General features: G+C 40.7%; 1 long non-coding RNA gene across 1 annotated transcript; it reads left to right on the forward strand.

The window, feature by feature from the left end:
* The first annotated feature begins 11,241 nt into the window (after nt 1-11,241).
* On the forward strand, nt 11,242-43,491 carry LOC132542562 (uncharacterized). The gene is made up of 3 exons (XR_009553560.1): nt 11,242-11,322; nt 12,776-12,877; nt 42,529-43,491. It is a non-coding gene; the product is annotated as an uncharacterized LOC132542562 (long non-coding RNA).
* Nucleotides 43,492-72,089: the final 28,598 nt, after the last annotated feature.

Here is a 72,089-nt window from a genome sequence, read left to right on the forward strand (position 1 = left end):
ATTAGATAGAGATAGAGAGAGATTGGGGGAGACATAGAGAGGGCAAGAGACAGAGAGACACCTGCAACCCTGCTTCACCACTTAATGAAGCTTTCCCCCTACAGGAGGGACCAAGAACTTGAACCTGGGTCCTTGCACACTGTAATGTGCACACTTAACCAGGTATACCACTGCTTGGCCCCTGGAAATTTACATTTCCACCAACAGTGCAGCAAGGTTCCTTTGTCCCCAACCCTTTGTTGCTGGGTTTGGTGACCTCTTTATATATTTTGGTTGTTAGCCTCTTGTTTGATGTGTTTTTTATTTGGTTCTTTTCCCTTTTTTCCCCTTTTGTTTCTTTTGTTGAATTGTACCAGTTCTTTACAGATGTTTGATATCAGTTGTGTGTAGGATGTGTGATGTGCAAATCATTTTTCCCGTTTTCTTGGCTTCCTGGTTCTGCTCACGCAGTTCGCTTTCCTTGTGTAGAAGGTTTTAGTTTCACGTAGTCCCATTTATCTGCTCCTATTTTCATTTCTCATGCCCCTGGGATTGATCTCCAAATGTATCTTTGACTTGAAGATCCTGCAATTTTTCACTGATGTTTTCATCTATATTTTAACTTTATGAAATCTGCTCTCTGTAATTATGGTGACTATATATTATCATATTTTCATTATTGATGCATTATTCTCCAAGTATTAATTTTGGATCTGCCGTATTAATGCAATCAAGTTTTAGTTTTATGATTTTATTTTCCTGTAGTCATTCCTATAGGTACATTTCAAAGTTGATTACAAAAATAATCAACCATTCCTGGTTTTACCTAATTACTATTATGCTATTGTAACACTCTGAATTTAGTTACAAGGATACCATGAATCAGGATACCATGCCCAACAGTTTGCTGAAAGCATTCAGAAACATGTAACTTCCCATACCTGTCTGTCCAGTTACTTAATTATAGCTCATGTGGGTAATGTCTGCTTTGTCATATGCAAGACTCAGGTTTGAGCCTGGTCTGTAAAGTATTAGAGGAAGCTTTGGTACTGTGGTATCATTTCCCCTCTCTCGTCTTATATTTTTAATTAATTCAGGAAAAGTGGTCACAGAGACAGAAAAAAGATATAGTGAATTGAATGTGGCATGCCTTTTTAAGTGAATTCAGCCAGTTTTTTTTTTTCTTCAATCATCTACTGTTTCCGAATTTATTCCTATAAATTGCATTCAGTAATTCTAGAATTATCATCCTGAGAAAAACTTACAAATCAGGGGCTCATGGCTGGTTAAGTGCACCAAGTACAAAATACAAGGATCCAGGTTGGAGCCCCGGCTCAGCTCCCTACCTACAAAGGAGGGAGACTTCACCAGAGGTGAAGTGGTCTGCAGGTGTCTCTTTCTCTCTTCCTCTTTGTCTCCCCCTCCTCTCTCCATTTCTCTCTGTCCTAGCCAATAAAATAGAAAAAAATGGCTGCCAGGCCAGGAGCAGTGGATTTGTAGTGCTGGCACTGAGCCCCAGTGATAACTCTGGAGGCAAGGAAACAAACAAAAGACCTTACCAGTCAGAAGTTTTGTATTGTTATCTTTTCTTATATGTTGTGATTCAAGATGACATTATCTCTTTTTCATTGATTCAACTCTGGCTTTCACTATTTATTATAAGATTTTAGGACTGCAGTTTCATATCTATATGCATATGTATGCATAAACATCTCCCCACACGCATTACTGAAGTTCCAGGACCATGACACCAAAGACACTCTTCTCTTCACCTCTCCACTCCCATTTCTTGATTTCCTCTAATAACTACTGTAGTCTTCCGAATCTAAGGGTCAGTTTGGTTATTACTTTCTTTTTTGTTCAAGTTCATTTTATTTGCTTATTCATTCACTTATTCATTTCTTAATGTATTTATTTATTTATTAAGGTATTTATTACTATTTATTACTACCATAACTGTCCTGTGTTATTTTCATTTGATTTAGGTGTTTTTTCTTACTAATGTTTTGGGGGAGGCTTTCCTCTGTTCCACTATTCTTTCACCTTGGCCTTCTTTTTCTACTAATGATTCCCTCTACGGTATTGCTTTAGTACAGCTATTGTTTCTTTATAGCTCTGATTTCTCATATGACTTTTCATACTATCTCTGACTTTTTTGAAGTTACCTTACATTGAAATGTTTATTTGAGTGAGTGTCCCAAGGATCATGACTTTGAATGTTTCTTTAGGAAGTTTCATAGCTCAGTTGAAGCTGAGGTTTTCTTGAAGTTTCTATATTGGTCCGTAAATGTGGGAAGTTTCTTCTGTCTTCCCATTATATTTAATGTTCCATGAGGACTAGCAATTAACAGTCTTTGTTTAAGCAGATCAGGGTAATGGCCAGGGGACTGTAATCACAGGTGCTTGGCAAAGGTTATAGTACCAATGTTCTGCCAACCTCGTAGCAACCAAGAGTTTGAGCTTGCAAGCGCTCAGCAGTCACTAGATTGTCTTAGGTGGGGGTTCCGTTCTGAGAAGAAGCTGGAGCTTTATTCAGGTAGTGATAGCACACACAGTCCAATATTAGAAGGGATCACAGTCTGGCAGCCTGGGAAACTGGCCAGTGAATAGGACAGAAAGTGGGGCCTCTTTGCTGACTCTGCTTTTGAAAGTCTTTAAGGCGTTTGTTAGCTATAAGGATACAATTTGTTTGTTAGCAGATAGAGCTGGTGTGAAAAAGACTGTTTTTATTTGTCTGTTATTACTGTTGGTTTCTGAGTCCTTAGGTAAATCTGTTGTTGGTTGAGGGTGGGTGAAGTACTCTTCCCAGCATCTGCCCCAGGAGCTGTTATGATAGAGACTGAATTCCAATAAGGCATACTACCAGCTCTACTCTCAACACAGCTGCTGTAATTGCCAAGAAGGTTGTCTTTAAACCCCCATATAGAATCTAGTCTGTCACCGTGTAGGTAGGAAACAGGGAGTCTAGCATAGCCCTTGATCCAAGTTAATACCTTAGAGATCTCTTCCCAATTGTAGCCCTTCATCATTGGGAGGGGGGGAGGTTGTCTCCCCATGCTCGTTCTTCCCAGATGCTGACCAGCTTTCCCTCTCTGTGGAAGTTTGTCTGGGTTTTGGGTCCATTTCCATGTAGCTTTTGCCATGTATTGTAACTTTGTTACTGTTATGATAGGAGAAAAACTTGTCTTTATTTCTTTATTGGGGGGTGGGGTTAATGTTTTACATTCCACAGTAAATGCAATAGTTTGTACATGCATAACATTTTCCAGTTTTTCACATAACAATACAACCCCCACTAGGTCCTCTGCCACCATGTTCCAGGGCTTGAATCCCCCTACCCCCATCCACCCTAGCCTTTTACTTTGGTGCAATACACCAAACCCAGTCCAAGTTCTGCTTAGTGTAGGAGAAAAAAATATTCTTCTTCCGTATTTGACTATCTTGACCCCAGCTGCTATGGCAGCTCTCTTGCTTGGGTTATAGGGTCACTTTGTCACTTTTATTGTCTTCTTTCTTAGCAACTTTATTTCATTCGTGCTTTGAATCACAAAGGAAGATATAAAAAGCAAACAGCACAAAACTGGCAGATCATAATAATTAGCAATGGAAAAAAAAAAAAAAGAATCTTGCAAGACTTTCTCCTGCCAGGTGACTGGTAATTTAAAAGATCATTTATCAAGCTTTCCACTGAAAAAAACTACAGTTGATTAATTTGTCTTTCTCCCACCTCTCTAATTATGTTCTTAACAGAAACAACATGCTATTGGTTCCACTATGGAACAAAATAAGAATGAAAACTGAAAATAAGTACAATCAACTATAGTGTAACCAGCCTATGTCCTGAAAGTGATTTTCTGGTTTTTGGTATTGAGTAACATTTGATATAGAAAATAAGTGGATTTGTGTGTGAGTGTGTGTGTGTGTGTGTGTGTATTTTTTTAAATGAGTGTCTAGTTGATTTGTCCCCTTTGACCTAGCAAGAGTAAGGCCTATCCCCAACATAACACAGAGTATGTAAGAAGAAGCATAAGCAAACCTCCAACATCTGCTTGCCAGATCTGCCCCTACGTCTTCTTCTTAAGCACCAGGAGAAGCATCCCAAATCAGTCCCCAGTTTGACTTTTCAGGAATGCTTCATTCTCTGTAGAAATTTTGCCTTTCACCTTTCCTGGGAGTTTATAGAGGGCTTTGAAGTTCCTCTGAACAAACAGGGTCTCTGTGTTTTGCTTATTGCTTAGCCAACCCTGGGGCTTTGGCTCCATCAACTCCTTATGAAGTGTTTAGTAATTTCAGTTTCCACCTTTTGGTCTTGCCTGCTTTGCAAACATCTGGAGAGAATTAGGCTCCCAGACCTCAGTAACATGCCCACTTTGTGGTTCTAGAGAGAGTTGTATGCTAGGGGATGTTGTTGCCCTTAACGAGCTTTCTTTATGGTGTTTAACTTTAAAAGGTACCCTTGTTAATATTAATAGACAAAGAGAAAGCAAGGCTATTCCACTGCTATTTAGGTCTTGCCTTCTTAGCTAAGTGAGAGCTTCATGCAGAAAAGGAAAGAACAAACATCATGAAAATAGAAATGAAATATAAGATAAAAGAATATACATGTTATGGGCTGGGAAGGTAGCAGAATTGTTATGCAAAAATAATTTCATGCCTGAGGCTCTGAGTTCCCAGATTCAGTCCTCAGCGCCACTATAAGCCAGAGTTGAACAGTGCTCTGGTCTGTATATCTCTCTCTCTTTCTCTTTCTCATTAGAATACATTTTTTTTAATTTAAAAAATGCATACATGATAATAACAGTAATGTCCAGTCATTTGCAAGAAGTAAAAGTCTAAACGGGCACAGTTCAATATATCTGCTAGTTACATGTGACTTTTGAGCGCTTGAAATATGACTAGTACATATTAACATTTACTATATTTGTAAAACCTATACTGCATTTGGAAGATTTCATATAAAATGTGAGATATCTAATTAATAACTTCATAGAGCACTCGTGTTAAAGTAATAGTCATTCGGAGTTATAAGGCTCAAGTCGTTTTCATGTTTGTTTATTTTACCCGGGTTGCCTCTCGTGTCCAGTACCTGTCTCTCACTCTACTGCTGCCAGTGGCCTTTTTTTTTTTCTCCAAAGTTTCTTTTGATAGAAAATGAAAAAGAGAGACACAGAGAGGGGAGGAGAGAGAAAAAGAGACACCTGCTCTACTGCTTATGAAGCTTTCTTCCTGCATGGGGGGGGGACCAGGAGCTTGAACTTGCATCCTCACTTATGGTCACGTGTATGCTCGACCATATGTGCCATCTCCAAGACTGTTGGACTTCTCAGGAGGGGGTTGGGTGATGTTGCACCAAGTAGAGTGCCTACATTGACACTGTCATCAAAAGAAAATTGAAGGAAAAAATATTAAAAGGTTGCTGGGAACAGTGGAGTGGTAGGGCAGGTATTTTTCCTACCAGATAAACCAGGTAGGAAAAAAAAAAAAAAAAAGAAAGAGAGAAACATGAATAAAAGAGATTATTAGTTCTTAGCAGGACAATTTGTCATAGCCAAAACGTGGAAGCAACCCAGGTGTCCAACAACAGATGAGTGGCTGAGCAAATTGTGGTATATATACACAATGGAATACTACTCAGCTATAAAAAATGGTGACTTCACCGTTTTCAGCCGATCTTGGATGGGCCTTGAAAAAAAATCATGTTAAGTGAAATAAGTCAGAAACAGAAGGATGAATATGGGATGATCTCTCTCTCTCTCTCTCAGGCAGAAGTTGAAAAACAAGATCAGAAGAGAAAACACAAGTAGAACCTGAACTGGAATGGGCGTTTTGCACCAAAGTAAAAGACTCTGGGGTGTGTGTGTGGGGGAGAATACAGGTCCAAGAAGGATGACAGAGTGGGGGTTGTATTGTTATATGGAAAACTGGGAAACGTTATGCATGTGCACACTATTGTATTTACTGTCGAATGTAAAACATTAATTCCCCAGTAAAGAAATTAAAAAAAGAGAGATTATTATTTTCAAATACTGGATGGTCTTACTCACATGTGAAAGATGAATAACTAACCTAAATGATGGTATACCCAGTTGAGTATTTATTTACTTATTCATTCACTTATTCATTTATTAATGTATTTATTACCACCAGGACAATCACTGGGGCTCAGGGCCTCCACTGGACTCTCTATCATTCTTGGTGGCATTTTTTTGTGTGTGAGAACACAGGTTCAAGACCCTGGTCCCTACCCACCAGGGTGAAGCTTCATAAGTGGTACGATGGTGGAACAGTGCTGCATGTGTCTCTCTTTCTCTCTCCGTTCATCTCTATTTTCCTCTGTTTCTATCATGAAGAAAGAATGAGGGGGTCAGGCAGTGGCACACCAGGTTAGGTGCACATATTATAGTGTGCAAGGGCCTGGTCCCCACCTGTGTGGGGGGGGGCTTTACCAGAGATGAAGCAGGCCTACAGGCGTCTTTGCCTCTTTCCCTCTCTCTCTCCCCCTCCTCTCCCAATTTCTGTCTCTATCCAATAATAAAAACATTAAAAAAATAACATCAAACAATTTAAAGGAGCAATGGAAAAAAAAAATTCCACCAAAAATGGTAGAGTCCTGTGCAGACACCGAGCCCTGGTGATTGTCCATAAGGGTGTCAGAAGGAGAAGAGAAAAAAAAAGTATACTTGTTGGAAGAAACGATAGCTCAGACTTTCTACATATTGAAGAAGATAGAAAAATCAGAAGCAAGAACCTCTATGAATTTCAGACAAAATAAACCCAAAGTAGTGGTCCAGGAGGTGGCGCAATGGATGAGGCATTGGACTGTCAAGCATGAGGGCCTGAGTTCAATCCCCGGCAGCACATGTACCAGAGTGATGTCTGGTTCTTTCTCTCTCTCCTCCTTTCTCATTAATAAAATAAAATATTAAAAGAAACCCCAAAGTGAAGCACACCAAGACACATAATAATTAAAATGGCTTAAAGAGAGATTTTTAAAAACAGCAAGACAAAAGCAATGTGTCACTTATCAGAGAACTTCCATAAAAATATCAGTTAATTTCTCAACAAACTCTAAAATTCTGAAATGATCAGCATGGTATATTCATAGCTTTGAATGGGAATAAAAAAACCTTCATCCAGGAATACTATATCCAGCTAATTCATCAAATTTGAAGGAGTGAAGGAGCTTTTCAGACAAACACCAATTAAAGGAATTTACTCCCACTAAATTGCCCCTTCAAGAAACAGTAAGGGAACTTAGGTTCTAGAAATCAAAACTCTTAAATAGCATTTTTCCTGATTAGCCAGCTGACTTAGACAAATCTGTCTAAATCTCACTGTCTTCTTTTGAAAATAAAGTTAGTAATAAAAGCAATAATAACCTTCAAATTCCATAGGATTATATAGATGTAACCAGTTCCTAGAACATTTAATAATCTTATTTCTTCTGTTATAATTTGGTATGGAGATACTCTTTTTTTCCCCTCCCTAGAAAAATGTGACTTACCCTTTCTTTTTAGACTCTGCCCAAATATTACTGATCACATATATCTTGTCTCCTTTACACAAATATTAGGAATAAGATTTCAAAGCATATTTAGCAGCATGGGAAAATTTTCAATCATATTATTTTAGTGACATTCTTTGCTTTTGGATCCATTTAATTTTTACAATCCCATTTTTGACAATAAAGAATTAAAATGTCAGGGGGGTTGCACAGTAGTGCACCAGCTTAAGCTCACATGTTGCTAAGCCCAAGGACTGGTGTAAGGATCCGGGTTTGTTGGATAGTATGCCAGCTCCCCCTGGCTTCTGCTTAACCATATGCCTATATAGGGATAGATTTAATCCCATTCAAAGCTTTGGTCTATTTACATAAATCACTTTTACATTTACATAAAGCACTCCCTCCAGGGCATTGGTGGTTCAGTGATAGGATTCTTGCCTGCTCTGCCCCCTCCTTGTCACACTCTGATTTTCACCAGTCACTTTTCTCTCCACCCTCTCTATATCACATCCTGTTTCCACCCTACTTGGAGAGTATAAAAACAGCTGCTTTTCTGATTAAAGACACTTGGAAATTGCTTTCTGAGAGAGTTCCAGAGTGTATCTCCTGCGAAGTTAGTACGGCACGAGTTCCTGATCCCTCTCCCATGCAGCAGCCTAGATCGGCTCCAGTTGAGTTCTCTCCAACCCAGAGAGCACTAGCTCGGGAAGAAATATCCTCAGGCTATCCTGGCACGGGTTCAAGCCCCTGGGTCTCCACCTGCAGGGGAGTCACTTCACAGGTAGTGAAGTAAGTCTGCAGGAATCTATCTTTCTCTCTCCCTCTCTGTCTTCCCCTCCTCTCTCCATTTCTCTCTGTCCTATCCAACAACAATGACATCAATAACAACAACAATAATAACTACCATCACAATAATAATAAAATACCAAGGGCAACAAAAGGGAAAAAAAATAGCCTCCAGGAGCAGTGGATTTGTGGTGCAGGCACCGAGCCCCAGCAATAACCCTGGAGGCAAAAAAAAAAAATGTCAGAGGTGATCAATGCAGGATATCTAGATTGTACACAAAGAGAGAGCCCCACAACATTGTTCTGGATTCTCAATACAATGAATAGGGAAACTTTCACAATACCCAGAGCCCTTTATGTCCTGCAAATGAAAGAAGAAGTTGTCTAAAAATTCCTTGCAGCAAGAACCCAATTAGATGGCATCAACCTTTATTTCCTAATGGAACCGTGCATCTGCAGATGAAAATATGAGGACATTAACATAACAAATCTGAACGGGACCTGAGAGGACCTGCTGGGAAACATGTCATTAAAATGCCAGCTGATTTTCTCACAGGAGTGAAGTGAAATCTCCTTGTTTTTATTTGTATTTCTCTGATAATCAATGACTTGAAACATTTTTTTCATGTTTATTGACCTTTTGCGTGTCTTCTTTGGTGAATATTCTGTTCATATCCTCTCCCCATTTTCAGATGGGGCCACTTATTCTTATTATTGGCCATTTATTGTTATTATTATTATTTGGTTTGGTGAGTTTTTTTTATATAATTGCATATTACCCTGTCTGGTGAACAGCATGTAGAGATCTAACATTCTGTAAGGAGTCTCTCTGGGCCATTTTTGCTTCTTTAATTTTTTTTTTTTATTTAAGAAAGGAGACATTAACAAAACCATAGGATAGGAGGGGCACAACTCCACACAATTCCCACCACCCGATCTCCATATCCCATCCCCTCCCCTGATAGCTTTCCCATTATCTATCCCTCAGGGAGTATGGACCCAGGTTTGTAGATTTATCTATGAGTCTTTTTCAAGTTGGCTTTGGTTCACCAACCTTGGACTGTGCTTGTCTGTTCATTTGGGGGTTTCTGTCATTGCTGTCTGTATATATCTCTGTTTCCTCGTTGAGTGTGGATTTTGGTGTTGTGCCATCTGGAGGCACTGTGGCTAAGGTGTTTGATTTTCTTGGTTATAGATCTTGGTGGGAGAAGGGAGATTGTATACTGAGTCACCAGGCTAGTTATGTGATTTGATGTCAATATAGGGTCTCCCTGATGCTGTTCCAGACTCTTTGGGGCAATATCAATAGAGTCTCAAGAAATCACAGTTGTAAATTGGTGAGTTTTAGGTTTTGTTTGTTTGTTTGTTTTAACAACCTTTTCATTGCTAAAACTCGAACCAGGAAGGGGTGTGCCATGGCCACCAATCTAATTTGGTGCCTGCCATCTCTGAGCACCAGTTTTTAGTCCTGGGAATCACTCACACACCCTCTTTCCATCCTCAAGCCGCGTGTGTCTGTACTCACCTGTGGCTTAAGTGATCTCCTCCTCCTCCTCCTCCTCCTCCTCCTTCTCCTTCTTCCTCTTCCTCCTTCTTTTCTTCTCCTTTTCCTTTTCCTTCTCCTTCTCCTTCTCCTTCTCCTTCTCCTTCTCCTTCTCCTTCTCCTTCTCCTTCTCCTTCTCCTCCTTCTCCTTCTCCTCCTTCCCCTTCCCCTTCCCCTTCCCCTTCCCCTTCCCCTTCCCCTTCCCCTTCCCCTTCCCCTTCCCCTTCTCCTCCTCCTTCTCTTTCTTTTTAAAAGCATTGTTTCTTTAACTCGGTCCTGGAAGTGGTGAGCCTCACTGCCAAACTCCCAGTCTGGTACCAGCCATCTCTGAGTATGGCCTTTTAGTCTGGGGAATCTCCTCCTCACCCCCTTTTTGTCCACAAGCCACATGTGTTTGTACTCACCTGTGGCTCAGTGAGTTTTTGAAGAGATCCTGATGGTATTTTGTTGAGTTTTCAGGTGATTTTTGTTGCTTTTCCTAGTTGATCAGGGAGAGCAAAACACATGCTACTCCATAGCCATGCCTCTGAAGTCTCTCTCTATTTCTTAAAGGCAAACATGACCCAGTAATAACATTTCACATGATTCAAGTATGCTTGATACTGACTGTATCATTCACTTATTCCTCATTCATTATAAATATAAACATATATGTATATGTGGTGGTGTGCTCTAGGCAACAAATTTAAAGAAAGCCAATGAGACAGACAATTCTTGCACTTATTAAACTACAGTTCAGTAAGTGAAGGTAAGGGAAAGAATAAAAAGTAATTACATAATTAATGCCTTATTATGGTAAGTACAACGATGGAGAAATTTAGGGTTCTATGAGGTCTTGAGGATAAGTTCTACTTGATGGGTCAGGGGATCTTTTCTTGAGGGAATGAATATATATATTCATATTCAGAGTACTGCTCAGCTCTGGTTTATGGAAATACCAGGGATTGGATGCATGAATCCTGGTGCCTCAGGCATCAAAGTCTATTGTGTAAAACACTATGCTATCTCCTTTGGCTCTCTGGAATGGCATTTAACTAAGCTATTCTTTCTTTGCCCTTGAATAGAACCTACCTATGGGGAGAAGGAGAATTCCAAGAATGTCTCAGACTATCTGTGTGCTATTTTTATCATGACAGAGGATGACTCAGCCACAGACCAGTAAAGGATCCTGGCTAGTTAGGTGTCTGTGAGGAAAAGTATACAGGATTTTAGATTAAGTGAGTATTGGACTTAGTCCGTGGTCCACCAGGCAGCACACAGGGGAACATCTGTGATAGTACTGGAAGTTAATGGGAAGATTCCAGGAATTGAAGGAGGCAGCCAAAATATAGTTGTATCATTTGGGTATGCTTTCAATATGACGTAACTTAATATCCACCCGACATTTAAAAATGAATTTGCTGTCTGTAAGAAGCAGATAGTAAATACGTTTAGGCTTTGTGATCTGTGCTGCAATCACTCAGTTCTACCAGTGTCTCTACAAAGTAGCCACAGACTTATACATAGACAGGTAAGCTGGACTGTGTTCCAAGAAACCTTTATTGGTCCATGAGCTATACTTTGTTGAACCTTGGCATAGAATGTATCGAGAGGGGGCAGGGTGGTGGTGAACCCAGTTGAGTGCCCATATTACCATGTGCAAGGATCTGGATTCAAGCCCTTGTTTCCTTTGTTTGCAGGGGGGAAGCTTTATGAGGCAGGTCTGCAGATGTCTTTCTCCTTTTCTACTCCACCCTGCCCCCATTCTCAATTTCTCTCTGTCTTTACAAATAAAGGGGAAAAGGGGCAGGGGAAGTGACTACAGGGAGTGGTGGATTCATTATGCAGCAATGGAGACCCAACGATAACCCTGGATATCTTTAACTCCCTTTCCCTTTCCCTTTCCCTTTGCCCTTCCCTTTTCCCTTTTCCCTTCCCTTCCCTTCCCTTCCCTTCCCTTCCCTTCCCTTCCCTTCCCTTCCCTTCCCTTCCCTTCCCTTCCCTTCCCTTCCCTTCCCTTCCCTTCCCTTCCCTTCCCTTCCCTTCCCTTCCCTTCCCTTCCCTTCCCTCCCCTCCCCTCCCCTCCCCTCCCCTCCCCTCCCCTCCCCTCCCCTTCCCTTCCCTTCCCTTCCCTTCCCTTCCCTTCCCTTCCCTTCCCTTCCCTTCCCTTCCCTTCCCTTCCCTTCCCTTCCCTTCCCTTCCCTTCCCTTCCCTTCCCTTCCCTTCCCTTCTCTCCCACCAGAGTACTGCTCAGATCTGGCTTATAGTGATGTTATTGGGAAGACCACTGACTGTGCCCCTCAACAACAGTTACTGACTTTTATCCTTGTTAACAGAAAACACAAAGACAATGGGACAGTTGCTGCATAAGAAGTTGTAAACAGGACTATCTAAAACATTTCTATGGGAATGAAGTGGATTTTTAAAGTACAGATCTGTATAATAAATTTCATGCTCTAACTGGGACCTCAACAGTGCTGCCTGATAATGATAATAATAATCTCTTATCTATATCGGAATCTGGATTTTGTTTTCTGTTAGAATATTTAAAGGGGAACACCCTCTCCATGCAATACGTCTTCCTAAGGACACACAGAACCAATCTAAAGAAAAATCTCGAGGACAGGAAACTCCAGTTCATCTATATAATAAATCTATAGCACAACATTCTTGTAGTATAAATAATCAACCACAGCTTATGGGATTTATTCTATTTATACTTAATTTTTATGAGATACTGGCAAATTATACATACACTCACCAACATTAGGGATTTAGCAAGAAAAACTCTTTCCAGGGTATGCTATAATTAAACTCATACTAATTTAGTACAATCCCTAAACACCTACTTCGCTCCAGTCTGCACTGTGGGCTAATAATATAATTACAACCTTAAGGCAGTGCAGGACATGGGAGAAAGAATGGACTCCTCTTTATAAGGTTTTATGTTAATTGTATGTTGCTATTTTCTGATTATTTGTCAGGGGAAAGCAATGAAGAATGATGAGAAAAACATGGGTCTTTTGCCACTGGCAGATTTGGGATCAAATCCCAGCTTTGTCACTTAGTAATAGCAATCCATGTTGGTAAGAGTTTTTTCTTTCTTTATTCCCCCCCCCCTTTCTTTCTGTTACTCCTCAAGGGAAATTTTAGTACAAGAAAGATTAATCAGTGGCTTACTTAGGCTATCAAAATTAATTTGCTTTTGTTAAAGTTAGAAATTGAAAAATTTGAATTCTTTAAGTTTGACCTCAAACCTTTATAAATCCAGCAAAGTTCCACTGCCATTTTCTCCCCCTTGGGAGTGGCTATGACTAATATTTGGTTTCATTTATAAACTAACTAGGCTGATGAAGATCTAAAAATATTTCTAAAGTATATTTATGTGTTTAATGTATGTGAGTCCTTATTTATTTATTTTTTCTGGTGGAGTTGTAACTTCACTTATGTGTGATTTCCTTGCGCTTGGGTCACATTTTCATTAAGATATATCACCAGTATGTGGGTGGAGGACATTTGCTAGTTGCCAGGACCCTAAGAACCAATGAATCTCAGTGTTGAGAGAAAATGGTTTCTGTCATAATTCAGTGTTATCTGAAGAACTCAGGAGAGAAACACACAGGACATCTTGAGCTAGAATAGTGTGTGATCCTATCCTGATCTTCCCCTGAGTATTTATTTGTAAAATTATGCATTACATCAAAAGGAATGAGGAAGATTAAAGATTTTTATTAGTCATTTAATAATGATTGACAAGATTATGGAATAAGGGGGGGCACAGTTTTACACAATTCCCACCACCAGAGTTCCATATTCCATCCCCTCCATTGGAAGCTTCCCTATTCTTTATCCTTCTTGGAGTATGAACCAAAGATCTTTATGGGGTGCAGAAGGTGGAAGGTCTGGCTTCTGTAGTTGTTTCTCCACTGGATATAGGTGTTGGCAGGTCAATCCATACCCCCAGTCTGTTTCTATCTTTCCCTTATGGGACAGGACTCTGGGGAGGTGAGTTTCCGGGACATATTGGTTAATTCATCTGTCCAGGGAAGTCAGAATGGCTTCACTGTAGCATCTGCTACTTGAAGGCTGAAAAACAGTAACATATAAAGCTGGACAAGCTGTTTAATAATCAGGAACCTAAAGGTAAGAATAGAGCAGGTGGAACTAAGGGTCTTTAGGTGGGAAGAAGCTAGGAAGTCTATTTTAGGTATATTCCGAGGGGCCACAAACTTTTACTAACTTTTGCTTGGGCCTGACAGCTAACAAGCAGGTGGGCTAAAAGTATTGTCTGGGAGGATGGTGTCAGAATTGGGAATGGGACTAGAAAGCTGGATCAGGACACAGAGTAGCTCCCAAATATGGGAAAAGTATATAGATACCATTAACTGTAACCTCCACCGATCTGACCTAGGGACCATATCTTAAAGATATATATATATATTTTTTTTAATTTTTTAAAAAATATTTTATTTTATTTATTTATTCCCTTTTGTTGCCCTTGTTTTCTTATTGTTGGAGTCATTATTGTTGTTGTCGTCATTGTTGGATAGGACAGAGAGAAACAGAGAGAGGAGGGGAAGACAGAGAGGGGGAGAGAAAGACAGACACCTGCAGACCTGCTTAACCGCCTGTGAAGCGACTCCCCTGCAGGTGGGGAGCTGGGGTTCGAACCGGGATCCTTATGCCGGTCCTTGTGCTTTGCGCCACCTGTGCTTAACCCGCTGCGCTACAGCCCGACTCCCCTGTTTTTCTTTCTTTCTTTCTAATTTTTATTTATTTATTTATTTTCCCTTTGTTGCTCTTTCTTTATTGTTGTAGTTATTGATGTCATCATTGTTGGATAGGACAGAGAGAAATGGAGGAGGGGAAGACAGAGAGGGGGAGAGAAAGACAGACACCTGCAGACCTGCTTCACTGCCTGTGAAGTGACTACCCTGCAGGTGGGGAGCTGGGGGCTCAAGCCAGGATCCTTACACCAGTCCTTGCACTTTGCGCCACATGCGCTTAACCTACTGCACTACCACCTGACTCTCTTAAAGATTTTTTTTTTTAAAGAGAAACATATATGAGAAGTAAAATGTCAAGACACACATAATAGGTAGTTATACATCACATAGATAAAGACCAGAATACATTTCCAAGGGGGAACAATTCAGAGTAAGGGTACTTACAAATGTCATTATCCAAATATTCTTACATCAGGTATATTCTTTGATGCCATAAGATACTGAGTTTATTCCAGTTATCCAATGCACAATCTCCAGACTCTCAGGGCAGCCACCAGATATCAGAGTTATGGGTGATTGTATGTGGCAACATCCCCTCTCTAGCCTGTGGGCCAGAAAAATCTCTTACATATCCAGACTTTGCCCTAGAGTAGGATTCTTATAGAGAGAAACAGACTGAAAATAGGCCTCCTGGTATTATGAGTCAAAGGAATGTACCTGGCAGACAAGCAATATATATTTTGCAAACATAAATACAAAGGTAAATTTCTTTTTTAAAAAAATTCTTTATTTTATTATTTTAAAGATTTTATTTATTTATTTATTTTTTTAAATATTTATTTTATTTATTTATTCCCTTTTGTTGCCCTTGTTGTTTTATTGTTGTAGCTATTATTGTTGTTGTCGTTGTTGAATAGGACAGAGAGAAATGGAGAGAGGAGGGGAAGACAGAGAAGGGGAGAGAAAGATAGACACCTGCAGACCTGCTTCACCACCTGTGAAGCGTCTCCCCTGCAGGTGGGGAGCCGGGGTTCGAACCGGGATCCTTATGCCAGTCCTTGTGCTTTGCGCCACCTGCGCTTAACCCGCTGCGCTACAGCCCGACTCCCAGATTTTATTTATTTATTAATGAGAAAGATTGGACACAGAGAAAGAACCAGACATCACTCTGGTACATGTGATGTATTATGAGTCAAAGGAATGTACCTGGCAGACAAGCAATATATATTTTGCAAACATAAATACAAAGGTAAATTTCTTTTTTAAAAAAATTCTTTATTTTATTATTTTAAAGATTTTATTTATTTATTTATTTTTTAAAATATTTATTTTATTTATTTATTCCCTTTTGTTGCCCTTGTTGTTTTATTGTTGTAGCTATTATTGTTGTTGTCGTTGTTGAATAGGACAGAGAGAAATGGAGAGAGGAGGGGAAGACAGAGAAGGGGAGAGAAAGATAGACACCTGCAGACCTGCTTCACCACCTGTGAAGCGTCTCCCCTGCAGGTGGGGAGCCGGGGTTCGAACCGGGATCCTTATGCCAGTCCTTGTGCTTTGCGCCACCTGCGCTTAACCCGCTGCGCTACAGCCCGACTCCCAGATTTTATTTATTTATTAATGAGAAAGATTGGACACAGAGAAAGAACCAGACATCACTCTGGTACATGTGCCTGGGATTAAATCTGGGACCTACTGCTTAAGAATCCAGTGCCTTATCCACTGCACCACCTCCCAGACTACAAAAGATAAATTTCTAATAACAAGTATCAGGAAGTCTGGGATCAGAAACTTCTTCATCAAAGTCTGGGAGAGATACCATAGGACTAAACAAAGCTTTCCTCATTGTCACAGCACCATCCATATGGTGTCTGGGTTTAACCTGGGCTATGTACATGGAAAGACACATATACCTTACCTACTGGATTATCTTTGGCCCCTTTTCTTTGGGGGTTTAATTGTATAGCAAAAGAAAACTTCTTGGATATTAAAAATATTCTTCCAGTTCTTATAATGAGTTAAACTTACACATAAGAGAGCTTGCAGAGCTCTTAAGTATTCTGTTGCAGTACATAAGCTTAGTTACACTTTAAATAAAATCACAAATCTGATCATTTATTTATTTATTTAAATTTTTATTGGGGATGACAGTCAACAGTACATACAATAGTTTGTACATGCATAACATTTCTCAGTTTTCCCCATAACAATACAACCCCTACTAGGTCCTCTGTCATCCTTTTCCAGGACCTGTACTCTCCCCACCATCCACCCGAGTCTTCTACTTTGGTGCAATACACCAACTCCAGTTCAGGTTCTACTTGTGTTTTCTCTTCTGATCTGAGACGGAGATCATCCCATATTCATCCTTCTGCTTCTGACTTATTTCACTTAACATGATTTCTTCAAGTTCCATCCAAGATGGGCTGAAAATGGTGAAATCACTATTTCTTATAAAATTTTTTATTGGGAGATTAATGTTTTACAGTCAACAGTAAATACAATAGTTTGTACATGTATAACATTTCTCAGTTTTCCATATAAAAATACAACCCCCACTAGGTCCTCTGTCATCCTTCTTGGATGTGTATTGTCCCCCACCCCCATCCCAGAGTCTTTTACTTTGCAATGCCAGGCTAGCCTGAGGGTGTTTCTTCCCGGGCACATGCTCTCTGGGTTGGAGAGAACTTGGCCGGAGCCAACCTAGGCTGCTGCTTACTCAGCAGTGCGGGAGTGGAACCAGGAACTCTTGTGGCTGAGTGGGAACAATGCAATGCTGCCTTAATTGATCTGCCTTTATATCTTCTGAAGCAGAAGTGGCAGGTCCGAAAAGGAAATGGGTAGGATAGGGGGTGGGGAGAAGAAAAGAACATGAAAGTAGCAAGCTTCCATCTAACCAGTGGGGATTAAACCAATACCTGCAGGCAGAGCGGGTCTTAGGCAAAACAATGATTATGTAAATAGCAATGGAGCAGGGGGAGCTGGTGAAATGCCCAACAGTGCAATACACCAATTCCAGTTCAGGTTCTACTTGTGTTTTCTCTTCTGATCTTGTATTTAAACTTCTGCCTGAGAGAGAGAGATCATCCCATATCTATCCTTCTGTTTCTGACTTATTTCACTTAACATGATTTTTTAAAGCTCCATCCAAGATTGGCTGAAAACGGTGAAGTCACTGTTTTTTATAGCTGGGTAGTATTCCATTGTGTATATATACCACAACTTGCTCAGCCACTCATCTGTTGTTGGACACCTGGGTTGCTTCCAGGTTTTGGCTATTACAAATTGTGCTGCTAAGAACATATGTGTATACAGATCTTTTTGGATGGGTGTGTTGGGTTCCTTAGGATATATCCCCAGGAGGGGAATTGCAGGGTCATAGGGTAGGTCCATTTCTAGCCTTCTGAGAGTTCTCCAGACTGTTCTCCACAGAGGTTGGACCAATTGACATTCCCACCAGCAGTGGAGGAGGGTTCCTTTGACCCCACAACCTCTCTAGCATTTGCTGCTGTTACCTTTTCTGATGTATGACATTCTCACAGGAGTGAAGTGGTATCTCATTGTTGTCTTTACTTGCATTTCTCTGACAATCAAAGACTTGGAGCATTTTTAATGTGTTTCTTGGCCATTTGGCTCTCTTCTGTGGTAAATATTCTGACCATGTCCTTTCCCCATTTTTGGATGGGGTTATTTGTTGTCTTGTTGTTGAGTTTGGCAAGCTCTTTATATATTTTGGTTATTAGCCTCTTGTCTGATGTATGGCATGTAAAGATCTTCTCCCATTCTGTGAGGTGTCTCTTGGTTTGGGTAATGGTTTCTTTTGCTGTGCAGAAGCTTTTAAATTTGATGTAGTCCCATAGGTTTATGTTTGCCTTAGTCTTCTTTTTTTAATTTTTAATTATTTTATTTCATTTCTTTATTGAGGAATTAATGTTTTACATTCAACAGTAAATACAATAGTTTGTACATGCATAACATTCCCCAGTTTCCCATTTAACAATACAACCCCCACTATGTCAATTATCAGCCTTCATGGATCTGTATTCTCCCCACCCACTCACCCCAGAGTCTTTTACTTTGGTGCAATACGCCCATTCCATTTCAGGTTCTACTTGTGTTTTCTTTTCTGATCTTGGTTTTCAACTTCTGCCTGAGTGTGAGATCATCCCATATTCATCCTTCTGTTTCTGACTTATTTCACTCAACATGATTTTTTCAAGGTCTAATCCAAGATTGGCTGAAAACGGTGAAGTCACCACTTTTTACAGCTGAGTAGTATTCCATTGTGTATATATATCACAACTTGCTCAGCCACTCATCTGTTGTTAGACACCTGGGTTGCTTCTAGGTTTTGGCTATTACAAATTGTGCTGCCAAGAACATATGTGTACACAGATCTTTTTGGATGCATGTGTTGGGTTCCTTAGGATATATCCCCAGGAGAGGAATTGCAGGATCATAGGGTAGGTCCATTTCTAGCCTTCTGAGAGTTCTCCAGACTGTTCTCCACAGATGTTGACCAATTGACATTCCCACCAGCAGTGCAGGAGGGTTCCTTTGACCCCACACCCTCTCCAGCATTTGCTGCTGTTACCTTTTCTGATGTATGACATTCTCACAGGAGTGAAGTGATATCTCATTGTTGTCTTTATTTGAATTTCTCTGACAATCAGAGACTTGGAACATTTTTTCATGTGTTTCTTGGCCTTTTGGATATCTTCTGTGGTGAATATTCTGTCCAAGTCCTCCCCCCATTTTTGGATGGGGTTATTTGTTGTCTTGTTGTTGAGTCTGGCAAGCTCTTTATATATGTTGATTACTAAACTCTTGTCTGATGTATGGCATGTAAAGATCTTCTCCCATTCTGTGAGGGGTCTCTTGGTTTGGGTAGTGGTTTCTTTTGCTGTGAAGAAGCTTTTTAATTTGATGTAGTTCCATAGATTTATACTTGCTTTAGTCTTCTTAGTAATTGGATTTGTTTCATTGAAAATGTCTTTAAAATTTATGCGGAAAAAAGTTCTGCCAATATTTTCCTCTAAGTATTTGATAGTTTGTGGTCTAACATCCAAGGTTATCCCAGGCATGCAAGGTTGGTTTAATATACGTAAATCAATCAATGTGATCCACCACATCAACAAAAGCAAGACCAAAAATCACATGGTCGTATCAATAGATGCAGAGAAAGCCTTTGACAAAATACAACATCCCTTTATGATCAAAACACTACAAAAAATGGGAATAGATGGAAAATTCCTGAAGATAGTGGAGTCTATAGATAGCAAACCTACAGCCAACATCATACTCAATGGTGAAAAACTGGAAGCATTTCCCTTCACATCAGGTACTAGGTACAGGATGCCCACTATCACCATTACTATTCAACATAGTGTTGGAAGTTCTTGCCATAGCAATCAGGCAGGAGCAAGGAATTAAAGGGATACAGATTGGAAGAGAAGAAGTCAAACTCTCCTTATTTGCAGATGACATGATAGTATACATGGAAAAACCTAAGGAATCCAGCAAGAAGCTTTTGGAAATCATCAGGCAATGACATCAGTAAGGTGTCAGGCTATAAAATTAACATTCAAAAGTCAGTGGCATTCCTCTATGCAAACACTAAGTTAGAAGAAGTCGAAATCCAGAAATCAATTCCTTTTACTATAGCAACAAAAACAATAAAATATCTAGGAGTAAATCTAACTAAGGAAGTGAAAGACTTGTATACTGAAAATTATGGGTCACTACTCAAAGAAATTGAAAAAGACACAAAGAAGTGGAAAGATATTCCATGTTCATGGGTTGGAAGAATTAACATCATCAAAATGAATATATTACCCAGAGCCATCTACAAATTTAATGCTATCCCCATCAAGATCCCAAGCACATTTTTTAGGAGAATAAAAGAAATGCTAAAATGTTTATCTGGAGCCAGAAAAGACCTAGAATTGCCAAAAGAATCTTGAGAAAAAAGAACAGAACCGGAGGCATCACACTCCTAGATCTCAAACTGTATTATAGGGCCACTGTCATCAAAACTTCTTGGTACTGGAACATGAATAGACACACTGACCAGTGGAATAGAATTGAGAGCCCAGAAATGAGGCCCCACACCTATGGACATCTAATCTTTGACAAAGGGGCCCAGACTATTACATGGGGAAAGCAGAGTCTCTTCAACAAATGGTGTTGGAAACAATGGGTTGAAACATGCAGAAGAATGAAACTGAATCACTGTATTTCACCAAATACAAAAGTAAATTCCAAGTGGATCAAGGACTTGGATGTTAGACCACAAACTATCAAATACTTACAGGAAAATATTGGCAGAACTTTTTTCCACATAAATTTTAGTCTTCTTTGTAATTGGACTCGTTTCACTGAAGATGTCTTTAAAATTTATGTGGAGTGAGCTGGGCTGTAGCGTAGTGGGTTAAGCGTACATGGCGCAAAAGCTCAAGGACTGACATAAGGATCCCAGTTTGAGCCCCTGGCTCCCTACCTGCAGGGAAGTCACTTCACAAGTGGTGAAGCAGGTTTGCAAGTGTCTCTCTTTCTCTTCCCCTCTTTGTCTTTCACTCCTCTCTCCATTTCTCTCTGTCCCATCCAACAGTGATGACATCAATAACAACAATAACTACAACAATAAAAAAATTTATGTGGAAAAGAGTTCTGCCAATATTTTCCTCTAAGTATCTGATGGTTGCTGGTCTAACATCCAAGTCCTTGATCCACTTGGAATTTACTTTTGTATTTGGTGAAATATAGTGGTTCAGTTTCATTCTTCTGCATGTTTCAACCCATTTTTCCAATACCATTTGTTGAAGAAACTCTGCTTTCCCCATTTAATAATCTGGGCACCTTTGTCAAAGAGTAGATGTCCATAGATGTGGGGGCTTACTACTGGGCTCTCAATTCTATTCCACTGGTCAGTGTGTCTATTCATGTTCTAGTACCAAGCAGTTTTGATGACAACAGCCCTATAATACAATTTGAGATCTGGGAGTGTGATGCCTCCAGTTCTGTTCTTTCTTCTCAAGATTGTTTTGGCAATTCTAGGTCTTTTCTGGCTCCAGATAAACATTTGTAGCATTTCTTCTATTCTCCTAAAAATGTGCTTGGGATCTTGATGGGGGTAGCAGTAAATTTGTATATGGCTCTGGGTAGTATATTCATTTTGATTATGTTAATTCTTTCAACCCATGAACATGGAATATCTTTTCACTTCTTTGTGCCTTTTTAAATTTCCTTGAGTAGTGACTCATAATTTTCAGTATAAAAGTTTTTCACTTTGGTTAGGTTTATTCCTAGGTATTTTATGGTTTTTATTGCTATAGTAAAATGAATTGATTTCTGGATTTCAACTTCTTCTAACTTAGTGTTTGCATAGAGGAATGCCACTGACTTTTGAATGTTAATTTTATAGCCTGACACCTTACTGTATTGCCTGATGATTTCCAAAAGCTTCTTGCTGGATTCCTGAGGTTTTTCTATATATACTATCATGTCATCTGCAAGTAGAGAGAGTATGACTTCTTCTCTTCCAATCTGTATCCCTTTAATTCCTTGCTCCTGCCTGATTGCTATGGCAAGAACTTCCAACACTATGTTGAATAGCAATGTTGATAGTGGGCATCCTGTACCTAGTACCTGATGTGAAGGGAAATGCTTCCAGTTTTTCATCACTGAGTATGATGTTGGCTGTAGGTTTACTATATAAAGACTCCAGAATTTTCTATCTATTCCAGTTTTTTGTAGTGTTTTGATCATAAAGGGATGTTGTATTTTGTCAAAGGCTTTCTCTGCATCTATTGATACGACCATGTGATTTTTGGTCTTGCTTTTGTTCATGTGGTGGATCATGCTGAATGATTTACATATATTAAACCAACCTTGCATCACTGGGATAAACCCCACTTGGTCATGATGAACAATCTTTTTTAATATACTGCTGTATCTGGTTGGCTAGAATTTTGTTCAATATTTTAGCATCTATGTTCATCAGAGATACTGGTCTGTAGTTTTCTTTTTTGGTTGTGTTCCTATCTGCTTTTGGTATCAAAGTGAAGTTGGCTTCATAGAATCTGGAAGGGAGTTTTCCAGTGTCTTCAATTCTGGAAGACTTTTAAAAGTAGAGGTATTAGTTCTTCTTTGAAGGTTTTGTAGAATTCGTTTGTAAAACCATCTGGTCCAGGACTTTTATTCTTGGGAAGGTTTTGGATAACTGTTTCAATTTCATTAGCTGTGTTGGGCCTGTTCATGTTATCTAGTTCCTCTTTACTTAATTTTGGAAGTTAGTTGGTATCTAGAAAAACCATCCATTTCTTCCAGGTTCTCTAGCTTGGTTGCATAGAGTTGTTCACAGAAGCCTCACAAGATATGTTGAATTTCTGCCTTGTCTGTTGTGATATCTCCTCTTTCATTTACTATCCGATTTATTTGGGTCTTCTCCCTTTTTTGTTTTGTGAGTCTGGCTAAAGGTTTGTTGATTTTGTTCACTCTTTCAAAGAACCAACATTTACTTTCATTGATCTTTTGTATGGTTTTCTTATTCTCAATGTTATTGATTTCTGCCCAAACTTTAGTGATTTCTGTCCTTCTGGTTGCTTTAGGGTTCCTTTGTTCTTCTTCTTCTTCTTCTTCTTCTTCTTCTTCTTCTTCTTCTTCTTCTTCTTCTTCTTCTTCTTCTTCTTCTTCTTCGTCTTTAAGATTTGCAGTCAGGCTGTTTATTTGTGCTTTTTCTCATTTCCTAATGTGTGCTTGTTTGGCTATGAACTTCCCTCTCAGTACTGCCTTAGCTGTGCCCCAAATATTTTGATAGCTTGTGTCTTCATTTTCATTGAACTCTTGAAACATTTTGGTTTCTTCCTTTATTTCCTCTTTGACTCAGTAGTTGTTAAGTAGTGTACTGTTGAGCTTCCACATTTTGGGACTATTAGTAATCTTTTGTTGATTGTTAAGTTTTAGTTTATTCCACTGTGGTCTGAGAAGATGCTTGGGATGATTTCAATGCTCTTGAATTTGCTGATACTGTCTTTGTGGCCTAACATATGGTCTATACTTGAGAATGACCCATGTGGACTTGAGTAAAATGTGTACTCCAGTTTCTTGGGATGAAAGACTCTGTAAATGTCCAATAGTTCTAGTTCTCTATCTCCTCATGTAGCTCCCTCATGTCTTTATTGATCTTCTGCCTGGATAATATGTCAAGTTGAAAGAGTGGGATGCTGAAGTCCCCTACTATAACTGTGTTGCTGTTAATATATTGCTGTAGCTCTTTCAGTAGACGTTTGATGTAGTTAGATTGCTTCTCATTGGGTGCATAGATGTTAATAATTGTTAAGTCCTCTTGATTGACTGATCTATTGAGCATAAAGTAGTGTCCGTCCTTATCTTTTTAACTTTTATTTATTTTAAATTCATTAATGTCATATATGAGAATAGCTATTCCTGCCTTTTTGTGGGCCACTGCCTTGTATGACAGTTTTCCATCCTTTCACTTTGAGCCTGTGTTTGTCTTGTTGAGTTAGGTGGGTTTCCCATAAACAGTATATTGTTGGGTTGTGTTTTCTGATCCATCTTCCTACTCTGTGCTGTTGTTGAGGTGGTCTGGTGTCGGGCTGCACCGCGGAGAAGAGAGCGGACGTCCAGAGCAAAGGGGTACACAGATCTTTATTATAGGATGGGGGGGAGGTTTGGTTCAGACCACGTGGAGCCAGCCAGCAATGGCCGACCACGGGGGGAGAGCAGGGAGCGAGACCTCAGAGAGGGAGAGCCGAGAGCCCAGAGAGAGCGAGGGGAGGGGTGAGGGGGCTTTTTATTGGGCGACAACCAGGGGTGACGTGTAGGGCCAGGATTGGTTGAAAGGGGGCACTCTAGGATTTAGCGAGGCATAGGAAAACCTGGGGGCGGAGCCAGGATTGGTTGAAAGGGGGCACTCTAGGATTTAGCGGGGCATAGAAAAACCTGGGGGCGGAGACTGCATCAGAATAAGTCCTCAGCAACATCTCCTCCTATCCCTTTATATCTAAATGGACACAGTAAAGAAAAATGGAGCATGCTTAAATGTTTTAGAGGAATGCCATGCTCAGGTGGGAAGATGTAGGACTTTCTGTGGAGGAGGGAAGGCTTAAATGGCTGCCAACCTTGTGAGATTTAAATGTCCTCCTGTGCTCAACCCCTCTTCAGAGAGAGAGACTTACCTGGAGAGACTCATCTCATAGGTTTAAGCGCAGCCTGCTCAACCATCTCTTCACAGTATCTCTACATCTTTTCTATCTTTCTATCTAGTAATTGCATAAGATGTACAAAGTCTATAAAAGACTATCATGGGGCAGAAACCTTTTGGACATAAGCCTAAATGACATAACAAAATAGGAAGGGACACGAAGGGGAGAAGTAAAAGTCAGTGGGGTGTGAAGGGAAGGATTGGTGTGTAAAGGAACATTCCCTGCTTGAGTGGGGAAAAGGGCAAGGGTACATAATGAGGGGGCGGCAGGAGGCATGACCCACCAAACAGAGGGGCTATTTGGCATTGTATAGTCCTCAAGGCAACAGTCTGTAAAGTCTATGAATTACTCAGGATTAGTCTATGAAAAACCAGCAGCGTGAAGGGAAATAAGCTGCTTCAAAATTGTGTAAAATGTATATAGGGTATGTCAGAAAGTCCGATACAAGTCTCAGTCTGAAGTAGATAGCTAGGGGAGGAATTGGCAGGGGATGCAACGCTGCATGAGGGAGGTCAGCCGCTGGAATGTTGCTCTTTTGTAGATAGCTAGCTGGAACTGCCAACACGTAACAAGCAGGTCAGAAGCAGGAACGGTAACCAGGCATGAAGAAAGTTCTGTTCTTGGAATTCGTGTATCAGGTTCTTCAGATCACGTTGAGTGACCTCTAGGGTTTCGGGGGGTGTGCCACGGTAGTCGTGCCATCTAGTGAGTGACGTCAGGGTGTGCAGGGGTTCAGATGGTTTTTCCGGGATTCCTGTGAAAGAAACACAAACAATCTGCTTCTCGTGGTTAATTTGAACTGGTAACAAGTTATAGGTTTGTTATAGTTGGTACCTCGATGATTATAATTGGTTTAGAATCTCTTTATGATTTATTAAAAGGTCATCTAATGTGACCTCCTGTAGCAGCCTCTACCGCAGGATCTTGAGACCAATTTTAGCTAAAATATGTATTTTAAACAGACTCAAATTGCTTAGAGAGTTAACGCATATTCGTGACAATGATTTTAACGTTTACAGTGCCAGATTGATGCCAGATCTGTTGTGGATTAATTTCCACAAGATAGTTTACAGGGCACCTTTGGGGGCCCTTCAAAGGTGTCCTGTATATAAAATTTATATAGTTTAGTTTTGGGAATGAATAGTCACGTTGAACATTTAGACTTTTACCTAAATAGTAAGTTACCTTAACTATTAATATTTACCTTGTCTGGTAAAAGTGTAGCTGTAGGGTTACACTTCTGACCGTTAAGTTAGTGTTACCAAACTTGAGACATACCCATAAACATTTAGTTATAACAAACTGGAGGAAAAAGAACTTTTGTTATAAAAACACATTATTTAAAAACAATTTTAAATCTGTCATTAGTCACACAGTTTAAGACTAAACACTTACATATATACCAATACTATATATAAAATTCAAAAGAGGGAGAAAGAAAAAAAAATTTTTGGAATGTTTCTGGACGTCTCCAGAAACTTTGGCTGCGTCCAGCATTTTTATATAAGGCCAATAACCTTTTAGAGTACTCCAAGCAGATGGGTCATGCAAAAAAAAAAGAAAAAAAAAATTTTGTCATTTAACACACTCATTCACAAAAACAACTGGCCAGTTATAACATAAGACATACAGGGAAAGGGTAGGAGAGAGGTCTCTGTGAGCCAGATTTGCAGGTTCTGCCATGTCGTATTACGGGTCCTGGGATGTATCCTGCATCTGGTCCTCTTGTAGTATTTCTTGTTCTTCAGGAATAACAGCGCCATCCTGCGGGTATTGTCGGACATGGCGGGCAGGAACCCAGACAGGTTTAGAGAAATTTTGAGGGAAAATGCATGCGAAACCCCTTCCCATGGTCAATAATGGGTCAGGCCCTTTCCAAACTTTATCGAGTGGGTCTCTCCATTTCACCTTAATAGATGGGAGGGTAGATGGTGTTTGCCAGTGAAGAATAATAGGGGGTAAGGCTGAGTTATTGTAAATATTAAAGAGATTTAACGTAGTTAAGGCTTTTGCTAGCTGGATATTGGGGGGATATGTTCCTCCTTTATCTTTATTTAGTTGAGCCTTCAGTGTTTGATGGGCCCTTTCGACAATGCCTTGTCCCTGTGGATTGTAGGGAATGCCCGTGGTATGAGTAATATTCCAGAGGGAACAAAAATCTTTAAATTGTTTGCTTGAAAACATAGGTGTATTGTCTGTTTTCAAAAGTAATGGGACCCCCATAACGGCAAAACAAGAGAGCATATGGCTTACAAGCTTTTTAGCACTTTCTCCTGTCTGAGCTGTAGCCCACATAAATTTAGAAAAGGTATCAATTGAGACAAACACATATTTTTGTTTGCCAAAGTTTGGTATGTGGGTGACATCAATTTGCCAAATAGCATTAGCTTTTAAACCTCGGGAGTTAACCCCAAGGGTCTGGATAGCAGGTGTCTTTATGAGATTTGCACAAGAAGAGCATGTAGCAAGGATATGTTTTAACTGTGGTACAGGAACATCAGGGAATCGAGCTTGAAGGCCTTTAAGATTAACATGGGTTAGAGAGTGAAAATTAGCAGGATCAGAGACAGAGACTGGGAAAGTTCCTGTGGAGGCAAGGCAGTCAACTGCGGCATTCCCTTCGGACAGGGAACCAGGAAGAGGGCTGTGGGAATGAAGGTGTTGAATATACAGTGGTTGGGTTCGAGAACAGAGCATAGAGGCGATTTGAATCAAGAGAGGGGAAAGTGGGTTGTCATCAATTTTCACATACGAATGAGCAAGCCATGGAAGTAAGTTAACAGTATACACACTGTCAGAAAAAAGGTTGAAGGATTCTGGTACAGCTTTTAGTGCAAGAAAAACAGCATAAAGTTCTTTGTACTGAGGGGAATTATCAGGAAGCTCAGTAAAGAGAGGTTTAGGAGATTGTTTGTCTGGGTAATATATAAGGGCAGCAGCTCCCCTTTTTCCGCCATCAGTAAAGATTGTAGGAGCAGAGGGAATGGGATCCCGAGAGAAAAGTTTAGGTGCTAGTAGAGGCAGAAGAGGTAAAGAAGCTATCAATTTATTAGAAGGAAAATGGTTATCTATTTGTCCTGGAAACCCCACGAAGCTTATGGCAAAGCGGGAATGATGGCGTATAAGCCACTCTGTATCTGTGAGAGAAAAGGGCAGAATGATTAAATCCGGTTCTTTCCCTAAGACCTGCACAGACCTATTTCTCCCTTGGCGAACCATGAATGCTAACGCATCTATCTCAGTGAGGAGTCTTGGAGCTCCTCCTACTGGCGTGTGAAGCCATTCGAGAACCCCATGGTCTTGCCACAGTGCCCCTACTACTGTGGGGGTGGAGTTGAAGATTAGAAGGTTTACTGGAGAGGAGGGGGAGAATCGAACAAGGTGCATGTCCTGGAGGGCCTGGTTAACCCTTTCCAGTGCCAAGGAGGCCTCGGGAGTTAACTTACGTTTTGAAGAGGGCTGTTTGTTTCCTTTCAACAGGTCAAACAGTGGTTGGAGGCAGCTTGTGGGCAGATAGAGATACTGCCTAAGCCAATTTAAATTTCCTAGAAAACTTTGTAAAGAAGCAAGAGTAAGGTTAGAAGGGAAGGTAACATTAGGTTTTAAGGGACGAATTTGCGTTAGAGAAATCTCTGAACCTAGGAAGGATATTGGAGGGATTAGCTGTATCTTCTCAGGGGCTACATTAAGGCCGCTTTTCTTTAATGCAGGAATGAGAAAATCACGTAAGGCATAGAGATCTGTATCTGATTTTCCCCATATTAAAATATCATCTGTATAATGAAAAATATTAAGGCCCTTATGAATATATGGGACAAGGGCAGATTTAACAGCCTCCTGACAAATTGTAGGACTATTGGCCATACCCTGGGGCAGCACCACCCATTCAAATCTGTCAGCGGGGCTGGCATTATTAATAGACGGAACAGAGAAGGCAAAACGTTTACAATCTCGCGGATGCAAGGGGATAGAGAAAAAACAATCTTGTATATCAATAGCTATGATTGGAATTCCCGTGGGAATTGCAGAAGCAAGAGGCAAACCCCTTTGGGGGGAGCCCCAGACCTGCATGGTTTTATTTACTGCACAGAGATCTTGAAGGAGGCGCCATTTTCCCGAGCGCTTTTTAATCACAAAGACAGGAGTATTCCATGGGCTTCGAGAACGACGAATGTGTCCCAAGGACAACTGCTCTCGGACGAGCTCTTTTAAAATTTTTAGCTTATCCCTAGGTAAAGGCCACTGTTCCACCCAGACAGGCTCATTAGAAAGCCAGCTTAAGCGGGGTGTTTGGCTACGAACAGTGGCATTTAGTATTGGGGGTGCTGAATAGACCTGGTATCGCGGGAATGAGTTTTACGCTCTGCAGAGGCGTCTGTGGATATCCTAACATTAAGACATTCCAGAAGATCCCTGCCCAGTAAGTTGGTGCTAATATTAGCTACCAAAGGGCGGAAGTGTCCAGTAGAACCTTCTGGGTCTTCCCACATAAGCGAGTCTCGTGTGCAAAATGCTCTTGTCATCCCTCCTATTCCATGTAAACTGGGTCCAGGGATGAGTTCCCAATCTTGGGGAACCTCTTCTTGCCTTAAAATCGTCTTTGCTGCCCCCGTGTCAATCAAAAATTTAAAAGGAATATTGCCAATCTTTACTGTCATAGAAGGGTGACCTTGTTCTAAAACAGGAGTGGTCCACAAAATCTCAGGCCCCGAATTTGTACCATTCAGGGGCGAACCATCTTTATGAAATTGGGACCAACAATCTCTCTTCCAATGAAACCCCTTACGACATTTTGGACAAACAGTACGTGGTCTCTGGCTCCCTGACTGAAAGCGGGGTTGCTCTGGCTGGAGGCGTGGTTTCCCTGACTGGAGGCGTGGTCGCAACTTATCAGGACATTGGTTACGCCAATGTCCTTGGCGACCGCACTGAAAGCAGGCCCCGTTTTGCTTACGTGGGGCAACTGCATAGACCTGCGTCATAGCGGGTGTCCCATAATTGCCTGATGTAAGCTCCTGTGTCGCTAGAATCCAATTATCCGGGTGTAGGTGTTTAAGATTAAGGCATACCTGACGGAATTGTGGTGTCATGCCTTCCCAGACAATAGAGCGCAGGAGTAGTGTGCGGACGTCAGGATTATAAACCTTTCTCTCTAAGCTTCTCTTCACCCTTGAGATGAAGCTCGCCAATGACTCATCAGAGCCTTGGTGAAAAGAGTTAATGGGAGCTGATGGATCTACATCAGGTGTGGTCACCCTTTCCCATGCTTGTGTTGCACAGATGCGTACCTGTTCAAAATAACCAGTTGGAAACCTGGCTTCTGCCTGCTGAGCTCCAGATTCATGAGCTCCTGCTCCAAACAAAGCATCAGAATTCCATTCTATCTGTTTGTTACTATTTTCCTGCGATTGCCTAGAGCACTCATCACGGAAACATGCCTGCCACTGAAGATAGAGAGGGTCTGGGAGTGCAGCACGAGCCAGTTCTTTCCAGTCTTGTGGTGTATTTAAATGCTGGTAAAAGCTTCTCAAAACGGACTTGGTCCATGGAGAGTGCATACCGTCCTCCCTGACTGCTTGCCTGAGCGTTCCAAGTTCTTTCGAGGAATATGGCTGCCACGGCTGAGGGTTTTGTTTAGAAGGGGCCAAGTTTACCGGGAATGTGTGGATATGGTCCGGTGGCGCTGGAGAGGGAGCTACAGAAGTGGAAAGTTCAGTAGAAACTGCTGTAGTGGCTGCAGGGGAGACTAAACGCATATCTACGGGGACGGAGCTCCCGGGGTGGACTGCACATGGTTTAAAATCCTTAAATGCTGAAAAAATATCCTTTAGCTCTCGTATCTCAGCCACTAGATCTCTTAATGGTGATGTATCAGCAGGGGGCGGGGTCAGGGACGAGGAAGCCTCAGGCGGAGCTGAAACCGCGGCAGCAGGGGCCGGGGGCGGGGTCAGGAAAATGGAAGCTGCAGGCGGAGCTGAAACTGGGACAGCAGGGGCAGGGGCGGGGTTCAGGAACGCAGAAGCTGCAGGCAGAGTTGAAACCGCGGAGGCAGGGGCCGTGGGCGAAGCTGAAACCGGGATGGAAGGGGCAGGGTTCAGGAACGCAGGCGGAGCTGAAACCGGGATGGAAGGGGCGGGGTTCAGGAACGCAGGCGCCTCAGGCGGAGCTGAAACGGAAGCTGAAACCGGGACGGAAGGGGCAGGGTTCAGGAACGCAGGCGGAGCTGAAACCGGGACGGAAGGGGCGGGGTTCAGGAACGCAGGCGCCTCAGGCGGAGCTGAAACGGAAGCTGAAACCAGGACGGAAGGGGCAGGGTTCAGGAACGCAGGCTGAGCTGAAACCTGAACGGCGGAAGGGGGTGGGGTCAGAGGAGGAGCGTCCGAACACGTGTGCGTGTCTGTGGGAACGGAATTCTTGGGTTTAGCCGCTGATCGCTTAGGATGTCTAAGTCTTAAGCACATGTGATTTAACTCTCGTACCTCAGCCTCAAGGTCACTTATCCTTATGGCATACCACGTTTTACATATCTTGAAAGTGGCGACCACAGTTAAAAAAATCCAAGGGGTAGCGAAAATGAAACCTTTTATGACAGCGGGAATCTGTCCCAGGTCAAGAAATAATGACTGGGACACCTCCTCATAAAACGAGAAATTTCCCATAGTGGAGGGAAACGCGGGGCCACAGAAGTGGGCGGATGCCACTTACCTGTGTCTGGGCGGTTTCGGAGACCTCAGGCCGGGCGTGGTGTGGGTACGGAACACGATGGGCGCCAGATGTTGTTGAGGTGGTCTGGTGTCGGGCTGCACCGCGGAGAAGAGAGCGGACGTCCAGAGCAAAGGGGTACACAGATCTTTATTATAGGATGGGGGGGAGGTTTGGTTCAGACCACGTGGAGCCAGCCAGCAATGGCCGACCACGGGGGGAGAGCAGGGAGCGAGACCTCAGAGAGGGAGAGCCGAGAGCCCAGAGAGAGCGAGGGGAGGGGTGAGGGGGCTTTTTATTGGGCGACAACCAGGGGTGACGTGTAGGGCCAGGATTGGTTGAAAGGGGGCACTCTAGGATTTAGCGAGGCATAGGAAAACCTGGGGGCGGAGCCAGGATTGGTTGAAAGGGGGCACTCTAGGATTTAGCGGGGCATAGAAAAACCTGGGGGCGGAGACTGCATCAGAATAAGTCCTCAGCAACACTGTGCCTTTCAATAGGTGAATTCAGGCCATTGACATTTATTGATATCTAATGTTGAAGATATTTTAACACCATTCTTGTAGAGTTTTAGAGTGTTCTGATATACGGCCTATTTGTGGTGGTCTGACTGTTTATAGGAGACCTTTCAGAACTTCTTTCAGGGCAGGCTTGGTGATAGTTGATTCCTTCAACTGTTGCTTGTCTGAGGTTTTTATGCCTCCATCTAGTCTGAATGACAGTCTATGCAGGATACAGTATTCTTGGTTTAAAGCCTTTCTCACTGAGCACTCAATAGATACCTTGCCATTCTTTTCTGGCCTGTAGTGTTTGTGTGGAGAAGTCTTCTGCTAATCTTATGGGTTTTCCTGTGTATGGAGGTCTTTGGTTTTTCTCTTGCAGCCTTCAGGATCCTTTCTTTATCCTTATTCCATTCTATTGTAAATAGGATGTATCTTGTTGTCTTTAAGTCTGGCTTAATTCTGTTTGGTTCCCTCTGGGCTTCTTGAACCTTTTATGTCTTTGATGTTGTCTAGACTAGAGAAGTTCTTAGTTATTATGTCCTGAAGAATGCTTTCTTTCCCTCCCTCTCTTTCTTCCTCTGGTAAGCCAAAAATACATATATTATTTCTTTTGAAGTCATCCCATAGGTCTCTGTTGTTGTTTTCAGTATCTCTTAATCTCTTTTTGAGATCTCTTACTTATTTTTTAGTTGTCTCTAATTTGTCCTCGATTTTGCTAATTCTGTCTTCAGCCTCATTTAGTCTATTCTCTCTCCCCTATACTGTTTTCTGGAATTCATCTATTTTGTTACCCTGTTGTGATACTGTATTAGCTTGTTCAGCTAGTTGTGTTCTTAGCTCAGCTGTTTCAGCTTTCAGCTCTCTAATAACGTTGAGATAATTAGGGTTTTCTTCCAGAGTCTCATTTGTTATTTCTGCATTTCTGATAACAATTCTTTCAAACTCTTTACTCACTCCTGTGATTATTCCCTTAACTAGTGTTTGGATGTTGACCTTATTATTTTGTGCTTCACCCTTTGGGGGTCTTTTAGCTGGACTCTTGTCCTGGTTCATTTCTCCAATATTTCTTCTTGTTGGTTTAACCATTCTAAATAGTATGTTATGAGGTCCCTCTCTCAGTACTTTTCAAATTACTGATCACTCTTGCCTGGATTGATTTGTGTCTAAGTAAGGTACTTAAAGGGTTCACAGTTGTGGTAATTGACAGTTGTGTCAATATTATTTTAATCCCTGAGTTGGAGCTCAGTGGCTTAAAATCCTCTTTTGTTCTTTTTCTTCCCTGTGGGCTATGGTAACCTTAGGGCTTTTAAACTATAAGTAGGCTTCTTAACTTAATCCCTCCTTCCTGACCAAGAGATAGAGAGATCAGGGTAGGGGGGAGATAATACAGTGATTGTGCAAAAAGACTTTCACACCCCAAGGATCCAAAGCTCCAGGCTCCATTCAGCTTCTCTGCCAAGCCAGGCAGCACTGCTGGGCCCTGTGAGTTTCTAAACAACTCCCATTTGAAGTGTAGGTTTTGAGACCATTTTTAACCATGTTCTCATCATGAGAACAATGTGGACAGGCTCCCACTATACAGCCCTACTACTAGGACACCAGGGTGTAGATCTTCTCTTGAGTTTCCTGGTCAGTTTTCTGTTCCCAGATGTCAGCACAGGGCCTCCTCCATAGCTGCTCCAGCCTCTGAGGGCAGTAGCAATGGAGACTCACAGTTGCATTTGGTGAGTCTAAGGGGAGTCCTCTCCTCCCTTAAGCTGTCTTTTTATTGCCAAAACAGACTGGAGGGGGTGCCTCAACTGGTAAACTGCTGGACTATCATCAGCAGCTCAATCTCTCCTTAGGCTCCTCTCTGTCCACAAGCCACATGTGTTCATACTCACTGGTAATTTGGTGGGTTCCTGAAGTCGTTCTAATCCTGTCTTGTTGCTGTCCCAGGTGATCTCCTTTGGTATTCCTAGTTGACCCAGGAGAGGAGAGAAACACAGCTGTTACTGCTCCGTAGCCCCACCCAAATCTGAGTATTTAAATAAGATCAGGTATTCTGTTATATAATTTAAGATAGAGTTACCCCACAGTCACTCACCTGGACATATCATCTAAATTAAAATATGTTACACTTAGGCTGGCAAAATAGTTCACTTTGTATCATGTGTTTGCTTTGTTATGGGCAAAACCCAGGTTTGAGTCTGGCCCCCACTACACTGAGGGAGGTTTAGGTGCTGTGTGTCTTTCTACCTGTCCATCTGTCTCTGTCTTTCTATCTGAAAAAGCTGACCTAGACTAATAAAGTCCCTGTGATGACAGAGAAAAAAAGAGAGAGAGACAGAGAGAGAGACAGAGAGAGACAGAGAGAGGCAGAATGAGAGAGGAAAAAGAAAATAATACTTGCAGAGTATTAGTCTCCTTAGTCTGAAATATTGTTGAATGATTCTGTTTGTCTATACAAATATCATTAAAAGTCACAGAGGTTATTTTTAGCTTCAGACACCTGGAGTAGCTTCTCTCACACCTTACTTAGAATGTTAGTGTATATTCTCATGTGATACGTGAGTTGTCTTTGTAGCTCTCATCTGCATTAATTATTAAAGATTAGAAATTTTAGCTGGGATGCTGACTGAAGCCTTATTACTGACTTTGCTTGGATGTGCTGAACATTGTGTGTAAGGGCAGATCAGTTCCCAGCGGCAGGCATTTGTGTCATCCTGGTCACCAGAGTCAAGTTATGCACATTTCTACATGTGGACGGTGGAACACCTCTAAATTCCCCTCGAATCAGTCTTTAGATTGGGTTTTATATTTTTCTCTGAAAAACTTTTAGTTCTCTTAGTATATGCCAGTTTCTTCCATGTTCCCAGAATTATACATCATATCCCTTATTATTGATATTGAATATATACACTAGAAATTGAAATAACAGCTGCTACCTTCAAATCTCTCTCTTGGTTTCACTTGTAGTCCCCTCACCATGTGTAAGGTCGATGTATTACTAAGCTATAAACATGGAATTTTATTACAGTTGTTTTACATTACATTTATTAGTGTAAAACTCTAGCGGGTGGTCTGGAAGATGGAACAGTGGATAAAGCATTGGACTCTCAAGCATGAGATCTTGGGTTCAATCCCCAGCAGCACACATCTCAGAGTGATGTCCGGTTCTCTCTTTCCTCTTATCTTTCTCATTAATAAATAAGTAAATAAAACCTTTAAAAAAACAAGTAAGTAAATAAAACTCTAGTGGTACAGATTAATGTAAACTACCTCAATGATAATATAAGGTAGGCACTCGATTAGCCACAACCTGTACTACTGTTTTCTAACCCTTTGATCACAGTACTATGCCAGGATAGCCTGAGGGTGCTTCTTCCTGAACAAGTGCTCTCTGGGTTGGAGAGAACTCAACTGGAGACAATCTAGGCTGCTGCATAGGAGAGGGATCAGGAACTCGTGCTGCACTAACATCGCAGGAGATACACTCTGGAACTCTCGGAGCCGAAAAGCAATTCCAAGTGTTTTTACTCAGAAAAGCAGCTTGTATATATACCAGCCAAGTAGGGTGGAAACAGGATGTGATGTAGAGAGGGTGGAGCAAAAAGACAGTGGTGGAAATCAGGGTGACTACGAGAGGGGGCGGAGCAAAAAGACATCATGAACCAGTGGGGATTAAACCAATGCCCTGGAGGGAGGGTGGTGCTTAGTTAACAGTGGTTTATGTAAATAGACCGCAGCTTTAAGTGGGATCAAACCAATGCCCTACAGGCATGGTGGTGCTTAGTTAAGTAGGATTAGAGACAGAAGCTTTAAGCCGGGGGAGCTGGCATACTACCCAACAATATTATTTCTATTTCTTAATTTCTTTGTATTAGTGATTTAATAATGTTTTATAAGATCATTAGATTAGGGGCTGGGTCAGAGCACTCCTGGTTGAGCACATATATTACAACACACAAGGACTGGGTTTTAAGGTCCCCACCCTCAGGGGGGAAAGCTTTGCAAGTGGTGAAGCAGGGCTGTAGGTGTCTCTCTCTGTCTCTCCCCTTACTATTTCTACCCTCCTCCTCTCAATTTCTGGCTGTCTCTATCCAATAAATAATTAAAGATAATAAAATTTTTTAAAAAGAAGCTTAAAGAATAAATGAGATAAGATTACAGGGGCATAGTTCCACCCTTCACCCATTAGCACAATTCTGCCCACCTACCCCCCATGATAATACCATTATTTTCACAAACTCTTAGAGACAGTATAAAAATATTTTTAGAAGTTCATATGCTTTAATTTTTTTTTTTGTCTCCAGGCTTATCTCTGGGGCTCAGGGCTGGCAGTACAAATCTACTGTTCTTGGTGGACATTTTTTTTTTCATTTTATTGGATAGGACAGAGAGAACTTGAGAGAGGAGAGGGAGATAAAGAAGGAGAGAGATAGAGAGAGACACCTGCAGACCTGCTTCACCACCTGTGAATTGACTCCCCTGCAGGTAGGGAGCGGGGCCTAGAACCTAGGTCTTTATGCAGGTCCTTGCACTTAGTATGTATGTATAACCAGGTGTGCCACCGCCGGCCCCCTGTTTTAATCTTTTATATTGCACACATGAACAAACTAATCCAATAGCAATCTTTAAACAAATACAGATCAATTTGGTAACAGATAGAAACTATAGCAATAAGTGTCCTTGACCACAATAAGTGACAGATGAAACTCCTTGACTTAACTTCCCCACTCCCCCAAATTACTTTATTTAATAGAGAACCAGCTAGTGGGAGTTAACACAATTGTGCAAAAGATTTTCATGCTTGAGAGTTTAGGTTTTCAGGCTCAATTCCAGGCCCTACCAAAAGCCAAAAGCTGAAAAGTGGAAATGGTACACAGGCAGCTTGACTCTTAAGTCAATGATCCTTTTTTATTTGTTATTAGTCTTTCTTTTTTATTTGTTATTCACAGTATGTTAGAAGATTGTAAGATTACAGTGTCTAGTACCACACCACATCCACCACCAAAATTCTGTATCTCCACCCTCCCAAAGACAGCCACCAAAGTTTTTATAAGTCTTACAGTTTGCTTGCTTCTGTTTTCTTTGGATATTATTATTATTGTTGTTGTTGTTATTATTTTTTTTATTTTGGCAAGTTCATGTAAGTCAGATCTATAGATTCCACATATGAGTGAAACCAACTATTAGTTGTCTTTCATCTCTCTACTTATTTCACTAAGCATAATCTCCAATTCCAAAGGACACAATATCTTTTTTTTTTTATTGCAGAGTAGTATTCCATGGAATACAGACCCCATAACTTCTTTAGTCAGTCAGTCATCTATTGATAGGCATTTAGGCTGCATCCACTCTTTGGCTATTGTGAATAATGCATCTATGAACATAGTGGTGCATATGTCCCTAGAAACCAGATGGTTTCCCTAATGAGTGGAATATAGAAAACTAAAACACCCCATCAGCTGGGGCCTTCTTCGGGGAGTCCTGAAACTCCCAATGAGATATGATGGGCCTAGACCTTTAATAAACCCCTCTCTCCATTGTTACCGGTCATTTCTATCAGGAACAACACAATAGACTCCTTTGTGGCCCCCATAGGCCCTTGCCCTCAACTTGAATCAACAATGGTAGAGAATGTTTCATCCTCCAAAGGGAGACTGGACAATATACTCTATGCTACACCTGAGGAAGATGGGTCCTGAAATTGGGGCAGCTTGGTATGTTCCTACTTATGACCACAGAATGTGAGCTTAGATCTACAGGGATACAGAGGTCACATAGGCTCCTAAGCTGAATATGGGCCCCAGATAACATCAAATCGATGGGGCTTACAGTCAACAATATTTATACACATTTCCCATATTTGGGAGCTACTCTCTTCCTTGATCCAGCTTTCTGGTCCTTCTGCCAGCCATGACATCATCTCCCTAGACAATAATTAGGATCTACCTGCATATCAGATTTCGGGCTCAGGCAAAAAATAAATAAATAAAAATAAAATAAAATAAAATAAACACTAGTATAGTCACAGGCCCTTTGGAATATAATTAAAAAATGTCTACTAGCTACCTACAAAATGGAGGGACCCCCCAATGCTTCATCTGCACTATTCCAGTCTTTATGTCCATGATTGGTCAACATTTTGTTTGGCTTTGTATGTTAACTCTCTCTTCAACCATCAGGTTCCAGATGCCAGCATGTTGCCAAACAGACTTCCCTGGACAGACAACCCCACCAATGTGCCTTGGAGCTCTGCCTCCCCAGGGCCCCACCCCACTAGGGAAAGAGAGAGACAGGCCGGGAGTATGGATCTACCTGTCATCACCCATGTTCAGTGGGGAAGCAATTACAGAAGCCAGACCTTCCACCTTCTGCATCCCACAATGACCCTGGGTCCATACTCCCAGAGGGATAAAGAATAGGAAAGCTATCAGGGGAGGGGATGGGATACGGAGTTCTGGTGGTGGGAATTGTGTGAAGTTGTACCCCTCTTATTCTATGTTTAGTCAGTGTTTCCTTTTTATAAATAAAAAATTAAATTGAAAAATTATCCATGACTTGGATTAAAATAAAAAAAAAGAAAATTGAAGCACATGAGCTCCTAAAAGAAGAAAGGAAGGAAGGAAGAACGAAAGAAAGAAAGAAAGGAAAGGAAAGGAAAGTTGCCATCCTGTCTCTAATACTTTGTGAGAACTCTGGGGGGGGGGGGTTGGGGTCGGACACAGAACTTTGGTGGAGGTGTGGTGTGGAACTATGCATCTGTTATCTTATAGTCTTGTAGATCACTATTAAATCATTAATAAAAAGTAAAAATAGGGAGCCTAGCGGTAGCACAGCGGGTCAAACACACGTGCTGCAAAGCTCAAGGACTGGCATAAGGATCCCGGTTCCAGACCCCTGCAGGTGAGTCACTTTACAAGTGGTGAAGCAGGTCTGCAGGTGTCTATCTTTCTCTCCCCCCTCTGTCTTCCCCTCCTCTCTCCATTTCTCTCTGTCCTATCCAACAAAGATGAAAACAACAATAACTACAACAATAAAAAACAAAGGCAACAAAAGGGAATAAATAAAATTTTAAAAGTAAAAATAAAGTTAAAAATTTTTCAATCCTTTCTAATCACATCACAGTTCCTCTATTTCTCTCAGCTACTGTTCATCGCTTTAGCATTTAAAACTATCTACCTATGTCATTTATCTTTTTTGTATCATTTTCCATTATAATACAAACATCCACGCTGTGCTCTCAGTTTAGAGGCATTAGCAAAAACAAAAACAAAAAAACAAACAAAAAAAACTTATTGAATAAATAATGAGTGGTAAGAAGAACATAATTAGTGATTCAAGTAAAATATGCAATGACTTCTAGTTGCTGAGGTTTGAGATTTGTCTTAAACCAATGTTGGTTTCTTCAACCGATTTGGGTGCGTACCAAGTTATACAAAGCTCTCTGCGTTAAAGAGAATCTCTCCATGATCAGACATACCAGATACATGGCAGCTTAGTCCCTTTCTTGCTTGCATTCCTTTTGCCTTTGGAGGAGATGAAGTAGCTTGGCTTCCATGGAAACAAAAGTAATCATTCTTTTTGTCATTAAGATCTGGCTGAGACCAGACTTCCCTGGACAGACAACCTCACCAATGTGCCCTGGAGCTCTGTTTCCCCAAGCCCTTCCCCACTAGGGAAAGAGAGAGTCAGGCTGGGAGTATGGATTGACCTGTCGATGCCCATGTTCAGCAGGGAAGCAATTACAGGAGCCAGACCTTCTGCCTTCTGCATCCCACAAGGATCTTGGGTCCATACTCCCAGAGGGTTAAAGAATAGGAAAGCTATCAGGGGAAGGGAGGGGGTGGGATATCGAGGTCTGGTGGTGGGAATTGTGTGAAGTTGTACCCCTCTTATCCTATGGTTTAGTCAATGTTTCCTTTTTATAAATAAAAAATAAAAAAAAATCAAGATTTCTTGCTCAGAAGTACTAGAAAGTCTCATACGTGTCAAGCATACTTCCTAACTTCTTCCAGATCCATTTACATTCGTGGTATATTCAGATTCCCTCATCAGCAGAATTTATACCAGTAATGAAGCTTCTAATACCTTCATTTGAAAAGCTTTCATTAGCTTGATGTCAATATTGTTGTATCATGGTCTTCTTTCACTGAACAAATCATGCATTTCCAACTTGTAATGAAATGATACTATAAAAGGTTTTGCTTTCCTTAAAAAAACACGTGGAATTCATTTTCACATAAAGATAATTGTGCTCAGCATTGAAGGTACACACCGTGGTGAAGGCTTGGGTATTTACCAGCTCCATGCAGGGAAAACAAAGGAATTTAGTGGAGAAACTACAGCTCTTAGTCTGTAAAAAATGAAGTTAAAATATAAATATTGAATCAGAGGCTAGCTAGTTTTCTCCCCCATGTAGAGATATTGTTGAGGCTATTATTTCCATCGAGTGTTTTTGTTTTGCAAAGTTTACATATAGTTATGTAAAATATCTGAGGGATCAGTGAACACAGCTGCATATAATTCGCACAGATTTATACTCCATTGCTAGAATTTTTTAATTTAATATGCAATTAATGGTATTTTCCCTTGTCACACTTTTCTCAGCCTCTGCACTTTTGTGGGCCAGAAATCTTCATGCCAACTACTGACAGGGAAAAATGTAATATCTGTCCAACATACCAAATTCTGATCCCAGTCTCTTTGTACGGCCATAACCATTTATTTTTCTTCCCCCTACATTGTATCATGAGCCTGCGATACAGAATTACTTTGCTTTCTGAAATGCTATGTAAAGTCAATGTTTCATTAGCCACTATATAATTTTATTCAGCCAAACTAGTACATTCATCTACTTAGGCAGAGGTTGGTTTATGCATGGGTGAATGATGAAGTCCTCTGGGACATTTCATGGAAAGTTTTCTGGATTTGAAAAGAAGACCTTCCCAAAGACAGAGAATTCACTCTTTTCTTCTTTTAGACAAGGTTACACAAGTTAAGTAATGCCTAGCACAGCTTCAGTCTCATAAAACCATGACAGTGTTGAGTGGTAGACTACATGATATGACAGAGTAGAAAGAAGTCTGGAGTCTTGGGAAGGTTATCAAGTCCCCTACTGAAATGATGACTAAAGTGTCAGACACTATCATTAACAATGTGTACACATATATATGCCTTTCATCTTCACACTAACTTACAAAGTGGTTGATTTTATTATTTATATTTTATAATTGAACAAAGTAGAGCAAAAGTAGAGCAAAAGAAGGTTAATGTGCCAAGGTCACTCTCCTTATTTGATTTTTCACCTTTTTATTTTAGAAAATTTTAAATACATAGTAGAAAAATGAATCCCCATGTACCCATCAATCCTCCAGTTTAAGCAATTAGTAACCCATGGCTAGTCTTGGCTCAGTGGTGTCCCTGTCCACTTTTCTGTGCCCCACATAATTTTGGATCAAATCCCAGATCTCCTGTTATTTCATTCTTGTTACTTATTATTTAATTCTGATACTTCATGCGTGACGAAAACTAAAAGCTACTTTTATTTGGGCATTTTGCTACCACTAAAACTCATCTGTAAAGATGAGTAACTTTGCCCTCCCAATAAATTAAGTATAAATAAGCTGAGCACAAAATATAAAAATCACCTGTAATAGTCTCACTGAGTGATATGAACTGATAATTATTCAGGGTGCTTCTTTTCCGTGTTTTGTGTAAGTTGATTTTGAATATGAGAATGCCTTTTCCTTCTGATTACCATCAGAGCACTGTCCATCCTCATCCCAATCCCTGTGGACTCTGGATACTGATTGCCTCTAGCTTTTTTTTTTTTTTTAAATCTTCTAGGATTTTAATCATGTTCTTGAAGACCTGTCTCTATTATTATTGCCCTGCTTCATCTGTGTGCCCTCTGCACTTTGTACAACATTTTCACAAAAAGTACTTCAATGACAATTGGCCATTATCTATCTACTGACTTTCCTGTCTAGACTGCAACGCACTGCAGGGAGGGATTGTTTGAAGTTATTTTGCTTTCTCTGTGTTGTTATAAGAAACAAGCCATCAAAACTCACTCTTGTAAGGTTGATGTTCAATGTAGAGTTGCCTGAATAATTCAGTGTCAGCTCTAACAGGATCCAATGGAAATTTTTTTTTTCTCTTGTCTTAGCAGTGGATGAGACCATATTACTCTTGAAAAACAGGGATGCTGTCTTGAGTAGGTGTCTTAAACAGTTGTAAAATGGCTTTGTATGACATATGAATTGACATGGCCCTGGGCCAGATCTATGGGGTTTACAGTGAACAGTATTTAGATACTTTTCCCATACTGGGAGCTACGATCTTTTCTGGTCCAGTTTTTTGGTCCTATTCCCAACTCTGACACCATCCTCCCAGACAATACTTTTAGCCCACCTGTGTGTTAGCTGTCCAGCCTAGGCAAAAATTAGTCTAGACCCAGGCCCACTGGAATATAGCTAAAATAGACTTCTTAGATTTTTCCAACATGAAAACCCCAAATCTCATCTACTATATTCTTACCATTAGGCTCCTGTACTAAACAATTTGTTCTGCTTTATATCTTAATGCTTTTCAGCCACCAAGTTGCAGATGCTGCCATAACACCAACCTGACTTCCCTGGGCAGATGACCTCACCAATGTGTCCTGGAACCCCACCTCTCCAGAGTCCTACCCCACCAGGGAAAAGTAGAAACACCGGGGGGGGGGGGGTTATGGATCGACCTGTCAACACCCATGTCCAGTGGAGAAGCAATTACAGAAGCCAGACCTTCCACCTTCTGCCCCCCACCCCAAGAATTTTGTTCCAACTCCAAGAAGCTTCCAGTAAAGGGGACAGGATACAGAACTCTGGTGCTGGGAACTGTATGGAATTATACCCCTCTTATCACACAATCTTGTCAGTCATTATTAAATCACTAATAAAATAAGTTTAAAAAATTTTTAATTGCTTTTTCTTTGGTCACTAGATAGCTCAGAGGTGAAGTCTTGGTTCTAACTTTGTGATGTGTTTGCAGTTCTCAGGGCATTTGCTCACTTACTAATTTTATTTTATTTTTCAATGTGAAATTTTTAGATTTGAAATATTTGACAACATCATTTTTGAGAAGTTGTGTCTTGAGCTGTCTTTTTTTTTTTTTTTTCTTTGTTCATGTCAGTAGTTTCCCTGTTGTGATAAACTCATGACTGACTTGTATCTAGATTTATTTAGGTAATTCCATAGTGATGGGCCAGCAAGATAACTCACCTGAAAGGGTGTCTTCTTTGTCATGAACAAAACATAGGTTCAAGTCTTGCCCCCACTGAACCATGGGAAGCTTTGGTGTGGTGGTGTTTATTTATTTACTTAATTATTTATTTTTCCCTCTCTCTTCATGTCTTCTTTACATATATCTAGAAAGGTTGGCATCTGAAGTTATTAAGAAGAATGAGCTAAGTGTTCTGCATGGAAAGAAATGTTAGAAACATGGAAAGAGGGAGTGACAAGGAAATTCTTACAATCTCTTTGAATCTAAGGGTCTAGAAAGAGCAGAAGAAAGCAAAGCTTACAGAAGTGGTAAGCTTCTTACCTATTCAGCGAAAGTCACCTTGGATTAGAAATTATTTGCTTTGGAGAAAACACAAAGAAATATGCTATTTTTCGCATCCCTAGATTTGTGGACTGGAATTCACATTCCCTGGAGTGTTTAAATGGTTTGTGAGAGCCATCCCACATCCTTTGAGGAATGAGACAGTTCACAAATAAACAGAGAAGAAAACCATCATTATCATGGAACAAATGTCGGTTTTGGAGGCAAGCCTGTCATTATTTGACTTCAGCCCTCTCATTTTTTCCCTTGACTTTTCCCTAATCACCTCCCAGCAGCTTTTTCAGTACCTCATCTTGCCTGTTTCAGGGCTTCCTTCTCTCAGTTGGGAGAGTTGTCTCTCACCAACAAAGGCTGCTTTGGTTCACTATTTTCATTTAAAGGTAAGCCCCATTTCCTTCCAAGGGAAGAGTCAAGTTTAGAAAGGACTTCATCTTTTGTTTCTTGTTTAGCTCTGTAGTCACATTTTCTAAAGACATTTACATTTCTACCCAACCTTGACTCTGAAGTGACTGTGTCTTCCAAATTTTGAATGTACCATCTCCATCTTTTCTTCTGGCTTTGTGATGTCCCTGTTGCTCTTAACGTCTTTGCCCTGGCTGCCTCCTAGTATTTTAGGACACTTTCCAGCAGTCACTGTTGTTTAGGTGGCTTTCTCTAACGCTACCTTCTCCACATGGACTATCTGTGTCATTTGGCATGTGAGCACATTTGTACATTTTTTGTTTGTTTTTCAGAGAGAGATGGAGAGAGAGAAACCAGAGCACTGAAATTTTTTCAATGCAGTGAGGGCCAGTCTTGAACCTGGGTTGTGGGATTGGCAAAGAAGTGCACTAGAGGGGTCCAGGTTGGTGGGTGCACTGGGTTAAGCATGCATAGTAGAAAGTGTAAGGACCCCAGTCCAAGCCCCCAACTCCCCATCTGCGGGGGGGGGGGGTCACTTCACAAGCGGTGATGCAGATCTATCTTTCTCTCCCCCTCTCTATCTTCCCCTCCTCTCTCAGTTTCCCTCTATCCTAGCCAATAAAAATGGCCTCCAGGAGTAGTGTATTCTTAGCGCCGGGCACCAACCCCTAGCAATAACCCTGGAGGCAAGAATAAAACAAAAAAAGAAGAAGAAAGAAAAAGAAACAAAGAAACGCTATTCTAGTGTGCTATTTCACTTGGTAGCATTTATGTAAGCACTTGTTAAGGTTATCACAGTGGTTTCTATATGAGCGTTTAAAGCTTATTATTATAGTGATTGGAACTTAGAACCTCTTTACAATCAGGGTTTCAATATCTACAGAAATATTTGATTAATGATAAAATGGGAGCACAAGGACCTGGAAGGGAGGGTCACTGAGAATCTAGAGGACACAAGGAAGAAGTTTAGCTTTGTGGTCACCTTGTGACAATGGAGCCTGAGAGCAGACAGCTTGGAGAACATTAGGAAAATATATTCACAAATACCTTTTTAAAAAATTTACAGATATTTGAGACAGAGATTGCTAACACTTGTCAAATAGCCTTTGTTTTTGTTTTTCTTTTAGTAATAAAACCACCTCCAGAGTTTTAGGTGGTACCTGATCTACCTGTCAAAGATGACATTTCCTAGTGTCCCTTGCAGATAGGTTTGGTCATATGACTAATTCATACTAAAGAGGATGGAAGTGGAAGTGATCAGTGAAATATCCCAGAGTATAACTTTAAAAGCAAAAGTGCTTACTACAGAGATAGATAAAAAGACCTGTTTTTATGAGTGATCTTGTGTGATAGAAGTTTGTGTGTCAAAACTAAAGGCCAGAAGAGAATGGTAAGATATATATATCGAGTGCTCAATGAAAAAGGCTTTCAACCAAGAATATTGTATCCTGCTAGACTGTCATTCAGACTAGATGGAGGCATAAAAACCTTCTCAGAAAAGCAACAGTAGAAGGAATCAACTATCACCAAGCCTGCCCTGAAAGAAGTTCTGGAAAGTCTCTTATAAACATCCACATCATCATAAACATGCCATATATCAGAACACTCTAAAAGTTTAGAATAATGGCATTAAAGTATCTTCATTCTATAATCTCATTAAATATCACTGGCCTGAATTCACCCATTAAAAGGCAAAGAGTAGGAAGATGGATCAGAAAACACAACCTAACCATATGTTGTCTGCAGGAATCCCACCTAACTCAACAAGACAAACATGGACTCAAAGTGAAAGGATGGGAAACTATCATACAAGTCAATGCGCCAGGAAAAAGGGCAGGAACAGCTATTCTCAATCTGACATGATAGACCTTAAAATAAATTGAATTTAAAAATATAGGGATGGACATTACTTAATGCTCAGAGGATCAGTCAACCAAGAGGTCTTAACTATTAATATCTATGCACTCAAGGAGAGGCCATCTAAATAGATCAACATCTACTGTAAGGGCTACAGCAATATATTAACAGCAACACAGGAATAGTAGGGGATTTCAATATCCCTTGGATGCTAGATTTAGAAACCATCAAATACTTAGAGGAAAACATTGGCAGAACTCTTTTTCCAAAACAAAACAAAACAAAACAAAACACCTGAACGATAAACACAAAGCAGAACTTGAACTGGGTCTAGTGTGTTGCACCAAAGTAAAGGACTCTGGGGTGGGGGAGGGTTCAGGTCCTGGGACATAATGGCAGAGGAGGACCTAGAGGAGGGTTGAATTGTCATGTGAAAAACTGAGAAATGTGAACAGGGGTAGATAATGGCTCTGCAGAGTCTCTTATTCCTGAGGCACCAAAGTCTCAGGTTCATGGTGAATTCACCTTCTTTACCCCATCTTGAATGGAACTCAAAGGTATCATGTTAAGTGAGATAAGTCAGAAAGAGAAGGATGAATATGGGATGATCTCACTCACACAGAAATTGAAAAACAAGATCAGAAGGGAAAACACTAAATAAAACTTGCTCTGGAGTTGGTGTATTGCACCAAAGTAAAAGACTCTGGGGTGAAGGGGAAGGTTCAAGTCCTAAAACCTGATTGCAGAGGAGGACCTAGTGGGGGTTGAATTGTTATGTGGAAATGTTATGCATGACAAAATCTTGTATTTTACTGCTGACTATAAACCATTAATCCCCTAATAAATAATTTAAAAACACTGTGTGTGTGTGTGTGCCTCTAGGGTTATCACTGGGGCTTGGTGCCAGCGCTACAAATCCACTGCTCCGGGAGGCCTTTTTTTTTTTTTCTATTGTTGTTGGCGTTTTTTGTTGCTGCTGCTGTTGTAGTTGTTGGATAGCATAGAAGGAAATTGAAAGGGGAGAGGAAGACAGAGAGGGGGAGAGAAAGACAGACAACTGCAGACCTGCTTCACTGCTTGTGAAGCGATCCGCCTGCAGATAGGGAGCTGGGGGTCTTTGTACTTCATATTATGTACACTTAATCCAGTGTAAAAAAGCTGATCTAACTCAGTTGTACTACCTAAGAACAAAACAGACCTCTGCTCTATTTGGTTAAAGTGATTATGTAAGTTGTAAGTTGTTTTCTCAGATATTCCACCAAATGCTGTGAAATTTATCAATGAAAATGGGGACTGAGGGTGATGTAGAGAACTATAAGACACAGATAACATTTCCTATAACAGTGGGAGGTCAATTCTATTAAGGACAAAGTTTAACCTCATGGGAGACTCAGGATTATGATGTCTGCCATCATTAGTTAATCATAGCCAAGTGAGGAAGGAACAACTGGCACCATTTAAATAGAATAATTCTACTTCCCTTCCCTGCCCCTCATTTGGATAGCCCCTCAAAAAATTAGAGAAGAAAGAAAAGGGAAAGAGAAATGCACACCCCTTTTCTTAGTAGAGGATAGGTCTTCTGAGGCAGGAGGAAGGTAATTAAACTGGACATGAGTTTGAAGCTCTAGGCTGTATCACAATTATTATTTTGGATTTTTAATATTTGAAAATGGTCATATAGTTTTATCTGGAATGTCATTTAAGGAAAGTAAAATGATGTTCAGTAGGACTTTTTTTAGGGGAAGTCTCTGGAAGAGATAGTGTTTTTTTTTTCTGTTTGAACTTTATCATTAAATCAGTTACAGACTTTTAAAAAATCATCAGAAATATGACTCATAATCTATTCTTTCTCTGAGTGTAACTTGGCTGTGAACATCTTATTTATGGAAAGGAAAGAAATAAGGGGTGAGTTATTTAGAGAGAGAGAGAGAATGAGAGAGAGAGGGAGAGGGAGAGGGAGAGGGAGACCGAGAGGGAGAGGGAGAGAGAGAGAGAGAGGTGAATTCCAGATAGTTAGACTTAGGAACCTACCCAAGTGGTTTTACAGGGAAAATGTAGATTAGTAGTACCATGTTGGGAGCACTTGACAAAATATTACAAGGTATCTGAGGGTGAATGCTCTCTCCCACTCAATGTTTTCTCCTTTGTGGAACAAACTCAATGACAGTCACACTCTTGACCTCTATAAATAATAACATTGAAAGCTGAAAAAGCTTGACTGACTGAAAAATCTGGGAAAGATAAACACAGTCACAGGATAAAAATGTTGGGATAATAAGCATAATAGCTAAATTCTCTTTTTATCTCTTTTGAGAGTCAGTTTCCCCCAACGCCATCCATGCTCAGCTACTTCTTGATGCCAATGGCATAGCAGATTGACCTTACCTGAGGAGAGCTGTGATGGTACTGTAGCGCTCCGTGGAACTGCATGGCAGTTTGCTCCTAGTATAAGGAAGTGCACTAGTGCAGGCACAGAAGTCACAGTCTTTGCTTAGCTATGCTAGAACAATGTATCATGGATTGTGTGGCTTAGACAAAAGACAAGTAATTCACACAGTTTTGAGACTGAAAGACCTGGATCATGGTTGGAGTCTCTCCTTGGCTTGTAGATGACTCTCTTCTCTCTGTACTCTCATGTGTTCTTTCTTCTTATTAGTCATACTTGATTAAGGGTCCATTCTTTTTTTAAAATTAATTAAATTATTTAAGAAAGGAGACATTAATAAAATCATAGGATGGGGGGGTACAACTCCACACAATTCCCGCCACCTAATCTCCATATCCCATCCCCTCCCCAATAGCCTTCCCATTCTCTATCCCTCTGGGAGCATGGACCCAGGGTTGTTGTGGGTTGCAGAAGGTGGGAGGTCTGGCTTCTGTAATTGCTTCCCCGCTGAACATGGGTGTTGACTGGTCGATCCATACTCCCAGTCTGCCTCTCTTTTTCCCTCATAGGGTGGGTCTCTGGGGAAGTGGGGCTCCAGGACACATTGGTGGGGTCTTCAGTCCAGGGAAGCTTGGCCAGTATCCTGATGGCATCTGGAATCTGGTGGCTGAAAAGAGAGTTAACATACAAAGCCAAACAAATTGTTGAAGAATCATGGTAAGTGTCCATTCTTAAGAGTTTGATTAATCTTTAAAAGATTACTTCTTTAAAAAGAAGTACTTCTTTAAAAGTCTTATATCCAAATACAGTCACATCTGGCATTTGAGTTTCAACATATGAAGCAATTTGTGGGGATGGGGGGGAGGTATAATATTACATGTTGGTCTCCTATCTTGGTGTTTTGTCTTCTCAACTAGTTCAGAATTTGTATGGAGAAAAGGATTAACATTATTAGAACTACCCAACCCAACTGAGAGGGCATTAATATGGCAGATAAGAGCACATTCTAGACAACAGAAACAGCAAATTTTCTGTGAGATATTCCAACCTGAACTTGGAACTCCCAGAGAGATACAAAAGTGAAGAAAATCAGACTAAGCTGCAGGACAGCTGAGGACTGGTCACAGAGCAGATTTAGGAACAAAGTGACTCTGCCCTGTTTCCATTACCCAGAGCCATGGAGGGAAAATGTGGGTTGTAGTTATCAACTAATACTTCAAGAGCTCATGAAAGGTAAATAACACTTCTTTGGCTGTTTCATTGAACTCAGGCAAGAAGCAGTGTAACACCCAATAAGTTTATACTCCACTACAATTTACTGAAATGTCAACTTTTTTTTCCCAATGGGAGGGGAAAAAAAAACATTTTCCTCAGAATTTTTTGCTTAATTTCTTTCCAGTTTCACTCCCTTTTGTTTTATTGATTCTTAAATTTGGTGGGAAAGGCATATGATTTGATTAGGTTGAAGGAATCAACCAGCAAAATTCACTAAAAGATTTAATGTTCTCAGGACACAGGATTTTGAAGATGTTCATTACACACCAAATATAGACTAATAGAGGGATAAGTATGACTCACCATCCCTTGCTGGCTTTTTTTGTTTCCTTTAGGGTAAGAGAAGTCTGAATTCAGCATAATTCTTGTCCTAAATGAGGTTTTAATAATGATATTCATACAAGTTCTTGTTATAACACAGCTAACAAGGGCCAGATTGGTTGTGGTTGAGTCATATCTGTCATTTTGTGAGTTGCATCTTTGTAAATCAGCTACAGCATTGCCTTAATTGGGGTCACTTGGGGGTCTGGTGGTGGTTCCCCAAGGTCACTACTTTTCACTTCTGTGGTTCTTCATTCGTCATTTTGCATGTCAAAGTGAAACAAGCATGAAGAGGCCAAATCATACATTGCTTTGGGGAAAACTGTAGACTTCCAAAGCATTCAATGGTGTTGATGGCTGGAGGTGTTGAAAACAATTTTTCATAAACTTGCTGTCGTTCCCTCAGAGGTGGAGAGTCAAGGGAAGTTAATACGGAGGAAAGTAGTTCTATGTTCAGAGTACAACTTTGCCATTTACTTGCTGGAACTTATCTAAAGTTTTTTTCTTTCTTTTTCTCCCCATTAGGGATATCACTGGGGCTTGGTGCCTGTACTTTAAATCTACTGTTTTCAGCGACCTTTATTTTTTAGAGACAGAAAGACATTTAGAGGAAAGGAGGGAAAGAAAGGGAGAGAATGACAAGGAGCTTATGAAGCTTTCCCTCATCCCCACACAGGTTAAGACTGTGGGCTTGAATCCATGCCCTTGAACAGGGTAATGTGTGTATTCTACCTGGTCTTTAGGCAAGTTGTTTTCTTTTTTTTTTTTTTTTTTAATTATCTTTATTTGTTTAATGGATAAAGACAGAAATTGAGAAGGAAGAGGGAGATAGAGAGGAAGAGAGACAGATACCTGCAGCCCTGCTTCACCATTTGTGAAGCTTTTCCCCTGCAGGTGGGGATCAGGGGCTTGAACCTGGGTCTTTGTGCATTGTAACATGTGCACAATCACCTAGCCCCTAGGCAAATTCTTTTACCTTCTTGACTCTCAGGTTTCCCATCTGAAAAATGGTGTTGAATACATCCACCATGAAGTTGATGCTAGTACTACTAAGATTACACATATAAATACTGAATGCATAGCAGGCGCTAAAGTGTTGGCAAACTGATTTACACATCAGAAACATAGGATGGAAAATTCAGAGTGATTTGTTAAATAAAGGCAAGAATAAACTGGCACTTCAGAAAAATACAGCTTTGAGAAAGTCATGTTAGTCAGGTGGGCACACCAGGAAGGATGGAGTCAAAGAAAACATCCCATGTATATTAAAGCTGTACAACCCCTGTTGTACCAGAGCTGTAGAGATTTGTTAAGACCAACTAGTCATGGCCTCATCCATTTGACCCTGTTATAGAGATGAGTGATAGATGGATCTAAATCTGAAACAACGAGCTAACAATACAAGACAATTAACAACCAAGAAAAATCATTTCTTTTAAGTTCTATTTTATTTATTTAATAATGGGTAGAGGCAGAGGGAAATCAAGAGGACAGAAGGAGATAGAGAAGAAATGAGACAGAGAGACATCTGTAGCCCAGCTTTACCACTTGTGAAGCTTCCCTCTCCCGCCCCAGAAGTGGAGAACAGGGGCTGCGCCACCACCTGGCCTCCAAGAAAATCAATTCCTTCCATATAGTTGATATGCATATGTCAGGTGAATGAGTAGAGTTTATAGCTCTAGTGAAATAGTCCGTTATGTGGATTCAAAGTTTTCAGAATAGAGGAGCACGAAATTGGTGAACTGTCTTCTCAGAAAAGCAAGTTAATTGGTAAAACTTATAGATGGCAATAATTTGAAAGTCTCAGAAAGCTGCCCTAAGCTCACAGAGCAAATGGAGAGTCACTTCAAACTATCGGGATCTTGGAAGGAAGTGTGAGAGTCTGTGGTCTTTGGTCTAGAACTGCTCTGTCACCCCCATATGGTTTCATGGTACAGAAGCTCTGCTTCAAGTCTGCTCAGCGAAGATTCTTGTACAGGGCTTTTCTCCTCCTCCAAACTAGACTCCAAAGTGTCTAGTTTGCAACATTGTATTTCCTGGCTAAGGATACTCTGTCCTTTCTTATTATTTCTAGCCCTATGCTGCAGAAGCTCCATTCGTTTTTCTTATTTAGTGCATAAACACCACTCTCACCACCAAAAGACTGTGTCCCATCCCATCCTCCCCGCCCTCCTCAACCTGTGAAGCCGAACATTCACCTCACCCTCAAACCAGGGGTTTTACTTTGGTGCCCTACTCCAAATTCAGTCAAATCCTGCTCTGAGTTTCCTTTTCTCAACTTCTGTTTATGAGTGCTTCTGTTGATAGGAAGCTCTATTCTAAGCAGGCCATGTCAGCAGGACTGAGTTTCCTTTCTTCCCCCAGTTCTGTCCTGTCATAGGAGTCCTACTTCAGATGAAGAATGAGAAAATGGAGTTGTGTTACCCCATGCCAACCAGATTGTAGGATGAGGGTTCTATGCTAAGATAGGACAGGTAATCCAAGAAGACCTAAATCTTTCACTGACTCTGTTCCTACTATAGTGCTTTCCCACAGAAAGCCTGGCGGCACACTGGTTAAAACAAAACCCTGCTTTCAACTGCAGTGCAGTGGAAGGATGCATCTTCCAGGGTCAGGGAGTGCTCATGGGAAAAGAACTCCACATTTATTTTTTGTTTGTTTTTTAAAATTATATTTTATTTATTTCTTATTGGGTAGAGACAGAGAAAAACTGAGAGGTGAGGAGGAGGTAGAGAGGGGAGGAAAGAGACAGAGAGACACCTGCAGCCCTGGTTCACCACTCATGAAGCTTTCCCCTGTGGGTACTTAATACTAGATCCTTGCACATTGTAATGTGGGCACTGAACCAGGTACGCCACCACCTGGCCCCTAGAATTCCGCATTTCTACCTGAGGGATTGCTTTCATTCAGAACAGAGGTGGAGAGCCCCAGACCTTAAAAATCACCGCTCAAAATAGTGGAGGGAAGTAGTTAAGAAGAGGCTGATACATTATACAAGGAAAATGGTAGGGCAGAAGTTCAGTGGGGAATAAAAAAAGAGCTAAGACAACCCCCTTGTGGGAACATATTCTAGTCAGGTGACCAGAAGGATATATGTATATGTTAGTCTGACTGTGTTTACGCAGGAACAATCTGAGCTGGTCGTGGGGCAGGCTTGAGTGTGTCACTCCAACTGTATACAGAATTATTCACATTGCACAAGGCACTTAGACATAGATTCTGACCAGACACTGGTATAGCAAGATGTTATTCTGACAGAGGAGTGACTTTCAGGAAGCCACATTTAAAAATAAAATCAAGGGCAGGGGTAGATAACATAATAGTTATGCAAAGACACTCTCATGCCTGAGGCTTCAAAGTCCCAGGTTCAATCCCCTGAACCACCTTAAACCAGAGCTGAGCAGTGCTCTGGTAAATAATAATAATAATAATAATAATAATAATAATAATAATAAATAATAATAAAATAAAACTCATCCCTGACCATCTGGAATCCTAAGTGAATGTCCAATTCCTCACCTTTCAGGAGTAACTGAAGAGGGAGCCTTCACACTACAGTGTCTCAATAAACGTACAGAAAGGGAGTTGGGCAGTAGTGCAGCGGGTTAAGTGTAGGTGGCACAAAGCGCAAGGACCTGTGTAAGGATCTTAGTTTGAGCCCCCAGCTCCCCACCTGCAGGATAGTCTCTTCACAGGCAGTGAAGCAGGTCTGCAGGTGTCTATCTTTCTCTCCCCCATCTGTCTTCCCCTCCTCTCTCCATTTCTCTCTGTCCTATCCAACTACAATGACAACAATAACTACAACAATAAAACAATAAGGGCATCAAAAGGGAAAATAAATATTAAAAAAAAAATTTTTTTAATGTAGGAGAAAATGACTCCTTGGGTCATGACAGAAACTTGCAAGTCACATGCAGGCCACGTGGCTAGAAGCTAAACACCTAACTCTTGTTGTGGCTTTCTATACCATTTCTGTGTGCCCTGTTAGGTGGGAATCTGGCTTGACTACAGAGCCCATTCCTTAATCACCGTGTTATTCCGATGAGTTCACAAACTCAGCCTTAGTTGCTACCATAACAAGATCCTGTTAGAATTTCTGCTCTTCCATTTATTTATTTTACCAGAGCACTGCTCTGTTTTGGCTGACAGTGGAGCCTCAGGCACGAAAGTCTCTTTGCATAACCATTATGCTATGTACTCACCACCCTCTGCTCTTATTTCTTGCCTCAACTGCTCTGCCATGATAAAGAACATGCCACACCATTTTGGTGGACAACAGCACATAAAATGATAGTATTTCTAGAAAAAAATCCTATGAAGCTTGATGAAGGGTTTAGGAAGTAGCAATAATGCCCCAGTTTTACCTCAGGTCACTGTGCTAGGCTTTCTGTCTAGCAATATAAAAGGGATATAGTTAGAGGTGTGAATCCTAATGGAGTGCTAGCCAGAACGTAGTGGCCAGAAGCCTTTAAAGTGGTGGACTACAGTTGGCTGGAAGACAGAGAAGAGTATGGTGGGAGAAAAGGTGGTTCCATCCTTTTCTTTTCCTTATTTAAGCTTTACTTATTAATATGAAAGAAGGGGAGAGAGAAGGAGCAAACTAGAGCATCACTCTGGCACATGTGAAGCCTGCCGTTCAAATTTGGGACTTCATGCTTGAGAGTCCAATGCTTTGTCCATGATGTCACCTCTCAGACCACCAAAAAGTGGCCATATCTTGAGGAAAGATAAAGAACAAGGGAGAGAGTGGATCCATATGAGACCTGGGGTGTTTTTCATTGGCATATTGATGTCTGATGAGCAGGTCCAAGAATATCATGCTGTACACATTGCCAGCAATTTGGATCTGCTTAACGCACTGTGCGTAGACCCTGGTCAGATTCCAACTTGGAAAATTCCCTCTGGGAGTTGGACTCATAAAGGCTTAAACTGAAGATTGCTTTCAAAGGCCATGGCAATCATATGGAAGGGTAAATATTGAGGGCATGAACAGCGTCAGGATACAGAAGATCAGAGAGAGCTGGAAAAGCAAGCAAACAAAACTTGTAGGGATGAAAGTAGAAAAGGCTTAGAGATTGTGATTGAGGAGAAGAAAGAGAGAAAGGAGTTAGAGATGACTTAGAGGTCTGGGCTCTAACAACTGACTGGAAAGTGATGCTGCCCATTCAAATACAGAATGGGAGAAGAGGTTTAGAAAGAGAGAAGATTGGTTTTTCCTCAAGTTGAGTGTGAGTGTTCTGTAAAACTGTGATTACATGGAGTGCTTGGAGCTTTGAAGACTGATTTGGTCAACAGCACTGGGAGTTTGAAGAGGTTGTCAGCTTCATGAGGGAAGGATTATTGTGGTTGTTGCTACTGGAGTTTTTGCTAGGGCTTTGTGCCTACTGGGAGTGATCCCATCACTCCCAGTGCAGTTTTTCCCTGTTCTGATAGAGGCTGAGAGACAGAGAAAGGAGGAGAGTTAGCAAAACACTGCTGCACTGCTTGTAAAGCTTTTCCCTCTGCATGGTGGTCTCCCATGGTGACCAGGGACTTGAACCTCGTGCCTACATAGTGAAGTGTGCACTCTGTGTGGTGAGCTTCTTGGACTTTCCATCCCTTCTTGGACTCTTTTCTCTTTTAACATTTTATTTATTATTGGATGGAGACAGAGATAAGTTGGGAGGGCAAAGGGGATTAGAGAGGGAGAGAGACAGAGAGACACCTGTAGCCCTGCTTCACCACTCCTGAAGCTTTCCCCTCTGCAGGTGGGGACCAGGGGCTTGAACCTGAGTCCTTGCGCACTGCAATGTGTGCATTTAACCAGGTGTGCTGCTGCCTAGACCCTTGGAGTCATTTCTTGTAGCACAGAAACTGGCACTCACTCAGTGCTGAATAAATACTTGACACCAGGCAAGTGTAATAATTCTTTATGTCTCTGTGTGAATGTCTTTGTGCACAATGCACACCCAAGTGGTTATGATGACACGTTTTAGATTTTAGGCACTAACCTAACATTGTTACAAGTATTAACACTCATTTCCTTCTGATAGTAAAATATGAGGTATGTATTATTGCTACCCTCATTTAAAATATCAGGTAATTTTTTAAAGTTTATTTTATTATTATGTATTTCCTCTTTTGTTGCCCTTATTGTTTTATTGTTGTAGTTATTATTGTTGCTGTTGATGCCATCGTTGTTGAATAGGACTGAGAGAAATGGAGAGGGGGGGATGACAGAGGCGGAGAGAAAGAGAGATACCTGCAGACTTGCTTCACTACCTGTGAAGCGACTCCCCTACAGGTGGAGAACTGGGAGCTCGAACCAGAATCCTTATGCTGGTCCTTGAGCTTTATGCCATGTGCGCTTAACCCATTGCGCTACTGCCTGACTCCCTAGTTTATTTTATTTTATTTTATTTTTTAAAATATTTATTCTATTTATTTATTCCCTTTTGTTGCCCTTGTTGTTTTATTGTTGTAGTTATTATTGTTGTTGTCGTTGTTGGATAGGACAGAGAGAAATGGAGAGAGGAGGGGAAGACAGAGAGGAGGAGAGAAAGATAGACACCTGCAGACCTGCTTCACCACCTGTGAAGTGACTCCCCTGCAGGTGGGGAGCCGGGGTTCGAACCGGGATACTTATGCCAGTCCTTGTGCTTTGCGCCACCTGCGCTTAACTTGCTGCGCTACAGCCTGACTCCCTATTTTATTTTTTAATGAGAGAAACCAGAGCACTACTCAGCTCTGGCTTATGGTGGGGCTGGGCATTGAACCTGGGACCTCAGAGCCTCAGGCGTGAGAGTCATTCTGCAGAACCTGGTGCTATGTCCCCAGCCCAAATGTCGGGTAATTAAGATACAGAGAAGGTAACTAACTTCCCCAAGTTCCCAGAGTTTGCAAGTGAAATAGTTGGAATTTTTAACGCCAGGCAGTCTGACTTCAGGGATGTTCTCTATACCAAAGTGGGTTAAATTTTGATTTTTTTTTCTTTTAGCAATTAACAAAGACAAAATGTTCAGCACTCACAAGTTTAAGTTCCAATTCTTAAAAGATTTTATCTTCTCTTTTTTCTTCACAAATTCACATTTATAGAGCTAGATTTAGCCTAAACATCACCATCTTTGTGAAAATTTTTCTTGGTCTTCATGTCTTTACATCCAAGTTATGACTGGAGTTCTCTGGGCTCCCATAGGATGATGCTAATAAAAAAATTCCTCTGTGTTTGTGTGTGTGTGTGTGTGTGTGTGTGTGTGTGTGTGTGTGTGCGCGCGCTCGCGTGTTTCAGTTTGAATCGTTCCAGAAGGTGGAGACTTTGGATTATATACCCTTTTGTACCTTCAAATAGTTAACATCATGGATGACAGATAATAGATACATGACAATGCTTGCCAATTGAATGGCTGAATGGTGAACAATGGTCTGCCTTATTTCAGATAAAGTGCTATGTAATAGGTAATGCACTTCCAACACTGTCTGAGCTTCCGGTGTCTCTTCAGGTTTAGTAACATAAGAATATAAGTGTTTTTGGAGGCCGGACGGTAGCATACCAGGTTAAATATAGTTTGAAGCATAAGGACCCACTCAAAGCCCCTGGTTTGAGCCCTTGGTTCCTCACCTGTGTGGGGCAGGGGTGGGGGTGTCACTTCACAAGTTCTGAAGCACGTCTGCAGGTGTTTTTCTCTCTCCCTCTCTAATTTCCCCTCCTTCTTATTTTCTCTCTGTCCTATCCAATAAAATGGAAAATATATATATATATATATATATATCCATTAGAAGCAGTGGATCCGTAGTGCTGGCACCAAGCTCCAGAGATAATCGTGGAGGGAAAGAAAGAAAGGAAGAAAGGAAGAAAGAAAGAAAGAAAGAAAGAAAGAAAGAAAGGAAAGGAAGAAAGAGAGAGAGAAAGAGAGAAAGAAAGAAAAAGAAAGAAAAGAAATTAACATCTCCCCACTGTGTGCAGTCTTTTATTAAGTGGTGTTAGTCAAAAGTCAGACATTCAGAGCCCCTGTTCTTGGAGCAAAAGCAGGGCCCAAGATCCCACTGCCTTTGCATTCCACAAGCTGCCAGGGAGAGAGCAGCACGGTGCTTCTCCATGACATCTGCAAAGAAGCGTCCTGTCCATCTTCCCCGAGAGGGTGCGCAGCATGGGTGCTAGAATCTGGCTTCCTGCACCAGTGCCGGTGTTGGAAAGCCTCTGGGAACTCCTTTGCTTTTTAATACCGCACTTATTTCTTTTTGATGTTGTGGAATCTAAGAATGTCCAGAATGCACCCATTCAACCCTCATTTTCTAAAACCATATTTACCTCGGTCCTTTCTATGCATTTATTTAGGAACAAAATCAGCATTTGGAATCATCGCAGCATATGGTTAGTGTTTGCTGCAAGGGATGGAGTAGCCATTTCTTGATCATGTGGTGAAAGTGCAGCAGCTGTAATCTCTCATTACAGGGCTTCATTTTATTTCATAATAATAATAATAATAATAATAAATAGTACTGCTCTATATAACAAAATTCTCCTCATCCCCCACTCACTCCCCAAAAATTGATCTGTGGTTTCAATGCCTCTTTCTGTAATAGCTTTAGATGGTTTGCACGTGATATTAGTTAACTCCAGAATCTGCTTTCAATTCAGTGACTTCGGATTGTATTTTCACTGCGAGCCATTAGTCACCAAATGTTGACAAGCATTTGTAAGGAGGCCATCTCCCCCTTTGTTTATATGCAAGTGCAGCACCCGAGATGATTTATTTATGCTTTAATTAAAATTTGTGGATAGACCAGTGATTTTTAGCAGTGATTTTCTAATTTGTGGGCTCCAGAAAGAAAAAAAATCAATAACTTGATACCATTTATGTTTTTTAGAGTTATCCCAAGCATTTAGAACACACAGTCGTGCCACTCACCTGCAGTCTTGCTCTGGGAAGAGTGATCTTTGCCACATAAATCTTTCCCCAGAGGCCGAGAGGGTCTATATTTCAGAGTCACTTCCCTCCTGTGTCAGCCATAAGTGAGATGTTACATGCTTTCCATTCTCATGGTTTTCATGGCAGGGAACAAGGCTAAAATGAATCTTGAAAGTCAGTTGATGGACAGCAAGTTTTATAATACCTGACCCAATTCATAAGGATGGCTTAATTTTTTTAATAATTTAAGCCCATTGATTTCATTTCCTGCATATCACTTTCCACATTGAAAAGCTACCACATTGAAAAGGGTCTTTGGAACAAATGTAGCCCCCAAATGCTGAGCTTTTCTGGGAACTTAATATAGTCGCCATTGCAGGTTGATAAGTCTCCATAAAATTGCACCAAGTTAACGTATTTACTGGTGCACACAATTTAGTAACCACTTTGTAAAAGTCTAAATAAATATAGATAACACAGATAGATATGGAGAAATAATGAATATGTGTTTAAATGTATATTTGCAAGATGAGCTCATTGCCTTTGTAAAGCTATCAGCCTCACTGGAAAAGAATTAATTACTTTTCAAGGTGTTTGAGATGGTTTTAATTGCTGTTTTGCAAAGTCTTGGGGAAATGAACTATTTTTGCAGTTTCTTCTGAACTCAAATTACCCATTCCCCAATAGTCAGAATTAGGGGGCGTGGGGTAAGTGGTGACAGTTGGGTACACGGGCTTTGCTTACCAACTTGGCCTCTCCAGATAAAAGTACGAGTGAAAACAAGAAACTCATCTTATCTGAGAAAGTTCTTTTAAAGAAAGATTCGATTTAAGTCTCTGCAAATCCTCCCACTTCAGAGTATGTATTTTCCAGGCTTTTGCAAACACACACATTTGGTTTTTTTTCAGCCCTCTCTCTCCTTCTGTTTGGTTTTTGTTATCCAGTTCTGGAAACATTCAAATCACGGTTTCTTTTCTTTTTCTTTTTTTCAAATTAAGTTTTCATTGCAGACTTTTGCCAAGAGGAGAGTTCATTTGCTTACCTTCAGAGGACAAACTCTGTGTTCTTTCTTAGAGGCAGAGTGTTTTATTTCATGGAGATAGAAGTTCTTTTTGTCTAACGTGTGTGCATGTACATGTTTGGTTTTAACCAACAGAAACTGTCTTCAAGTGAAATCTTTTACTTATTTTGTTTTTTAACCTGAGCACTGTTCAACTCTGGTTTATGGGAAGGATTGAATGCACAGCCCTAGAACCTCAGGCATGGAAATCTTTTTGTATAACCATTATGCCATAGCCCCCCCCCACACACACATGAAATCATTTTTTAAGATATATATTTTAATTATTTGATAGAGACAGAGAGAAATGGAGAGAGAAGGGGAAACCGAGAGACAGAGAGACATCTGCAGCACTGCTTCACCACTCATGAAGCTTTCCCCCTGCAGGTGGGGGACGGGGCCTTGAACCTGGGTCCTTTGTACACTGTAACATGGGTACTCTACCAAGGGAGCCACCACTAGATCCACCCCCACCCACCCATTTCCCCTCTTCCCTCCCAATCTCTGCCAAGTGAAATCTTGCATAGTTCATTTCATAAATTAGGTAGGTAGACATTGCTGCTCTGATTATATGCCTGTTATTCAAGAGAGAATTAAGGATACTGAGAGATAACTTGGCAGGTAGAGTATATGACTTGTCATGTGCTCAATTCCCAGCACAACACAGGAGCACCATGGACGGATACCACCAAAAGGAACTCCACTGATGGTGAAGCCATGCTCTGAACAAAAACAAAGCTCTAGGACAGTACAATGGTGCATGCACTAGATCCTGGCTCTGGATAAAGCAAGCAAGCTTAATGCTTTGTAGATTTAGGTGTAGGACCTGACACTAAAACAATAAAAGAAGGGAGTCAGGTGGTAGCGCAGTGGGTCAAGCGCAGGCAGGGCAAAGCGCAAGGACTGGTGAAAGGATCACGGTTTGAACCCCCGGCTCTCCACCTGCAGGGAGGTCACTTCACAGGCAGTAAAGTAGGTCTGCAGGTGGCTGTCTTTCTCTCCCCCTCTCTGTCTTCCCCTCCCCTCTCCATTTCTCTCTGTCCTATCCAACAATGACATCAATAACTACAACAATAAAACAAGGGCAACAAAAGGGAATAAATAAATAAATATTTAAAAAAAAACAAAAGAAAGCACACGGAGAACTGCATAGTGGCGCACTTGGTTGGGCGTGAATGGTACAATGCACACAGACCCAGGTTTGAGCCCCCGGTGCCCACCTGCAGGGGGAAAGCTTTGCAAATGGTGAAGCAGGGCTTCAGGTGTCACTCAGTCTCTCTCCCTATCTTTCCCTACTCTCTCAATTTCTGGCTGTCTATCCAATAAATAAAGGTAATTAAAAATAAAAGAAAGTGGAAGTAAATCTGTGACTTTGGATTAGATAACAATTTTGTAGAAATAGCAACAAAAATATAAATGATAAAAAATAGCTAAAAGTTGTGGTCTGGGAGGTGACACAGTGGATAGAGCACTGGACTCTCAAGCATGAGGTCCTGAGTTTGATCCCTGGCAGCACATGTACCAGAGTAATGTCTGGTTCTTTCTCTGTCTCTCTCCTCCTAACCTTCTCATTAATAAATAAACAAAACATATTTTAAATAGCTAAAAGTAAACCCATTTTAAAATAGATTCATAAAAAAAATCATGTGCTTTAAAGCTTACCATCACTACAGTGAAACTGAAAATATTATCTCTGATAGGGAGTGTCTATCCAGACTATATGAAGTCCTTTTTAAAATAATAATTAACAAAATTAAAATAGTAATCAATGATGAAAAGATTTTAAATGGACAAAGTATTTGAATAGACAGTTCTTCAAACCAGATATGTGAGTAGCCAATGGACATAGGGAAATGAAACAGAGAAAGTAAACTACCCACATCACCATGTGTGAGGAAGGGGTTCAAGCCCCTGGTTACCCACGTGCAGGGAGGAAACATCACCATCAGTGAAGCAGTGTTGCTGGTGTCTCTCCTTTTCTCTAGCACTCTTCTCACTTTCTCCTTGTCTATCTCCCTGTCTCTATATCTCTCACCCTCTATCAAACAAAACACTTTTGTATTATGTGCACACAACTGGGAAAATGGCTTCTGTAGGCACTGAGCCCAGTAATAACTCTGGAGGGAAAATGGAAGGAAGGGATGGAAAGAAGGACGAAGGGAGGAAAGAAGGAAAGAAGAATTCTAGAAGTAGAGGTGGTGCCAAGGGTGTAGGGAACTTAGGACCTCCAGGCTTTGCAGGTAGGAATATTTTGGTGTAACTGATATGGAAAATAGAATGGGCCAGGCAGTGGTGCACCTGATTAAGTGCACACGTTACAGTCCGCAAGGATGCAGGTTCAAGCCCTTGGTCCCACTTGGACGGGGAAAGTTTCATGAAGCAGGGATGCAGGTATGTCTCTGTCTCTTTTCCTATCTCTATTTTCCCTCCTCTCTCAATTTCTCTTTGTCTCTATCCAATAATAAATTAATAAGATCTAAAAAAAAAAAGGGCACTTCCCCAAAACACCAAATATAGCATTTAGGTGAAATGAAAAATAAGGTCACTATTTTGAACTGTATGTTAGCAATTCCTCAACAGTTAAATATAGAACTACCATTTGAGCTAGCACTTGGTTATGCACCCAGGATAACTGAAAACATACACCCACACAGAAATTTACATAGAAATAATCCTGAAAAGATTGTTCATAAAACCCCCAAAGTAAAGACCCAAAAGGCCATCAGCTGATGAATGCATAAGAAATAAAACTATTTTTACAATGGAATATTATTGAACCTTAAAAGAGATGAAATGCTTATACACCATGAAGAACATTTAAAATATTATGTTACATGAAAGATCACACACATACACACACACACACACCCAAAACTATATGATTATATTTATGCGAAGAAATATCTAGGATTGGAAAATTTATAGAGATTAGAAGTTTCCAAGATTTTATCAGGGAGAGTAAGGGAAGTGAAGGCTAATTCTCTTTTGGAGGACAAAAACATATTCTAAAGTAAGTAGTGGTGATGTCTGCATAATTCTGAGAACAGGCTAAAATACCGCTAAACTGCTTAATTCTATAGGGCAAATGTTATATGTAAATTATATCTCAGTAATTTAGTATTTAAAAAACCTCCCACTATGATTTTGTATCTGCCTGTGTCTTTCATTCAAATTTTGCTTTACATATACGAAAAGCATATGCTTCCAGAAACGGAAATGAAATGCTAAGTCTTTATGGCAGAATGATCCGTTCATTATTATGAAATCTCAATCTTCATCTTCCTCTAGCCTTAAAATCTATATTGTCTGATGATGATTTAGTTACCCAGCTCATTATTATTAGTTTTGCATTATGGTTTCTTTCTCCATACTTATATTCAATGCTTTTTCATGTTTACATTTAGGTTATGTCTCTTAAAAACAACACAATATTTTCTGTTTGTTTTCTCTACCAGTGTTTATCTTTTGACTGGAATTTTGTTTGATTTTCCAATTTCTGTATATTTATTAGAATATTTAGTGTCATTACTGATTTAGTGCATTTTAATTATATAATTCTGTTGTTTGCCTTTTATTTGTTATGCCTTTTCTAGTTTCCTCTTATAAGTTATTTTGTTTAAAGTTCTTTATTTATTTTGGATAGAGACAGAAGAATTGAGAGAGAAGTGGAAGACAGGGAGAGTGAAAGACTCCTGCAGCTCTGCTTGACTATTCATGAAGCTTCCCTCTTGCAAATGTGTACTCAGTCAGGTGTGCCAACCGCAGGGCCCCCCTTTTCTAGTTTCTCTGTTGCTTTTTTTCTCTCTCAAGGTGGTTTCTAACGCCCCCCCCAGGGTTATCACTGGAGCTCAGTATAACTATTTTATTAACAGAGCGTGAGAGACAGAGGGAAAATCAGGTTCTCCAAGCCTGTAGCACAACTATGCTATTCATGAAGCTTCCCTTTTCCAGCTGGTGGCCATCATTTTTTTTCCCCCCCAAGTTTGGTAATGTGTGTGTGATACCAGATGGGCATGACCCTGTCTCACCTCTCAAGATTTTTTTATTGTTTAAATTTTCTCCCCCCACCCCCAAGGATTGTACGATAGTATTAAGAAGGCATTCTTTCTCTAAATGGATCACTTTTGCACTGGTACATACAAGCACCCTTTAATTCTTTTAACATTGGAAATAATCACTCTCGATTAAACATTAGCTTGTTTGTGTCGATTCTTTTAGTATTCTTTTTAATCTTCATCCTAAAGATTACAACAAATATACTTGACTTTTAAAATGTAATGTAATAATTATAATATTATATGCTGTATATTATACATAACTGTATGCAACAGAATCTAATATAAGAAATACAAAGACCTTAGGCAATCTTGACCCCATTTAACCCCCTTCCAACTTCTGTGCTCTGTTGTCATGTACTCTAATTCTATATATATTTTATACTCTACAAGACATTGCTATTATTTATACAGTCAACATTAATTTAATTTATCTAAAATTCACCTTTTCTGTTGCTCTCATGTCTTCCCTACATCTTTGGGCATCTGTGTGGGATTGTTTTCCTTCTGCCTAAAGAACATCTTTAGCATTTTCTGTAGTGTGCATCTGCTGTCTATAAATGTCTTCAATTCACTCTTTGTTTTTGAAATATATTTTTAAACTCTAGCATGCCAGTTACAATTTATATTCGAATAGACATGTAAGAAAAACTGTATGTGACTCACTAGAAAGATTTCACAAAGCACTAGTCCTTCACAAACAACCAAAAGCCTGCAGGTTGGAAAACCATACTATATGTGTTGTAGAATGTTCCTCTGGGCTCTTTATCTTCTTCCATTTTGGATGGAACTTGAAGGAATCATGCTAAGTGAGAAAAGACAAAAAGAAGGGGGAAGTGGGGGGTCAAGATGGTTGCAAGAAGACAGTACTTAGGTTGACTCTCCACTAAAAAACCACTTCAAATCCTGGCAATTCTAAGTAGGCACAGAATTTCCAGGCCAGTAGACAAAGAGAAGCCAGAGCGGAATATTATAACTCATCTATGAATTGACAAACAGTACGAAAAAGGACCAAGGAGAGGTGAGTGCCACCATGGCTACAGATGCTACCACGACACCATCCTGACCTCAATGGGAAGACAGCCTCACCAATGTGTCCTGGAACCTCACCTCTCTAGAGCCTTATCTCCACTAGGGAAAGAAAGAAACAGGATGAACATATAGACTAACCAGCTAACGTCCATGTCCAGTGGAAAAGTGATTACAGAAGCCAGACCTTCCACCTTCTGCACCTCATAAAAAATTTTGGTCCATATTCCTAGAGGGATAAAGAATAGGGAAGTTTCTGGGAGTCGGGTGATAGCACAGTGGGCTGAGCACACGTGACGCAAAGCGCAAGGATCCCGGTTCGAGCCCCCGGCTCCCCACCTGCAGGGGAATTGCTTCACAGGCGGTGAAGCAGGTCTGCAGGTGACAAAAAAAAAAAAAAAGAATAGGGAAGTTTTCAGTGGAGGGGTTGGGACAGGGGACTCTGGTGGTGGGAACTGAGTGGAATTGTACCCCTGTTATATATATATATATATATTTTTTTAATTTCTTTATTGGAGGATTAATGGTTTACAGTTGACAGTATAATGCAATAGTTTGTACATGCGTAGCATTTCCCAGTTTTCCACATAACAATAAAACCATCCCATATTCATCCTTATGTTTCTGACTTATCTATCTTAACATGATTCCTTCAAAGCTCCATCCAAGATAGTAGCCCTGTTATCTTGTGGTTTTGTTAGTCGTTATTAAATCACTAATAAAAAATAAATTTAAAAAGAGGGATGAATACCAGATGATGTTATTCTTAGAGGGATTTCAGAAAGACAGAAAAGGAACACCTAGAGTGAAATTTGTGCTGGGTGTAGTGTGTTGCACCAGAGCTAAGGACTTTGGGGAAAGGGGCAAGGTGGAAGGGGCCTTGGGTCCTGGAGCATGATGTTGTAAAGGGACTGAAGTTGGGGGTGAGAATATTCTGCAAGTGCATCTCGTGGGGAGATGATAAAGTATACCCATGTATCAACAACTGTAGTTCTTCTTCTAGCATTTGCCCTTCTTCCGTAGCCAGTCAACAGCATCAGGTTGAGCCTGATGCAAAGCCTCGAGACCTCCTTTGAATCTGGAGAGGTGGCAGTCGTTGACTATGTGGGTCATAGTCTGTCTGGAGCCGCAGGGGCAGTTCGGGTCGTCTCTGGCTCCCCAGCGATGGAACATAGCGGCGCACCGGCCATGGCCTGTTCGATAGCGATTGAGGAGGGCCCGATCATGACGTGCTAGGTCAAAGCCGGGTTGACGCTTGCAGGGGTCTGTGATGAGGTGTTTGTTCTTTACCTCAGCTGACTGCCAGCTCTGTTTCCAAGAGACTGGAACAGAGAAGTTCAGTGTAGGCATAGGTGACGAGACATCAAGCGTTGGACAGGGTGGGCGAAGATATCCGCGTATATTGGCAGGTCTGGTCGAGCGTAGACGTGGGAAATGAACTTAGATGATGCCGCATCCCGACGAATATCTGGCGGGGTGATGTTGCTAAGAACTGGCAGCCATGGAACCGGGGTGGAACGGATGGTTCCAGAAATTATCCTCATGGAGGAATATAATTTGGAATCGACCAAATGTTACACTACAACTGTAGTGTAAACTATCAACTCCCCCAGTAAAGTGATTTGAAAAAAGAATAACAAGGAAGAGGAGAAAGAGGAGGAGACATCACAACATCAGAGCTTTCTCTGTTGCAATAATGCTCCCATCTGGCATACCAAGGGCTCAAACCCACATAGCATACATGGTAAAGCAGCTGCCTTCCCAGGTGAGCTATTTTGCCACTTTCCAGGATTTTTAACCACTAATTTTGAAGGATGACCAGCAATAAATGTAATTCAAACTGTGGCCTCAACACTAGGTTGGTTTTTTGGGTCAAACTGGTTTACAATTTAGAAACATCTGTAACTTTGTTCAACTTGGTTGCAGCGAGGATTAACTAACACTAGATATTAAGGCAAAAGCAGTCGGCACTGTATCTAGAGCTCAGATGACATCTGTATGTCATTAGGCAGGATTATAAGAGAGGGCATCTCTCCACCTCTAGTTCTTCCCTTTCTTTCAGTTTCTATGTTTCTATCCAGTAAATGAATAAATATATATTTTTTAAAACAGCTAATGTTCTGTTAACATCAGAACACCAAGTGCCCCATAATGGAAATGCATTCTACCGCCCAGTTTTATGATTCTGAGATTAAGGTTTGAAAGAGAAATCTGACTTTGGTGCCTAGTAACCAGGTGACTAATGCTTGGCTTCTATCCTTGAAAACTTGCAATTTATTGATTCTGATATTTACTTTGTATCTTGTGACAAAATACACAGAGAATAGAGGCAGACCTGAGATTAAGAATGGCTCAGAGAACTATCCCAGTGATTAAACCAGCTACTCCTTCAGTGGTACAGTGAGCCCAATTACCCTGGGAGGAGATTGTGTATAAATATACTTGAACAAATTACTTCCTGTCAGGTCAGGACATCCTAAACAGGAGTGCCTTTCAGGTTGCTCTAAGAAGACAATTACTTACAGCAAAACCAATGAGTAGGGAGGAGATGGTATATCAAGCTTGTATGAAAGAAAAATGTAAAGACCAGCAAAGAGAGCCCCTGTCAGCAGGGTTGCACAACTGTCTCCTTACATTAGAGATATATGGTTCTCTGCTTCAGGTCTGGGATGGACTGGAGACTGGCAGAAAGGATGTGCAGGTGAGTAATACAGAAGATAAGGACTCAAAGCTTTTGGAATCACTACTGATACCATTAGTACTAATAGTATATCATTAACAACCACAATAATAATGAAACATGTCCCTAAAGGGACAGGGCTGCCTGGCATGGCCTTAGAAGGAGGAAAGGAGGAGGTAACTTGAAGTCGATAAATTGGGTTAGGTAAAGCTAATAATATTCAGTGCTCTGCTTATAGAAGCTGTTTTGCAAAGAGCATTTAATATGCGAAAACTAAGTTAGGAAAACAAAAGGGTGTGATTAGAGATTTATATCCCCACCCTTTGTTTCTCTGGCTTTGGTCCATTATTCTAAGGTGAAAATTAAGACCAGTTAGAAGTTTTGGTTTAAGAAGAAATTCACAGGGTGCCAGGCAGTGGTGCACCCAGTTAAGCTCTCCACCCTTAGGGGGACACTTCACAAGCAGTGGAGCAGGTCTGCAGACATCTGTCTTTCTCTTCCTTTTTTTTTTTTTTTTAGCTCCCTGTACTCTCTCAATTTATCTCTGTCCTAATAAAGAAATTACACTTAATTTTTAAAAATATTTATTTATCCCCTTTTGTTGCCCTTGTTGTTTTATTGTTGTTATTGTTGGATAGGACAGAGAGAAATGGAGAGAGGAGGGGAAGACAGAGAGGGGGAGAGAAAGACAGACACCTGCAGACCTGCTTCACTGCCTGTGAAGTGACTCCCCTGCAGGTGGGAAGCCGGGGGCTTGAACTGGGATCCTTATGCCTGTCCTTGCACTTTGCACCACCTGTGCTTAACTCGCTGTGCTACCGCCCAACTCCCCATTTAATTTTTTTTTTAAAAAAGGAAAAAATGGCCTCTGGGAACAGTGGATTTATAGAGCTAGCATCAAACCCCAACAATAACCCTGGTGGGAAAAAAAATCTCTGTGTCTTGGCCCTTCTCCGGAAGTCTTGGCCTTGGCTGTAAAATGACCCATTGATCCCTGTTGTCCATCGTATTTGTCCCAGAATCCACCTCCTGATTTTCCACCCACCTCACTTCTACCTGTGTAAATATTTCCTGGAACAAGTGAAGGGGGAGACTGACTTGACTATTACTTCAGCTTCCATTGTTTGTTCCCACAGCAAAGAATGGTTTTTCCTTTTTCATTTTTTTCTAAACCCATTGGTCTATTTATTGTTTTTTTTTTTTTTCTATCACTGGTTAGTGGGTCCTCGTTAAGCTTGGATCACACACTCTTACGGTAGGCTTTGCTGTTTGTCAATCCATTTTAAACATGTTACACATATTAATGATTTAATGTTTACAGCAACCTTAGTTACAGATATTATTATTTAGCAGAAGAAGAAAATGAATGAGGAAATAAGAGAGAGACAAAGAGGTGAAAAGAGATAAGTACTTAATAAAGGTAGTAAGTAACTAGCTTGCATAAGAGATAGCGTAGGTGGTGATAGAAGTGGACATCATATCCAGGCAGTCTGATTCTGAAGTCAGTTTTCTTTTTTTTTTTTTAAATTTTGTATTTGTTATCAATAGCATTTTACAAGATTTTAAGATTACAACGTATAGTTCCACACCATTCCTGACCATCAAATTTCTGTATCCCTACCCTCCAACCTTTCAGAGATAATCACTATAATTATCATAAGTTTTACAGTGTGCTTGTCCTGTTTTTTGGGGTGGTGAGGGGGCAGGTTCATATGAATCGAATCTCTAGATTTCACACATGAGTGAGTGAAACTATCTGGTAATTGTCTTTTTTCTCTTATTTCACTACGCACAATCACCTCCAGTTCCATCAGTTTTGCCCCAAAGAACACAACATCATCATTTTTTTTTGCATTTTTAATTTTATTTATTTTTTTATTCCATGGAATATAAATATACCAGAATTTCTTTAGCCATGCAATTACTTGTTGATGGGCATTTAGGCTGCTTCCACTCTTTGGCTATTGTGAATAATGCAGCTATGAACATAGGAGAGCATATGTCCCTTCTAATTAGTGTTTGAGTGTCCTTTGGCTAAATCCTTAAGAATGGTATTGATGGTATTTATATTTTTATTTGGTGGGTGGCAGGTGGCCAGCAGTGGTGGTGTTGTGGGTGGCAGGTGGCTCCTGTCTGTAGCTTAGTGAGCTTTTGAAGTGGTTCTGGTAGTATTTTTATGTGATTACCCTAACTTTTCCTAAATGATCAAGGAGAACAAAATAAGGCTGCTACTAATCTATACCCATGCCTCTGGAAGTCCCCTCCCTCATATTGGAAGGATAATTTAGGAGAATACAGTATTTAATTTTTTTTATATTTATTTTCCCTTTTTGTTGCCCTTGTTGTTTTTCATTGTTGTTGTAGTTATTACTGTTGTTAGATAGGACAGAGAGCAATGCAGAGAGGAGCGGAAGACAGAGTGGGGGAGAGAAAGAGAGACACCTGCTTCACCGCCTGTGAAGTGACTTCCCTGCAGGTGAGGAGCTGGGGCTCGAACTAAGATCATTATGCCGGTCCTTGTACTTTGCGTCACGTGCGCTTAACCCGCTGCATTACCACCCGACTCCCAGGATACAGTATTTGTGGCTGTAAATTTTTATTTATTTATTTATTTTTGCCTCCAGGGTTATTGCTGGGGCTCAGTGTCTGTACTGAGAATCCACTGCTCCTGGAGGCCATTATTCCCTTTTTTTTTTTTTTTTGCCCTTGTTGTTACTGCTATTGTTACTGTTGGATTGGACAGAGAGAAATCGAGAGAGGAAGGGAAGTCAGAGAGGGGGAGAGAAAGATAGACACCTGCAGACCTGCTTCACTGCTGTGAAGCTACCACCCTGCAGGTAGGGAGCCAGGGCTTGAACCAGGATCCTTATGTCAATCTTTATCTTTTAAAACTTTAAATATTATGGGCCCCAAATCACATCAAATTGATGGGGTTTACAGTAATATTTATACCCCTTTCCCATATTAGGGAGCTACTCTCTTCCCTGATCCAGCTTTCTGATCCTTTTCCCAGCCATGATATCAACTCCGCAGACAATAATTAGGATTCACCTGCATATCAGATTTCAGGCAGAAAACAAAACAAAACAAATAAACAAAAGAAACACTAGTATAGCTACAGGTCCTTTGAAATATAACTAAAATATGCCTAACAGCTATCTAAAAAATGGAGGATCCCCTCTTCCTCCGTGCTTCACCTGCACTATTCCAACCTTTAGGTCCATAATTGTCCAACAGTTTGTTTGGCTTTGTATATTAACTCTCTTTTCAGCCACCAGGTTCCAGATGCTAGTAGGATGTGACCAGAATTCCCTGGACAGACAACCCCAGCAATGTGCCTTGGAGCTCCGCTTCCCCAGAGCTCTTCCTCACTAGGGAAAGAGAGAGGCAGGCTGGGAGTATGGATCAACCTGTCAACGCCCATGTTCAGTGGGGAAGCAATTACAGAAGCCAGACCTTCAACCTTCTGCATCCAACAATGATCTTGTGTCCATACTCCCAGAAGGTTAAAGAATAGGAAAGCTATTAGGGGAGGGGTTGGTATACGGAGGTCTGGTGTTGGGAATTGTGCAAAGTTGTACCCCTCTTATCCTATGGTTTTGCCAATGTTTCCTTTTTTATGAATAAAAAATTAAAAAAAATTAATTCCTGAAATTAGACAAAAAAAAAAAAGACTTTAAATATGCCATTCCACACTCTTTGCCTCAAGGGACTGTGGTAAGAAATCCCATGAAAGCCTGATAGTTCTGTCTTTGTATGTGACTTTCTTCCTTTCCCTAACAGCCTGCAGTATTTTATCCTTGTCCTGGTTTTTGAACAGTTTTCCAATGATGTGTCTTGGTGTGTGTCATTTTGGATTTAAGAACTTAGGTGTGCGTTCACATTTTTGTATTTCTATATATATACTTAAAATATTTTATTTATTAATGAGACATATAGGAGGAGAGAGAAAGAACCAGACATCACTCTGGTACATTTGCTGCTGAGGATTGAATTCAGGACCTCATGCTTGAGAGTCTAATGCTTTATCCGTTGTGCCATCTTCCAGATAACTGTATTTCTACATTTTGAACATTGCTCAGATATGGAAATTTTTCTGCTAAAATTTCTTTAGTATGTTCTCTACTCCACCCTCCTCTCTTCTTCCTCAGGGATCCTAATAACTCTGATGTTTGTCTTTCTGATGGAGTCAGCTTTCTTTTTCCTAAACTATTTCTCTCCAAAAGTATGGTGGTTGTGTCTTATAGCATAGAGATTCTCTCCTTCACCTGATTAAGTCTACTTCATAGGCCTCTTACCTCAATCTAAAATGCATTCAAAGTGTCCATTAGGCCCTGCAGTTCTGTTTGGAGTTGTTTATTTTCTGTACTTGATAATTCTTTGGTAAGATGATCACCAAGTTCTTGAATATTAACTTTAGTATATTGAATTGATTTCATGATGAGTTTTCTGAACTCTAGCTCTGTCATATTTTTTTTAGATCTGAGTCTGTTTTGGTCATTTGGGGTTTCTATCATTGTTGTCTGTGTCTTTCTCAATTTCCTCATTTAGTGTGACTTTCATTTTTGTGATAGCAGGAGGTGTTATGGGTTAGT

Source organism: Erinaceus europaeus, chromosome 13 (genome assembly GCF_950295315.1).
Source record: "Erinaceus europaeus chromosome 13, mEriEur2.1, whole genome shotgun sequence".
NCBI classification, from domain to species: domain Eukaryota; kingdom Metazoa; phylum Chordata; class Mammalia; order Eulipotyphla; family Erinaceidae; genus Erinaceus; species Erinaceus europaeus.